This window comes from Pleurodeles waltl, chromosome 5 (assembly GCF_031143425.1).
Source record: "Pleurodeles waltl isolate 20211129_DDA chromosome 5, aPleWal1.hap1.20221129, whole genome shotgun sequence".
Classification (NCBI taxonomy): domain Eukaryota; kingdom Metazoa; phylum Chordata; class Amphibia; order Caudata; family Salamandridae; genus Pleurodeles; species Pleurodeles waltl.
Window position 1 is genome coordinate 1301974717 of NC_090444.1, and position 72089 is coordinate 1302046805.

The window sequence follows — 72089 nt, forward strand, 5'->3', positions numbered from 1 at the left end:
CCAGCAGAGCCTGTGTTGATGCTGGAAAAATTATGAGGTTGCACAACGCCAATGTGACCGTGATGGTCCAACCACCACATCTCAGAAGGCAGAAACATACAGTATAAAGGGATAATGGGATACACTCGCCTGCAGCAGTCTCACACATCCAATACCACCATAGAACCCATCACGCACATCCTGCCACTGTTGTTGATCATCGAAGGAGCACAAAATCAACACCACCGTGAGCGCAACTGACCGTAAGTACACACATCTACCTGCATCATTGAACAACAGATCGTATTGCTGTCATCCACATCATATGGGGGTTACGCTACGGGCACCAAGTACAAATCTCATTGTGTACACATTCCAAATCATACATAAAGACGGACACATTCACAGTCACAATACACCCCTTTTGGGCAGCTCACTCACATTGCACAGCAAAACTACACAAAGACACACATCCACACATCTCAGGCACAGGGATAGTGAAGGCTACACAACATTGTCTCACAAATCACCAACAACACACAAACATCACATCTACAAATACAACGCACACACACATTCCTCGCAAGCCAGGGACAGTTGTCACATACTCCACACATGCGTATTGATGTGGCATGGAGCACAAACAGCACTCCCAGTAAACAGCCCAGCAATGGACACACACATCACACACATCACAGCATAATGGAACAACAACAGTATACACAATAGACAAAGAGGCAAATAGATAAAGAGCACTATGCTAACAATACCTGCACAATAGGGATGGGGCATCAAGAGCATTCAGGGAAGGAGGCTGTAGTGGGACAAATATCAGTTTGCACACACCCCTAAAACAAAATGCGCACAGGAAATTACCCTTCTTGTGTATCAGGGACAAACAGTGCTAGACCCAAATGTCATGCCCATCTGAACAATGTAAAAGTGCTAGTCAACAAAGCACACACAACTGCAACTACATGGGACATACTTTCACAGGAAGTAGCTGCAAGGTACACACAGATAAATGGACACCGTGCACCGTGCACAGTCAAATGCAAACAAAGCTAGCACAACTGAACACACTCCATGTCCACACAAACAAAACTCAAGCTGACACACATCAGAGGAAGATAAAAGCCATATCAGGGGACAAGTCTTACAGTATACATGCTCACGTTGGACAACACAAGATGAAATACTTACCATAACAAACAGTTCACAATGTTATGACACCACCATTGCATTTACACCCTCATGTCCATACACTCAACATATACCCTTCTCTTGGGGGAGACCAGCACTGTCCACAAAGTCAGATACTGTAAACAACAGCAAATGAAGCAGCAAGCAGGTTCAAACACACACAACTGTAGCCACACAACACAAGTTTCTCAGGAACACCATGAAGGCAGAAAAGGAATTGCAGGACAAATGTGCACTAAAAAAAATTGTTTAATAAACAGAAATATTATTTGAAGTCCAAAGGCCATTGACCAGTCCAAAAGCAGTTTAATAATAGCACTGTGATGTGCCTAACCTTGACTCCCAACTGCCATGGAACTTTCTTAGGAAGAGACATCAAGGCGTCAGGCAGGCACCTCAGGGACTATCCTAGGGGTTAGATCTGGGGGTGGGGTTGGGTTCGGGATAGTTGGTCTTCATTTTGGAAGGGGTGGACTTCCTCTTGGGGGGGAGAGGTATGGGTGCTTCCGGGGGGGGCAGGAGAGACCTAGGAGGTGGAAGGGAGGGGCTGGGAGCTAGGTGGGGACCTCTTAGGTTTGGGACATAGGGTGGAGGGAACAGGGGAAAGGTCCAGGTCAAAAACAACAAAAAACTTTATTGAGGACATGGGGAAAGTCATCAGAAATGTGTCAGGATTTGGAGGTTGAGGCAGTGGTTATATGGTGTGTTGGTGTGGATGTTGTGGGTGTGTGCTTCTGGGAGGTATGCTTATGTGTGGTATATGTCTGTTGGGTGGGTGAGTGAGTGAGTGTTTGTGTGTTTTGGGGGACTGGGAGGTATAGGTGCTGGGAAATGGAGTGGTGGATGTGTCTGTGGCTGTTGAGGTCTTCACTGTGGGTTGGGTGGATGTGGTGGATGTCTGTGTGGCTGTAGATGTAGTGTCTGCAGGTGTGGTTCCTGTGGTGAATGTCTTGGGGTCTGCTGGAGTGGTGTCTCCATGTATGATGATGTGGTGGGTATGTCAGTGACTGTTGGTGTTGTGCCTGTGGGTATGCTTGATGTTGTGTGTGTGATGCTACGGGCAGTGGGGGGTGTAAGGAAGCTTTGACTGTTGTTGTGCCTGTGGGAGGATGTTGTTTGCTTGTGTGCCAGTGTGTTTTATGGTGCTTGTGTTTGTGTGTGCTCCTCTTGTGTGTTGATGTGGATTCATGCAGATCTGTTTGTGTGCTTTGGGTAGGTAGGGGAAGGGCAGATTTGGATTGGGAAGAGGGAAGTGGAGGGGGGACGGAAGGTGTAGGGTGACTGGCTGTTGTGCGATGTGGAGGCCAGATCCTGAAAAGATCTGTAGGCCAATCATTGCACCATGAATGCCTTCCAGGAATGTGTTTGTTTGTTGCTGTTGGGTGGCCAATCTCTGGATGGTATTCACAATGGCTGACTGACCCACAGAGATCATGCTCAGGAGGTCAATAGCCTCCTCACTGAGGGCAACAGGGGTAACAGAGGATGTGGCAGAGGTGCTTGTGGCGAACGAGACACCCACCCTCTTGGGTGAGCAGGCACCAATAACTTGGTGGGGAGCAATTCGGAGGGTGGTGATAGAGTGGGGGGTGGGGGACAAGGATGGTTCTGGGGATGCCCTGTTGGGTCCTCCACCACTATGGAGTGTCCGCTGGAGGAGGAGGAACCCGATGATGATGAGAATAATTTGGCATTCTTCCCTGTGGCACTCTCATCGTCCTCAGGGCCACTGGGTCCCTCTGTGTCTGTGGTGTCTTGACCTGAGGTCCCGTGGCCAGATGCTTCCCCACTCTGCTCTGCCCCATCTCCTTCACATGTCCAGTGCTGATACTGCAACTACAAAGAGAAATAGGGTCATCACATGTCCATGATCACACTTGAACAACATCTCTGATTAGTTAACATTACCATGATGTCAAGTTGGCCCTAGCAACAGACTCCACCTACGTGGCCCATACATGTGCCATACCATATGCATGCATGCTTTCTGAACTGTCTAAAGGTAATTCACAAACAACCCAACTGTCATTCTGACCCAGACGTGGATTCCACAGGCAGGCAAAGGCAGACAAAGGCACAGAATGGTTAAGCAAGAAAATGCCCACTTTCTAAAAGTAGCAGTTTCAAACAGACAATCTAGAAACCAGCTCTACCAAAAGATATTTAGAGGCAGTCACCATGTTAGCTTATGGGAGAGATAGGCCTTGCAATAGTGAAAAACTAATTTTCCAGTACTTCACTATCAGGACATGTAAAACACACCAGTACATGTTCTACCTTTTATATACACTGCACCCTGACTATATGGCTACCTTGGGGGTGTCTTACATGTAAACAAGGAAAGGTTTGGGCCTGGCAAGTGGGTACCATTGCCAGGTAGAATCGGCAGTTTACAACTGCACACACAGATACTGCAGTGGCATGTCTGAGACATGGTTACAGGGCTACTCGTGGGTGGCATAACCAGTGATGCAGGTCCACTAGATGCATTTGATTTACAGGCCTTGGGCACCCATATTGCCCTATACTAGGGACTTATCAGTAAATCAAATATGCCAATCATGGTAAACCAATCACCAATGCAATTTACACAAGAAGCACTTTCACCTTAGCACTGAGCAACAGTGGTAAAGTGTGCAGAGACAATAAAGCAGCAAAAACAGAGTCCAGCATATCATAAACACAGGAGGACAGAAGGTAAAAAGACAGGGGAAACCCACCAAAAAAATACCATGTCTAACACATGCTCTCTCCAGGTGAGAGTAGGGAGAACTACCCAACCCCTTGGGAGTTCTCCTGACTAAGGCGGAAGAACCTGGACAGACCATCAGCATTGGTGTGTTCTGTGCCAGGATGGTGTTCCACCATAAAGTCCATCCCCTATGGGGAAATAGTCAAACTCCTCAGTTTTGGGTTCTCCACCCTCTTCTGCATTAACCATCTGAGGGGCCTGTGGTCGGTCTGAACCCGGAAGTGAGAGCTAAACAAATAGGATCTTAGCTTCTTCAGTTCCCTGGGGAGTAGCCTCATGCTAAGGAAGGCTACAGGCTGGTCTATGCCCACTTTATTCAACTGTGAAAGTACCACTCCCACACCATGCTCTAAAGCATCTGTCTGTACCACAAACTCCTTGGAGAATTCAGGGCCCAGCAGCAGGGGCGCTGTGCACATGGCCTCCTTCATGGTGTCAAACGCAGTTTGGCATGCCACAGTCCAGATCACCTGTCTAGGCTGCTTCTTGGAAGTCAGATTTGTCAAGGGGGCAGCAATGGTGCCATACCCCTTGACAAATCTCCTGTAGAACCCAATGCACCCTAAGAAGGCTCTCACCTCTGTCTGGGTCTTATGGGGTGCCCAAGCCTCAATGACATCAATCTTGGGTTTTAGAGGCGCCACCTTGCCGCTTCCTACCTGGTGTCCCAAGTACACCACTGACCCCTGCCTTTCTGGCACTTACTGGCCTTGATAGTGAGGCCTGCGGCTTGCAGTGCCTTATACACTTCCCAGAGGTGGTTCAAGGGTTCCTCCCAGCTTGAGCTGAAAACAGCAATGTCATCAAGGTAGGTGACACTGACATTCTCAAGCCCAGCCAGGACCGGATTGACCAACCTCTGGAAGGTGGCAGGGGCATTTTTAAATTTAAAAGGCATGAGCTTGAACTGGAAGTGCCCCTCTGAAGTTGAAAATGCTGACCTCTCCTTGGCCCCATCAACTAAGGCAATCTGCCAGTACCCAGATTTTAAATCAAAGGCGATGAGGAAATTTGCAGTCCCCAATTGATCAATGAGCTCATCAGCTCTGGGGATAGGGTAGTCATCAGTGTTGGTGACTGCATTGAGCCCACGGTAGTCCACACAGAACCGAAGTTCTGGTGTGGACCAGGTGCAGCAGCTTTAGGTACCAAAACCACTGGGCTAGACCAAGGGTTGCTGGAGCGCTCAATCACCTCTAAAGTCAACATCTTGGATACCTCATCCTTGATGCTGGCCTTCACTCTGTCAGCTGACCTGCAAACTTTACATTTGACAGGCACGCTGTCCCCATTGTTCAATTCATGCATGCATGGATGAGTGACTCCTGGGGTGACTGAGAACAGAGTTGAAAATTGTCCCAGTAACTGGCAACAGTCACTCTGCTACTCTAGATTCAGAAAAGGGGAGAGGACCACACCTTCTACTGACCCATGTTGCTCCCCTGTAGACAGGAGGTCAGGGAGAAGTTCACTCTCTTCTTCCAACCCATCACGTGTAGCCAGAAGCATGGCTAACTCAGACCTCTCAAAGTGGGGTTTGAGGTAGTTCACATGTAGGACCCTGAAAGGGTTTCTTTGAGTCTGGAAGTCCACCAAGTAGGTGACATCACTCTTACACTCCTTTGCCTCAAATGGCCCTTTCCACTTGTCCTGTAGAGCACAAGGCTCTACTGGGGCCATGACCCACACTTTCTGGCCAGGCTGAAACTCAACCAGAGTGTTATTCTGGTCGTACCAGCATTTCATGTCCTCCTGGTTTGCCTCTAGGTTCTCTTGAGCGAGGTTTCTGAAGCGGAGAGTTTGGTTTCTCAAAGCAAGCATGTAACTAAGTATATCCTGGGGTAACTTCCTAGAAGCTTGATCTCAGCCCTCTTTCACCAGACTTAGAGGTCCTCTGACCGGGTGCCCATACAACAGTTCAAAGGGGCTAAAGCCAATCCCCTTCTGTGGTACTTCCAGATAGGCAAAGAGAAGACATGGCAAGAGGACGTCCCACTTACGCAAAATGGAGTCCTACAGACCCCCAATCATGCCTTCAGTTGAATCTCTCAATCAACCCTTTACTTTGGGGTGGTAAGGAGTGGTGAACTTGTAGTTGACGCCAAACTCCGTATTACTTATGTACGTGGACATAAAATCGGTACCCCGGTCGGACACCACCTTCTTGGAGAAACCCACTCAATTAAATATCCCCATCAGTGCCCAGGACACAACGGGCATCGTCACTGACCTCAGGGGGATAGTGTTGGGTACCGAGTGGCATGGTCCACTAAGACCAGGATGAACCTGTTGCCCAGGGCTGTCTAGAGGTCCAGAGTTCCTACCATGTCAATGCACACCCGCTCAAAAGAGGTACTCATGACAGGAAAGGGTTTGAGGGGAGCTTTACATTTCTCTCCACTTTGCCACTCACTTGGCAAGTTTGGCAGGTCTTATAGAAAACATCTATATTTTTTCTCATTTGGGGTCAGTAGAAGTGGGTGACAAGTCTGTCAAAGGTATTGCCCTGCCCCAAATGTCCTGCCAAAGGCACATCATGAGCTACATCCAGTCGGAAGGCTCTAAAGCACTGGTTTATCACCAGCACAGGGTCTGCCCCTGGCACAGCAGCCTTAGGCTCACTATACAGGACACCATTCTCCAAATAGATCCAGGTGATTCTTAGGCTCAGCACCATCTGCCTGGTCCTCGGCCTGCTGCCTAAGACCCACAAAAGTAGGGCACACCTTCTGCTCTGCACAGAAATCCTTCCTGGCGGGACCCTCTTCTTGCTGCCAATGAGTCAGCTCAGGTAGGTCTCTCAGTTCGACCACTTGTTTCCGTGTAGGTGCCAGGGCATCCCACTCGAGTTCAGTCTCCTCCCGGACCATGCAAACTTCTGGGTTAATTTTCCCACACCCCTTGCACTTTCTCTTGGCAGGCACCTTTTCAAGCTCCAGGTCCTTCTGACCACCCTGACTGGGTGCCATGGACCAAGTGTTCACACACACCCACTCTGGCAAACCCAATATCTCCAAGAGTGTCCTGAGCTCCAACTCTGTCCAGGCAGAAGTCTCCAGGTCTTTACACAACAGACAGTCAACAGGCATGGTGGGACTCACAGCTACCCTTAAGGAACCTGAGACACCCTAATCAAGGGGAACCTGTGCCACCTTACATTAGTGCTCTGAGTTTTCCACTGCAACTACTTGGTGGAATACAACAGGGACTATCTGCTCTTCAGACACCAGGTAACACCGGACTGCAATCACACCAGCTTCAGTATCTCTGCGAACCTCTACCCTCTGTCCATTGATGGTCACCCACTGCCTGTACGTTTTAGTGTTATCAGGCATTAATTTTCTCTGAACCATTGTAGGAAGCTGGCCCTCTATGTAGTCTGAAAAACTAGGCACACTATGCAGGGGGTCCCGGCAACCACACATTGGTTTCCAGAGGTACAAATTAGACCACTTAATGTTCCAATTTTTAAGGTAGCTGGTCGAGCAGTTAGGCTAATCCTGGAGATGTGCTAAGTATTTGCTGTACTCACAAATCCAATCATACATCACACACACTCAATGAATAACTCGAGACCAGAAATTATAAAAGTACTTCAGACTGTTATATACATTTTAAGACCAAGATCTTTAAGATACGTTTAGTACTTTTTGAGGTATGACTTTTTAAAGTTTTAATAAAGTTAGTCTTTCTGTGGGTAATTATGCACCACATGAATCAATAGGCAGTCACTTTTGAAAATGCATTAAAAATTGTGCAGTTGGGTTACCAGTCTCTTCTTTTACAGGATGGTCGCACCAGTCAGTTGGCACCTTGTGCCAGTTGGAGAGCCTTGGTCGGCTCCCGGTTCCGGTGGGAGGAGTGTTGGAAAGACTTTTGGAACAGGCACAGGCACAGGACCACTTGGAAGGTCCACTTGGAAAAGTGGTGGTGCCTTGGAAGTCCACTTGGGCTGTTAAGGTCGCAAGGAGTTGGGGACCTGGGCCGCACAGCAGATCCCGCGATGCAAGGCTTAGGGCAGCCACGTCGTGTTGGAGGTCTTGGATACTTGTGCAAAGGAACCCTTTGGAGCTGGAGGTAAGTCTTCTTCTTGGGATCTTGCAGGAGGTAGAGGGTGCTCTGGTGAGAGGTCTAGGGTGTCACTGAAGTCCCTTGACTGGGGCTTCCTCGTGGTCCAGTTGCAGCTCTGGGGGAGCTGTTTTTGATGATATCTGACGTGCACTGGCCTGTACCTGGGATATTAGCACAACTCAGCCATGGGAGGGTGCTGTGCCACCAAACATAGCACACTTGCAGGTCTCCTCTGGGCTGCTGTTGGTGTGTTGTTGGGTCTGGCTGCAACTTCCAGTTCCAGAGATATGGTCCGGTCAGTGAGGTGTCCCTCACCGGTTTGCAGGCTCTTTGCAAGATCCTTTGGTTTCTTGAGTGGTGCCTCCACTCAGGAGGGAGATCTCAGGCAATTTGCAAAGTCTGGCAGTCCTTGGGGTCTTTTGAGGTTGGTCCAGTGGTCAGCTCCTCCGCAGCGGCAATTGTCGAGACTCTGGTGCAACAAGCAGCAGTCTTGGAGCCTCTTGTGGTGCAGCAGGTCCTCTGTTCTTGTCTTGGCAGTTTCTTTGGTGCTGTCTTCTTTTCTTCCAGATGAATCTAATCTCTTGGACTAGGCGAGCCAAATAAATACTGAATTCAGTCGGCATTTTAGGGGGAACCTGGCAGTGCCCAATGGGACACTTACCTTTGGGTGGCTACATCTACTACAGTGATCACTTCCTATGGGAAGGGTCACTCCCCTAACCCTCATTGGCTACTTTCCTGCTAAACAACACAGAGGAAAATGAAATGGAGGGTCCACTTTGCCTGCAAGCCCCAAGGGGTGGTGCATGCTCAGTGAGGCCACTTCTCCTACCCTTGTCTGGTTTCCCACCTTTGGTCCCATCAAAAGTTGGGGTTTACAAAGGGAGCAGACATCTACTGCTAGGAACAGGCCTGGAGGTTCGAGTTTCAGGGGCAGTAGCATATTGAAACTCACCGCCAGGGTGTTGCACATTCCTAAGGGAAGAGGTGTTTGCTCCTCCACCTAGGAAGGTCATTTTTTTACAAACCAGAGAGCCATGGCTCACCCCCAGGTTTGTATATTGGCTGTCTGGAAGTGGTAGGCTGGATGGACCCAGTCAGCAACTATGCCAGTTAGGTTAGCTTTTGCAGGGGGCACCTCTATGGTGACCTCTGGGTACATTTAGGGTTAAATCCAATACTGTTACCAGTTTGAATTTAATATTCTGAGTTGTTTGATATCAAACAACCCAAGGTACAGAGTGCCCATTATGTAACTGGGTAACTCATGTATGACGAGTGTCCAGTACATGTACTTAAAATGGCAGCTCTGTTCACTCACTATGTCCCAGGTTTGTCAAGGACACAGTGGGGGCATTTTGCTCATGCAATTATGCCTTCACATATAGTATGGTGCACCCTGCCTTAGGGCTGTAAGGCTTACCAGAGGGGTGACTTACCCATATCATATGTAGTATAGGGTGGACAGGGCACACAGGGAGTGTGCCATGTCTAGTTTACCCTTTTATGTTTGCCCCAGTACACTCAGCCAGCACTGGCAGTGCTAGGTGCATCTGGGTGCAGGGCCCTAGAGGGTGGCACAATCAGTGCTGCTGCCCTCAGGGGTCTACTCATACTATCCCATGCCTTGGGTACTGGAGTACCCATTTACTTGGGTCTCACAGTGATATGTAAGAGTGTATCCAATTGTGCCAAGTATCACAACAGATTTAGGGAAAGAGCTCTGGCCCGGGGAACCTGGTTAGCAGGGGCCCTGGGCACTACAACTTCTAGGTTAAATCAACATCAGGCAAAAAGTGGGGGCTAACCATGCAAAAATAGGCCTCCTTTCACAACCATCTCACTGTCCCCTAGTGAGACAAAGGTCATCTCAGTTGGCTCCCCACACCCACCTGGGACCAACTCCTCCCCAAGCACTACACTGGCCAACCCCTTGGTCTGCCCACTGGTGGGTGGCTGTGTCCACTTGGGACATTTGGTATCCCTCTTCATGTGACCCACCTGATCACAAGCAAAGCATTTACAGGGTCCCGCCTCTGCAGGATTTCCTGAAGAGGCCCATGGTTTCTTATCTCCTTTGTGGTGGGAATTTTTACCCTGGGTATTAGATTGCGGCCCTTTGGAGAATTCATTTTGTTTACCCTTGTTCCTCTAACTCTGTTGCTGGGGACCCTACCCACCTTTGGCTGAGTTTCCCCCTTACACCTTCTTGTGGACCCTGATACTCTTCCAGTGGTCTGCCTCCATAGCAAGCTTCTTGGGGTCAGTCAGCTTACTATCAGTCAAGTGATGGCTGACCCCAGACTAGACACAGACTAGACAAATGGTCCCATGTAGTTAAGTTGTACAGCCCCTTAAAATTTGTGACATTACATCCCTTCACCCAACCATCCACTGTCCTGCAAAAAGGAACCACACATTCTAACCAGGTCTGTGCATCAGTTTTTTTACTCTTTATAAACTGGCCCCTGTACTTGTCAGCAGTGGAACCATACCTTGTGAGAAGGGTCTCCTTCATGTCAAAATAGGTGAGGTTGCACCCCTTACTCAAAGCTAACTAAGTGTCCTTCCTCTCCTCTGTTAAGTGGTTCCAGGATCCTGCTCCCCAATCCTTCTCTGGGACCCCATACATGTGGATAGATGCTTCATATCCGTGAAACCACCTCTGCACATCATCTCTCTTCTAGTACTCCATTCCTACATTCTTGGAAATTTGTACTGTCCTATCTGAGTTCACTGAGGGATTGCTGCCACCATTGTTGCTGGATACACTCCTCTGATCCAGCTCCTTTATTCTGAGCTCATGGTCTAAGAGCATTTTCTTCTCCTCCATTTTTAGCCTTCCAACTCTATCTGATATCTTTGGGCTTCTCTCCCGTCTTCCAGCTCTTCTGGAGTCAGGCTCTTTGAGCCACCACTGCTGCCTGGCCCGGAGGGTACCTCCCCCCCCCAGTATCTCCTGCACCTCCAGCACATCTTCCCTTGGATTTGGCTCCACGGTCTATCCAGTTGGGTCCTCAGAATGCCCACTGGCATTTCTGGCTGCTACCCAGGACCTCAGCACCTTTTGTAGCTCCTTCTTCCTGGTGAGGCCTCTAACGTGGACTTTGAGGCTTTTACAAACTGACTTCAGTTTCTTCACAGTATAGGTTTTCAATCTATCCTACTCAAACACCAAATCCAGGGATGCAACTAATGATGCTCTTGACTGAGACATGATGTAGTAGGAAGGTCAACTTGAACTCAAGACCAAAAATAGATGAAAGGAAAAATCCCAAACCAAAAGAACTGTTTGTGGTATGTAGTGGTCTGTGATGTGGTAGTAGTATACACCAACCACTGTAGGTCAAGTGCAAATGCAAGTTCTATCCTCACTACTGACAACCAGTGTTAGAATTGAGGTCTCTAGTTGGCAGTCGGTTTCCATCCTGTCCAAGAAAAGAACCTCACTATAGTCAGGGTAAGGGAGATACTCAACTCATATAACCCCTCCTTACCTCTTTGATGGCTTGGCACAAGCAGTCAGACTTATCTCAGACAGAATGTGTAAAGCTTTTGCACATACCACACAGTAATACAGTGAAAACACTACAAAGGGACACCATACCAGTTTTAGAAAAATATCCAATATTTATCTGTATAAAACAAGACCAAGATGAGAAAAATCCAACATACTTCAATAAAGATATGAATTTTGCAAGAATTACTCAAAAATACTGTTCCTTGAAGTTGATAGCTCCGTCTGGGGCTAACATGGTGTCGTGAACAACAAATCCAATAGTTCAGACTGGCTGCGGTGTAGCAGGCCAGTTACGGTGTCAGGAAGACCCACAATAAGAACCTTGGAAATGTAGGGCGTTGTGATCCTCATGATGAGATCCGGAGTGTGGAGTCGCTGACATCGGTGGGCATCGGTTCTGGAGGTCGGTGCAGGGGTCGTCAGGCCCTTGAAGTCATATGCATTTGCAGATGAAACTACAGGCTGAGGACAAAGTCAGGAGTGCTGGTGTTGATGGTGTCAGGGCTGCGGTGCGAAGTGGGATTATGCGATGTGTGGTGCCTACAGGCCGGGGGGCAGGCAGCGGCTCGGTGACGGTCGTCCTGCGGCGTCAGTGAGACCAGGGCTGCGATGTGAAGCATGGTGGTGACACATCTCCAGATCGCTGTGCAAGCAGGGGTGGCCTCGTTGCTGGAGCTCTCTTGTCAGTAGGCCCAAGGCGGCGGTATGACACAGGCAGGTTCAGTGCGGTACCCATGGGTTGTGGTGCAGACTGGGGCATCATTGACGATGCTGGAGTCAATAATGCTGGTGTTGGTGGACTGGGGCTGGGGTGCGGGACAGGATGGTGCTTTGTGTACCTCACAAGCAGTGTCCTCAGGCCACGCTACAGGCAGCGGCATCAGTGTCAGCATGGAACGTCGTCTTCAAGGATGCCAAGGCTGCGGTGTGAGCAAGGCAATGCAGAGTGATGGGCCCACAGGTCACGGTCAAGCAGCAGCTCTATGATGTCGTCAGGTGGTGGTGTCGGTGAGACCAGGGTTGCAGTACAACGTGGGTCACGGCTTCATGTGGCGATGTCTGGTCACGTGCAGTCACCGGTGTTGTTGGATGCGTCACAGTGGTTTTTCTTCTGTTGCAGCACAAAACACATAGGCCATATTTGTACTTTTTTGTGTCGCATTTGCGTCAAAAAGTGACTCAAATGAGGCGCAAAAAAAGAATAAATATGGGCCATAGTTCCAGTGATGTAGCCAGATGAAGCTGGATTCTGCGATATCCCTGAGACTTCCAGCAGGAGCCAAGCTCTACTCCAAGCCATTGGAGAAACTTCACAAGCAGGATAGACCACAAGGTTCAGTCTTTTTCTTCATTAAGGAAGAAGCAGCAACTGCAGGCCAACCCATCAAAGTACACACAGCAAAGGGTCAGTATTCCTCCTCCACCTCTTCAGCTCTTCTCCTTGGCAGAGGTTCCTCTTGATCCAGAAGTGTTCTAAAAGTCTGGGGTTTTGGGGCGGCTACTTATATTCATTTCTGCCTTTGAAGTAGGCACATTTCAAAGGAAAGTCTCTGTTGTTCACAAGCCCCTGCCCTGCTGAGGCCTGGGTCCAGACACACTCCAGTGCATTGTGTGAGGACAGGCACAGCTCTTTCAAGTGAACGTGTCAACTCCTCCCTCCCCACTCTAGCCCAAGAAACTCATCAGGATAAGCAGGCTACACCCCAGCTCACTTACTAAAAGTAGCATTTTCAAACAGACAATCTAAAAATCAACTCTACCAAAAGATGTATTTTAAAAATGTGAGTTCAGAGATCCCAAACTCTATGGGCCAGATGTAGCAAGCATTTTGCATGGTGCAAAATGCGAAAATCGCAGTTTGCGCCATGCAAAATGCCCATCACGATGTACATTCACAATTTGCGAGTCGGTACCGACTCCCAAATTGTGAATGCGACTCGCAAATAGGAAGGGGTGTCCCCTTCCTATTTGCGACTCACATCGCTATGCTAAATTGCTTTGTGACCGCGAATGCGGTCGCAAAGCAATTCGCAGTTACCACCAGTGTCACACTGGTGGTAACCCATTCGCAAAGGGAAGGGGTCCCTATGGGACCCCTTCCCCTTTGTGAATGTTGCCCAAAATGTTTTTTCAGAGCAGGCAGTGGTCCAATGGACCACTGCCTACTCTGAAAAAACGAAACCAAATGGTTTCTGTATTTTTTTTTATTTTGCAACTCATTTTCCTTTAAGGAAAACGGGCTGCAAAATAAATTTAAAAAACTGCTTTATTTAAAAAGCAGTCACAGACATGGAGGTCTGCTGTCTTCAGCAGGCCACCATCCCTGTGAGTGCAGGGACTCACTTTGAGGTCGCAAAATGCGACCCACCTCATTAATATTAATGAGGTGGGTCTTTGCGACGCCATAGCAAATCGCTGATGGTGTCTGAGACACCGTTCTGCATCCGATTCGCAAAATCGGAACTTCCTACATCTGGCCCTTAATCTCTATTTTCTCCCAATGGGAAACTGTGCTTAAAAGATATTTAAAGGCAGTCCACATGTTAACCTATGGAAGAGATAGACCTTTAAATAGTGAAAACCGAATTTGTCAGTATTTCATTATCAGGACATGTAAAACACACCACTACATGTCCTACCTTTTAAATACAATGCACCCTGTCCATGGGACTACCTAGTGCCTACGTTAGGGATGCCTTACATGGACAAAAAGGCAAGGTTTGGGCTTGGCAAGTGGGTACACTTGCCAGGTCAAAAAGACAGTTTAAATCTACACACACTGAAGCTGTAGTGTCAGTTCTGAGACATGTTACATGGCTACTCATGTGGGTGGCACAATCATTAGTGCAGGCCCACTAGTAGTATTTTATTTACAGGCCCTGGGTACATATAGTGCACTTTACTAGGGACTTACTAATAAATCAAATATGCTAATCATGAATAAACCAAACACCAACACTATTTACATAGGGAGCAATTGCACTTTAGAACTGATCGTCAGTGGTAAAGTGCGCAGAGACAATAAACCAGCAAAAACAGAGGCCAGCATACCATAAAGACAGGAAGTCAGAAGGCAAAAAGACATGGAAAACATGCCAAAAGATGCCAAGTCTTACAGTAATAACCGCTAATATCTGCCACCCCATAAAGTGACATAATCAGAGTGCATCAGTAGAAGCCATTAGTCCTTTGCATGTTGGAGAGACACAGAAGTTTTCAAAGACTTGTAAAGGACCCTCAACATGTTGCCCAAAGGGAAGCTACATCACTGTCCCCATTTTGCTCATGCAAACCCGGTGTATGAACGCCTGAACCCAAACACCTGTGATGTAAACATAACTGCAAGTCACTCCATGATGCATTCCAGCATTCAGGTTACAAACTTTAACCATTACCCATGTGCAGTGCACTTTTCCACCTGATGCTTCATCAAGGGCGTATATATTTAACTTGTGGCTGTAAACTCCAGGCCTCCTGTCATGTCCCTCATTGCTACTGCAGTTGTAGATGTCAAATGATATGCTATGATGGGTGAGGGTATATGTCAGCCAATAAACAATGGTGACACAGTCCTGTCTGTTGTACAGCCTGAAATGTACCTCCATTGTAAATGCACTTTTCCAAACACAGTTTGCCATGTACATATATGAGAGGGAATAAAGACATCATCCCTTCAACATAGGTAGACCGTGCAGGAAAGTGCAGCTTAGAAATGTTTCCAAAGAGAAAGGGACGCATGCTGACATGAAGGCACAAGGAATGATGGCAACCTGTGATGGCCCATAAATCATGTCAATGGACATTACCCACTTAAGAAGGGAAAGTAGTGACCTATAAATGCATCCAAAAAAGAATTTAAGCCCTGACACATGTATGTTGGACTCCTTCACATTACAGACTGCAGTGAGACACCAGCACTTATCATACATTGAGGAAAACTAGCTTCTGGGTGGGAGATGCCAACAAACACATTTACCCAGACACATGGCAAAGAACAGTGATCCATCACCTACTTACCTCTTGCCTGGAACACTGAGAAGTAGTGGTCTGTTGCATGAACATTACACCCAGTACAACAGCAAACAGTGCATGATTGAATAATGCACACAGCCAAATGTGGTCCCTGCAGAGCAAGTGGTTTGTAGATTCCACCCAGTTGTGCCCTAGGTCCCTGGTCCAATAGGCAAGGCACATCACATGACATGTCAACACAAGCAGTCTCTCATCTACTGTGTGCTCATGGCTCATCTATAATTGTCAAGGGGAGCTGTCAGAACCTCACTGAATCACTTGGCAATGGGACAGGCAGTAATGCACACTGTACTCACTAATCAACTTCGGATAGGCCACCGCCAGTATGCAGGGCATTAGGGGGTCATGGTCCAACGGGCACCCGTTCACGGTGGGATGACAGCCCCAGCTGGGCCTCTGCGATCTTCTGGGACCAGCATCTCAGGTCCTCCCACATTTTTCTGCAATGGGTGCTCCACCAGCTGTGGACCGCTAGGGTCCACACCTTCTTGGTGATGGCTCTCCATATCCTCTACTTTTGATGGGCGTAGACCTGCATTGATGCAAAAGAAAAATCAAGAGATTTTGATCAAAAGTTTCATCACAAATAGTTGTGCCATGTACATGTCAGTAACATCAAGCTAGAACTTTCCTATTTGTCATTACTCCACAAGTGTGACACATACAAGCCAAGAAGTACAGGGCCATGACTACAGACATATTTTTCCCAATCTGCAGACCACCCTGCCTAGGCCCTACAATGGCTAAGCAGGTTTACTGGCATCATGTGGGACGTGCTCTAGAAACCTGGCTGAGATGTGAGCCACTATGAGGCATATCACACTTCTGTGGCTTTTGAAGGGTAAACTCCTTAGGCATAAATTGAACAACACATTTACCCTCTGTGAGGATGACTGTCTGCATACAGGTACTATAGGCTACTGCCAGAGTACAAGCTCAAACATCACATAAGGGTAACAATGAAGGGACTGACATGGTGGGTTTAGAAAATGTCTTCCCTGTCCATGTGTGGACATGTGGACTAACAAGTGCAGACTCATGCCACTTCAGGGGGTGGGATTCTGTGCTATGTACCTGTACCACAGAACACTCATTTGTACATGTGTCCATCCTACATAGATGACTTCCAACTAACTAAGGCATGCATTGTACAGTTTCTGCTATGTGACCAGACTACTGAGTCACATATCATGGCCTCCCGGCACAGTGCCACAGTTTTATAGCCACAGTGACTCCACCCCAATTTAGAGTAGGACCCATACTAGGAGCTACATTTTTCAGGCCCTTGTCTCTGCAGGCTGAGCAGATTGTACCTACATGGCACTCCATTCTCATTACTTCCATGCATGACAGTACATAGTGTAGTCAACAGCAAGTTGTCATGCGGTATGTGTGGCAATCTGAATGGCAGAGTGAGTCATGATATGCCTTCCAAACAACAGCTTAGCAAGGACAGGTGTGTTTAGAAATCTCTGTACCACCATACACATTGCTCACATTACTCTCCACTGATTCATACAACATGCATTCTCAGGCCATGCTGTCATGCACATGCATGATGTCTCACATGTACAACAGTCATGAGGAGAGAGATGTCAGTGGATGGCTGTAATGTTACTTCACCTATTTCTGTGTATCCAACTCAAGGTGAATCTAGGAACACAAAAAACACACACATCACAATGTGAATGAACTCAACATATGGCATTGGCCACCAATACCTGCACATTGTACATCCCATGATTGCCACACGGACTGCACTTACAGGCACATGGCTAGTCAATCTGGCACACATGAGCACAATCTAGCCTGTTTGGAGGGAAAGGATGGTGAAGTACAGCGAAAAATGTGTGCATTAGGCACTTACATACTCCTCTGGTGCACCATAGAGCTGTTCATACAGGGGTAGGACTTCAACACTAGCCAGAGAAGGCAGGGGCGCTATCACCTGCTGGACATGGCATGATTGCTCTCAGAGGCAATACACAGCAGCTCGGTAGTGGAGGTCCTGCTGGCAGCAGTGTCAGGAGTCAAGTGAGCGAATCTGCAGAACATGGCGGTCATGTCTGCCACGTACGCATTGTTACAGCCGGTGGACACAGCCATAAACCAGCGACCATCACTGGCAACAACGTTAGTCTAAGGCTGTGTCTGCTGCCGTTAAAACCACCTACTGGCATGAGAACTTCAGCCAGCATTCAGAGGTGGCTCCTAATGTCCAGTGAAGTAGGTCAAGCAGCTGCCATTTTAGATGCCTGAAATGAGGTATTGGGATTCACAAACTGCGTCATATTTCTGAAAATGTTGTTTTGACTTCGCAAACATGATATTCCTGTCTTGTCATGTAGGTACTACTACTCAAGCACCATTGTAGTATGTTGCAGGGCACAAATGGCATTTTACAGTGGGGCACAGTCTAACCTGGTCAAAGGTAATGTTTTCGGTTGGGATGTCCAGTCACATTTTGAGGGGTATTTGTGATGCTTATCTTTGAGTTAGGTCCATATACATGATGTGTACACATGTGTGCCTAAACATGTGAGCCTTGAGTGATTAGCAGCTGTGATATGTACTGTTCTACATGTCCATCCCTTCTAAAATAATCTGTCACATGTTATCATTGACATGCATTATGTGGATACAATGACTAATGTCAGAACTCATTTCTTGTCATATATAGGTACCCTGGGAGAGGGAGGAATCATCAACCACCTTTATACCATCCCCTGCCAGACCTAGAGACCATGGAAAAAGGCCACTTCATACTCCTATATCGTCTGAATCGGCAAACAATAGTGGACTTATGTTGTCAGATAAAGCCAGATCTGATGCCAGCTATTAGTTATCCAACCAGCAAACCATCCAGTGTACAATTCATGTCAGTATTGCACTTCCTAGCCACAGGGTCCTTGCAACATACAGTGTCCCTTTCTGCTGGTATGTCCCAACCTATGTTCAGTCTGGTTTTGAAGGATGTTCCCCCAGCAATGTTGAAACACATTGACAGCTTCATCCAGTTTCCCCGACGTGAGGAGTTAACCCATGTGAAGGCTGACGTTTATGGTTTTCCATGCCTCGTGGTGGGGGCTATTGATGCACACATGTTGGCTTGGTCCCAACGCATGAGAATGAGCAAGTACACTGCAACAGAAAGAACTTCCATTCCATCAATGTTCAAGTTGTATGTTTGGCGGGCTTATAAAATTCCCAGGTCTGTGCCTGTTATCTGGGTTCAGTGCATGATTCCTTCATAATGCACAGCAGCACTATCCCCCAGCTGAAGTCACAACTGTACCCATATAGGGCCTGGCTGGTTGGTAAGTCACATCTGTCCTGTTTGAGTGTTTGAAATATCTAATACCACAATTCTGATCAGAAGGACTCGTTGCACATATGTCCCATTCCTTAACAGGAGACTCTGCGTATCCAAACCATCCTTGACGCAACTAAGGGATCCAACTACGCCTGGGGAAGTCCGCTTCAATGAGGCTCATGGTAGAACAAGGCAAGTAGTGGAGCCGGCTCTTGAAGGCCATATTCAGGAGTCTGGACTGCACTGGTGGAGCCCTCCACTACTCACCTAGTAAAGTGTGTCAGATCAATGTGGCATGCTGCATGCTCTACAACATTGCCCTGCGGAGGAATATAAGCCAGCAGTGCCACCAGGTGAGCCTCCTGAAATGCCAAGTGAGGATGACAGTGGTGAAGAGGAAGGAGCTGACTTGCAGGAAGATCTCATCAATAGCTACTTTTCATGAGTGTAAGTATGTCATGTGACGTAATGACTGTGACTGTACGAAGAACTGTAGTTGTCAGAATGTGTTGGGTAGAGTGTTTTGGCAAAAACTGTGGAGCAAATGCTCTGCAATATTCAGCCAAAGGGTGCTTGAATGATTAGCCTTTGACATATCACCACCTTGAGGTAGCTACATTGTTCGTGTCAGTCTCATTGCAGTATAATTTATTTTCCATATGTTTGCCATGTGAATTGTGTAATAGGAATTTTTTAAAGCCTATACTCCTTCTTTTGTCTTTGTACAGGTACCTTCACAATGACATCCTCATGTGTGCATTTCAAAGTTATGACATTGGCAGGTATGTGATGCTATTCTGACATAGGAAGTGGACATGGACTTTTCCAGGTAATGTAGCTCATGGATTTTGGGTGCAAGAGACCTGTGCCAATGCAACTTGAACAGTGTTTGTGTGTACGGTCCGAACTGCACATTGTACTTGTTTATTGTGCTGTGTTGGGCCAATTGCATCATGTGTGTGATCATGTAGCCATGAAATATGTTGTCATCAAGTGCAAGCAAGGCATTCACCCTTCATATAGGCTAAACACTATTCTTGTATGACCTGTATGTAGCTGCAGATGTTTTTAATCATTGCAGGCCCCAGTGCCTGTGCCACAACACTGACACGGGTTTGTGTCATACCACCATATGCATGGTCATTGTCTTCTGATGGACCTGTGATCAGGGACTGTTGGACTGCCCTCTCACTGTATGTTGGGTTATGTGATGTTGGATTACTTTGGTTTGGTATGTGATAAGTGACAAGCTGGTGACACCATTTACTTTTCTGTTTGTCTATTCTACAGGACAAAGGCCCTTCCTTTTGTGGTCTGAGGGGGTTGTACCTTGGTATGTTTACCTTGACACCCTAGGAGTCAGCCATTCTTGGCTCAGAAAATCCAGACATATGGGCAGCCTATGTGCTGGACAGTGAAATGAAATGTTTGGTGTGACCGAACCCTTCTAGCAATGTGTTTGTGTGTTGGTAGTAATCCTTGGCAGGGTACTGTACATGTTACATATCCCTCCTTCCATTAGTATTTTGTATCTTCCTTATTTACTTCACATGGTCTTACATCTTTACATAGCAAAATGTGGAACACAAGTAAGCAATGACTTTGTGATAGGTGGATTTATTGAAAAATTGTGCTTTGTAACTGAATTGATGCATGGTTGAAAAGAACACTGGAGGGTTCGGTCATAGTGGATGGAATCATTGGAGTAGATGCCACATAACTGTCCGTCCAAAGTCCAATGTACGCTTCCCATTGGAATTGGAAGGTGGTTGAAGAAGAGTCAACAGAGTGAATATGTGGCACACAAAGGAATTCTTTTAGAAAGAGGTCCCATGCTGGCAGTGGTGGGTGTCTTGCCATACATATCTCCTGGAGTATTTGATGGACATCCCAGCTTGTATGGGGGATGATCTGCTGCTACAGAGGCAGGGGTATCTATGGTGGGTTCTTCCCCTGACAGGGCCTCCCTTCCAGTGGCTGGAACCAATGAAGGGACAAGTGTTGCTGCATCAAAGGAAGGGGTAGATTGTTGTTGACGATCCCTGATCAGGGTACTGCTAATGTCCCTCAACACCCCTGTTAGGGAGGCTATTTTGATATTGTGGGCCTCCCACTGTTGAAGCATATTCCTAGGAGGTCCCCCTGCAGCTGCTTGATCACCTCGAGTTCTGCAAGTACCAGGCCCGTCATGTCTTGGGTATCCTGGCTGATGGAGTCCTGACCAGGAGAATCCCCAATGGCCTCAACCCTGCTGGCCCACAACATCCCTCCCGTGCACCCTACCCCCACTGGCCTTTGCCCTTGCCACAGGGTGCCCCCTACCACTGGTTCCAGGACCATCATTGTTTCAGGTGTAGTGTTGTTACTCAGAATCCTGGACTAGGGGCACAAGATGGTTGCCACTGTCCTAGGGACACAGGTTAGGGGGTGAATGGCTGCCTGTGATGTTGAGGAAACCAGGTTGAGAGATGTTCATGTGGCCATAGTGAGAATCACCATTGGGGTCTGACCAGGTTGTCCAAATGCGACTGAACAGTCCTTCATGTACAGAGATCCAGGAGTGTCTTCTACACTGAGGGCTTCAGCCGTGGGAGTAGTGGCAGTCTCTTCTGTGGGCTCTGTGTGCCAAGTGGTGTCTCGGCCTGTTGATGTGAAAGTTACAGTGTTACTGGTTGTATTGTGACATCTACCTCCAAAAGTTTACAGTGACATTTTGCAAAGCCTGTGTACATAGTTGATTTGCAGGTTATTCTATTGTGACAGGTACCAATGCTATTGGTTGTATTGACCTGACATTTTTGAAGCATGCCAATTCCATTTAAGTCAAGCAGCTGCTATATTTTGTAGGTCATTAGCATTTGGGAGGAGGGGCAGAGATTTACATTTTGCCACCAGTGCAGACAAAACATTGGCTTGGCAGGATGTAGCTTTGATCATTTTGAGGCCTAGTTGACTGTTATGCAGGCATACACAGGACTTTGTTGCATATGCGATTGGGGTCATCATGTGGTCAGTGCAATGTGAATTTGTCTGCTGCCAATACCATTCTGGCGATGCATCTTAAGTCCTTTGGGATCATTTGTGTTGTACACTGGGCGAGCTGTCCTTCCTGTTCTCAATAGTTTTGTCTTTTCTTAGCTGTTCAAGAAGGAGCTAGGTGGCCAGATACATTTCAGAGTTGTGCATGATCTGTATCTTGGTCCCTTCCAGGTGAGTAAACTTCACATGAGTGTTAGCAGGCAAGTGACCACTGTTCTGCTATTTATAGTCATTTGAATAGGGCCTATTGTGTTTGCAGTCAGGTTACTACCTCTACTTCAAAAACACTTGACAATAGGTACCCTCCCAGGTAAGTAAACTTCATTTGAGGGTTCACTAACAGATGCATTGGGGTAAGGGGACACTAGACTGGGGATTGGAGTTAGCAATACAAGGCCTATTGGGCTCAGCAGTCATGTCACTCCTTCAACTTCACACCAGTTGACAAGTGGAATACTCCCAGGTGAGTAAACTTAATTTAAGAGTTCATTAACAGATACATTGGTGCAAATGGACACAGGGCTGGTGATTGGAGTTACAGTGACAGGCCCTCCTGGATGTTGCAGTCATGTTACTCCTTGTACTACACACAGTATACAAAAGTTGCCCTCCTGGATGAATACACTTCCATTGCAAGTTAACGAACAAGGGAATTTGGATAAGTGAACACTGGGCTTATGTTTGGAGTAATTTCACTCCGTCTAATTCACACACTTGATAAATTACATTTCCCTAGGTGAGTACACTTCATGTGTGAGTTACCAAATATGAGTCTTTGGAAAAGAGGACACTAGATTGGTGGTTGGAGTGGTAGTAAGTCCCTGTACTACACATACTATACCAAGTGTTTCCTCCAAGGTGAGTACACTTCAATTGAGAGTTAGGACACAGGGGTCTTTGGAGGAGAGAACACTGATCTGGTGTTTGGAGTTGCATTCCTGTTATTCGCACTACTCCCCAATACTTGACAAATGTTATCCCGCCAGGTGAGTAAACTTCATTTTGGAGTTAACAAACAGTGGTCTTTGGAGAAGAGAACACCATGCTGGTATTTGGAGTTACAGATGCATGGCCTGCTGTGGGTGCAGCCATGTCACTCACTCTAGTACACACACTTGACCATTGTTCTCCCCCTAGTGAGTACACATCAATTTAGAGTTCACTAACAGATGTTTTTGGGCACGTAAACCTTGTGCTGATATTGGAGTTACAAAAACGAGGTATGTTGGGAGTTCCAGTTATGCCACTCACTCTGGTACACACACTGTACAAATGGTATCCTCCCAGGTGAGTACACTACATGGGTATTTGGAGATGGAAACACTGTGCTGGTGGTTTGATTAACAGTAACAGTGCCTGCTGGGAGTTGCATTTATGTCAGTCCCTGTACTACACACACTATACAAATGGTATCCTCCCAGGTGGGTACACTTCAATTGAGAATTCACAAACATGCGTATTTGGAGAAGAGGGCACTGGGATGGTTGAGTGGAATAACAATAGCAGTGCCTTCTGGCCTTAGCAGTCATGCCATTCCCTGTACTATTCACACTTGACAAATGTTACCCTCCCAGGTGGGTATACTTCAATTGGGTGTTCACAAACAGGAGTATTTGGAGAAGAGGGCACTGGGCTGGCTTAGTGGAGTACAAGTAACAATGCCTCCTGGCCTTAGCAGTCATGTCAGTCCCTGTACTACACACACTATTCATATGTTATTCTCTTAGGTGAGTACACTACAACTGGGAGTTAATACAAGGGTATTTGGAGAAGGAAACACTGTGCTGGTGATTCGGTTAGCTGTAACAGTGTCTGCTGGGAGGTATAGTCATGGCAGTCCCTGCAGTATGCACGCTATACACAGATGTTGTTCCCCCAGATGAGTCTGCCTCAATTGTGACATGCCAGACTGGTGTCCTTGGACATGTGGACACTGGGCTGGTGAGTGAAGTGACAGTGATGGTGGCAAAAGGTGAGCAGTGAGCATGCATGATATGGCGTTTTTGGGACATATTTCTGTTTTGTGACTTACCAGACTCCACTCCCCCAGGTATTCCTGTCAAGCCCTCAGGTTGCAGGATGGGCAAGACAATCTCTTCCCAATGGTAGAGTTGAAGGGTTGGGTGGGAGTGCCACCGCCAGTCTTCTAGACCTGCAGTTGGTGCCTGGAGACCAGGGAATGGACATTCCCTTGAGATTGTTCCACCTCTTCTTAATGTCCCACTTTGTGTGGAGGGTGGTGCCTACAGCATTCACATTGTCGACTATCCTGTCCCACATTTCAATTTTCCTACTGAGAGGAGTGTGCTGGACTTATGTTCCTAACAATTGTGGCTCTACTCCCATGATTTCATGGCTCTAAACTCTTCATCTGTGAAACGTGAATTTTTTAAACATGCCATGGTGGAAATAAATTGGTGACAGTAACTTACTAAAGGGAGCTAGGGCAAAAGGGTGTGACTGGACAAAAGTGTGTGGTTGGTGTGAAAAGAAATGGTGAGAAGAAAGTGGAGCCTAATATCTGTGCTGTATGGTAAAGAATTCACTCTGGCTTCAGTGTTTGGCCTTGTAAATTCAGAGGACTATGATGTGTGAAGGGGTGTGTTTTATAATGTCCTTTACAGGTGTGTCCAGAGTGGCAGTGTGTTTCAGCTGTGTTTTCAAATCCATCCAATGTGCAGTTGTGTATTACTTTGGTGACCACGGACCGCCAGTGTTTAGACCACCACTGGTTGACCGTCATGGGGGCCCGCTACTGCGACTGTGCTTGTAATACGGTCAGTGGTTGGTAATTGAGCTGCTGGTGCTGGAGGTTAGATCACCTATTTCCAGGCCTCCACGCCGCTGCCGGTCTGCCTTTTGTGTTTGGCGGTCGGTGGTCCTGCCTGTATAACAACTAATACATGGAGGTCTTTTTGGGACTGCCAGCATAGTGGTCTGCCAGTCCGACAATCAAACTCATTATGAGGTCCTAAGTCCTATGCCCTAAATGTAAAAATAAATGATTTACAGGGGCAAAGTAGGGATAACTCTGCCCACCTAAGCTCTATAACTCCGGCCCCGCTATACACAGTTTTCAGATCAAGATTTTACTGCAAACATTCCAATGATACTATCAATGATGTCATAGAAGATGCAATTACTGATGTATTATTTGGGGTAATTTGCAGTGCATGAAAGGGTGTGAGTTATAGTTACTGTAGGGCACGAGTTACAGTTGCTTAAAATAACTAACTTTCACAGATGAATTTCTATGGTTTTGTGCATGTAAATTGTGATCATCACTATAATGTCCTTGTAACTTTTTTTTTTCTCAGTGATTTTCTAAGGGTTTTTACACGCTAATTCCTCACTATAACGTCCCTACAACCTTTGTTTTTTTCAGTGAATGTCTATGTTTTTTCAAGGCAGCAGTGGGTTGGCCCCTGCGTGCATCCTATCGCACACCACAAGGGAAGAGCAAGGAGAAGTCACTCAAGAAACGTGGGAAAAAGCAAGGAGAAAGCAGTGAGAACAAGGGAAAAGCATGGAAAATGCACACAAAAAATGTGATTTTGTGGCAAAAAGTTTAAAAAGAAACATTTTGACCCCTGGCAGGATTCCTGTGACACCCCACGACCAGGCCTAGAGGTAAGGGTAATCCAACCCTGCCCATTCTGTTTTATTTTTTCATTTTTCTGGGACTCGGCTGAGTCAGAGTACCAGGACAGATGCCAGCACTACTTGGTTGAAGTGCTGGCAGCCAATCAGATCTCAGCATGAGATCTGTCAGATCCACGGACGATTCGCGTCCCTAGATATACAAAGTTATTTGTCCTTTAATAACTCCAAAACTACAGAACAGATTTACACTAAACCACAAAACAGTCTCTTTCTGTACTATGAGCTAGCATTCTGCATAATTTGGTGTAATTCTGACTAGTGGTTTGGGCTGTAGTCGTGTTTTAAATACTTATTGTATTGTATTGTAATTGTATTTATATAGCGCTTTTTAACCCTGATGAGATATCAAAGCGCTTTTTGGCAAGTAGCATGCTACTCTGGAACCCAAGAGGAATTAGTAGTAGATTAGTATAGGGAAATATATGTACAGTATTAGTGTTAGTATGAGTTAATTAGAGCAGAGGATATGTGAGTTTGTTAGTTGGATTGACTAGAGGAATGGAGGGGTAGATGAGGGAAGAATCCAGAAGTGTTAATTGGAAGCTTATAGTAATAGGATTAGGCTTGGGATGAGTAAAGGAAAGATGGAGGAGGGAAGAGTCTGTGGAAAGGGGTTAGGCAGATCATAGTAGCAGGAGCTGGTTAGGATGAGTCAAAGGTGAGATAAATAAGGAAGAATTTAGTAGTATTGTTTGGAAGATCATAGTAGTAATTGAGGTTTGGGGTGAGTGTGATACCGTAGAGGAAGGAAGAGCTTAGGCAGGGTTATTTTGGAGATGAAAGAAGTAGAATGAGTTTGGGATGAGTCAGAGTGAGGATTGAGGATAGATTAATAGAGACATAGGGTGACGGGGAGACAGAGTAAAGATTACGAGAGACTACAATTTATATTTTGTTTTATTAATTGCTTATTTTATTTTTTATTATTTTAATTTAATTTAATTTAATTATATATATTTTGAATTTTATGTATAGATTTATTTTTATTTATTTTTCTCTATTACAGTAACACTAGACTAATAAATAAATAGATATTTAAATACATAGTAAGGGAATATAAGTGCAAGGAATATAATAATGGGTATAATAATATGAGAAGTAAAGTAGTATTGAATAAACACAGACTTTCAAGACTTGTAATATGAGATTTTAATGAATAAGTGCACTTTTTCAACGTTCATGTATCTTTCCTCAATTTTTCAACAGTGAAATGCTTGCTGATAAATAGTTGAGATAACATTTGCATATTGTGATATAAAAAAGACAAGCAGGTATTCAATAGTATCTAATATACAACAACTTATCTAGAGGACGTAATTTTCCTGATATTTTAAGATCTAATGTTGTCACTTCAGTTTCCCACATAAAAGCAAATAATTTGCAGGGATTTTTTCCATGTGGACATTGTAAAGCCTGTCGTAATAGTGAGATACGAAAAGAGTACCCTACGAGTAAACCGGGGGAGATGAGACAGATCAAACAATTTTTGACTTGTAGTACTCCATTCACTATTTACATCTTGGAATGTCCCTGTCATCGATAGTATATTGGCAGTACGAAGCATGTTGTTAAGAAGCGTATTCTTGAACATATGCGTGCAATAACACTGAGGGATCCTCATTATCCTGTAGCTAGACACTTTCAGGACAAACACAACTCTGACAACTCTCTATTGACCTATTTTGGTATTGAACATGTGTCACCACATCACAGGGGTGGCAATAGAGAATTGACTTTATGTAAGAAGGAATCCAGATATATTTTGGATCTGGAAACTAAAATACCGAAGGGTTTGAATACTGGAGAGGAACTTAATACGCATTTATTTGAAAATTAAATCTTGAGATAGAATAGGATTCTGTACTGACTAGAGAGTGTGTATAATCATTTGTATTTGAGAAATGAAATTTAGTGTCTGTAGCTTGTAAATAATAATAATAATTTTTATAATATATTTGATCATATTTTCACAGAGGAAATGTGGCTGGATGGATTATAATTGGACTTCTAATAACCTGTCTATCTTTCCTCACACGTGATTTACTGGGTGGTGGATATTGAGATAAGAATTTTTTGTGTATATTAAATTGTGTTTTCATATAGTATGTATATAGAAAAGTGATATATTTAAAAAAAAAAAACAATTTAAAAAAATCTATTTAAAAAAAATCTATTTTAAAAAATCTATTTAAAAAAATCTATTAACAAATTTATTCAAAAAAATCCATGTAAAAAATCTTTTTTGAAAAAATTATTTTGTTAATTTTGAATGAACCTGTGATTGAATTGTATATTTATATTTATATTTATAATTCCTGCACTAACTCATAATTTATATTTAATAATGAGGAGAAGGAGGAGAGGATTAGAGAAGTTTGATAAATACAGGTATTGGTTTTGAAAAGAAGGTAAAAATGAATTATAGTATTATATTATTTCATTCATCACTTATACAAGCCATTTTTTCATTTTTTCATTTTTTCATTTTAGTCCTATCTCTATTTCTATGCCTATGCCTATCTCTATTTCTATTGTGTTATTTCTGTTCCTTTCCTCGAACTATATTATTTTATATAGAGGGATAAATTGACGCATTGCATTAGTATTAAGTTAGGTATGGTGTAGGAATAAGAATATGGATTATGAAAGTATGCTGTTTAGATTCAGTTCATTCGATTTGTAGATTTGATTTGTTACAGCAGTCCTATTTTTATGTTTTTTGTTGTAATATTATTTAAACAATGTGGATTGGATGCACTTTGCACGTGACCAAGGCTGCTAGGCAGCCGAAACGCGTTGTGTGTTTAATAAATATCGATGTTTACTTGGATTCCTGAGAGCGCGTCACTTACTGACTTTTGATGGATTTGGAATTTTGCTTAACCGGCTTGCTCTGCCGGTATTGCGCGCCACCCCTCGCGGGCCGCTCGGAGCCTGTGCTTTGAGCATTTGCTGTTGTGGATATATATATATATATATATATATATATATATATATATATATATATATATATATATATATATATATGTTCAAACAAACAATTGTAAACACTTGTAGATACGTTGCACTCCAGGAGAGTATTCCATTTTATTTCAAGCTGTGAGCAAGGCCTGTAGATTGAAACGCTTTGGTGGTGGTTTAGGTGCTGTACATATTTGAAATAAAACGGAATACTCTCCTGGAGTGCAACGTATCTACAATTGTTTACAATTGTTTGTTTGAACATTGAAGAAGGGAAGGTCTGTCCCTAACGTGTGCACCAGCCTGTGAAAGCGCGCCACAATTAGGACTGCTGTGTTTTATGCTATATATATATATCATTACAAGACTCAAGGACTTGGTGCATATCTTGAAAATTAATTTAAAAAATATGTAAGTATGGGAAGGGTATATTTGGGGGTCCCAAATCGACTCTCCCTTTATTGTATGCCACACCATGGACAACATGCTGTGGCAGTACTTACAGGACTCTGAGGCATGGTCACCCATTGAAATGCATTGTAGAAAATGGCAGGTTTTGAGGATTTTACTTACAATATAAATCATTGATGTACCATAAAGAATTGTGGTGTGTTCTATGGTGATTTTAACCTGTGAGAAGGAGTTATGTTGGGATTTCATGACCCATGTTTGAGAGAAAACTGTTTTTTTATGATTTTCCCATAGAGGCTATGAAGGTGCTTCAGAAGCTAAAATGAGTGAATATTTTCTGTAAATCTTTCACAGCCATATAAGAATGAATACTGACATTCTCAGTAAACATTTTTACTTCCAACAGATGCAGTCTGTCAGTTGATTCCCTTGTGTTCTACTGTAGCCTCCCAGAGTGTTTTAGAGAACAACTAAAGCGCTGATAGTCTTAATGAGGAAGAAAGTGTGCCACACCTGAAGCCATCTTGATTAAACCAAACTGGTAAAGCTTAAAACATTTAATTTAGATAGAAACAAAATGAGGGGGTTTATCCTGTCAAATAAATGATGGTTAGTGCAAAAGAAATAAAAAGTAGGACATGTTTCAAGTGAGTTCTCTACTATCTTCCTCTTATATTTCATTAAAACATTCTGACATGCAGACTAAAACATGCACTTTCAGCAACAGCAGCAGACTGCAAGTGAACTCCCTGTTGACCTGCTGCATTACTACAGTGTTTTAATGAGAAACTAGAGTGCTAACATTCAGAATTTGTGCCACAATTGTGGCATAACTGAACGCCATATTGATGGAATCAAAGTTGGCAACTGAAAGCATTTTCTACTGAGGATACTGTAGTATATGAGATTAGGGAGCTTCATAACAAATAAGCCTCCCAAGATGGCCACCAGAGAAAATAATGCCAAAATATAGCCCAAATATCACCCTAATGTAGCTTAAGTGTAGCTCAATTACAGAAGTGCGCAAAACACTTAATTGTTTTTGTTTTCTGCAGTTTTATATAGCACAGGGACTTGAACCAAAGGTATTGGGGTGCTTTACTTGAGTGGTTTTTATGCATTGGGGGATCAAGCGTTTTGCACAGTATTACAGGATGTCGAGCTGATGCCGAAACTTAAACCTGGTTCACCAGTTGCAAAGCCTGCAGCTCTGGCCGTAACACCACATTCTCTCCCTTAAAGTGCAACATATAATCAAGAGATCAATTCCATAAAAAATATCAAGATAGCAAATACTTTAAAAGTGCATTGTCGCTATTTGAGAACTCAGAAAATATATCCTCATTTTAGTTTTTTAGAGCACTAACCATCATTTCTATGGGAATAATGCCCTCACATTTACATGATTTCAAAAGGCAATGCTTTAGGTATTACAGTTTTGATCATCTCAAGATGATGTCAGGCGTGCCACCTTTGTAATAAATATAAAGGGCACTTAAGAGTCACATAGTCATATGCACAAGAAAAGGTGACATAGCTTTTTATTTACTTCTTATGAGAATTGTATAAGACAATAAAATAGCTCCTTTTGTGTGATACCTATTTTTCCAAAACGCAACTGCATCACAGTTAATACTACATGATCCCGTAACTTGTACACTGTTTACTGATCAAGGAGGAGAGATAATCCTACAAACACAGGTGAAATACATTGTAACTAATGACAAATTCCTTCTCAAAGCAAAATGAGACAGATATCGGAAATCACTTTCATCATTGTATATTGGAATTAAAATGGAGCATAGAGGAACATGAAAGAAAAGAAAATCAAAAGCCAGAACACGAGGAGAGGGCTCTTATTTGTGTTAAGGGGATGTTTTCCTGCCCTGCTCGGATTTCTACTGCCTTTTCGACTCAAAGCCTCCTTTTCATGGTCACTCACCCAAATTACACTTGCAAGAATCAGCATGAGTCTTACAGAAATGGGGCAATTATGACTTTAGAGCTGATTAACCATTATAAAAAAGTGACAGTAAATCACATATTGCTGTGTGTTAATCATGCATCGTTTGTGGTTTTCAAGTGTGTGAGCACACCTCTGCAGATGTGTCTTGATTATCCGTAAGCCAATCAAATGGTCACAGATGTTAAGCAATCACCTTTCCTCACACTTGACTTACCCCAATCTCCAGGGCTAAAGATCCTTAAGCACAGGTTGGTCCTTTGTAGAAGGCTCGCGTGCCTGTTTTTGACGCGTGGGACTATTTTAACAGGTTAATCAGTGCCTCCACAACAGATCACTAAAATTGCACTTCACAGGACAGGCAATCATCATTACAGTCCTCTAAAACAGAGATTACATCGTTACAATAAAAACAATGACACAACCGTTTTGCTTTAATGGCTCAACAGTATTCATTGTTAATCCTGGTTAAGGTCCAATGATTACAAATCAGGACAGATTCACAATTATGGCCCGGCAGCTGGCGTTCTAATTGCTCACTTAGTTCCATGTTCTTCGTTTTAAATGATCAACACAATATTTATTATATATAATATTTGCCTTTCCCATAAAGCTCTTAGTTTTATTTTATTTTTAAATAAAAGGATATTTCCTGATTGACTGGGTGATGTTTTGTGTGAAAAATATAACCTCGCTTTGTACTTTTACGAATAATCATTTCTTTCACAAAATAAATAAATATGTTGACCGATTTTCAGTGGCAGAATAATTTTACATTTAACTCGGCCTAAACAAATATACGGAATCTTCCATATGACTACATGCACCTGGACATACTCTTTGCACTTTGCAGAGACTGATACAGCCATATTGCTTTTTAGACAGTGTTTGTGTTTTTACATTGATGAGGGCCTAGCAAATTCCTCAGCTGTAACGTTTTACAAAAACTAACAAGCTTTGACAAATAAATACTTGGCAGCCAACGTCTATTCTCTTTAACAATGCTTGATTTTCTGATGATGTTGAGTTTCAGTGGTCAAGTTTACTGCTATCAGACTGTTCCACCGCTATGATGCTGCCAGTCTCAGTCTCACACAAACACATTGTGCACAAATAAGTATCAACACAATTATGACCTGGTTTAGAGTTTGGTGGAGGGAGTTACTCTGTCACAAACATGTCGATAATCCAGTCTGCCATATTACAATTTCATAATAGCCTATCCTACTTGTAATACGGCAGGTGGGATGTCCGTCATGTTTGTGACAGAGTAATCCTTCAACCAAACTCTAAATCAGACTCTTAGGGTCTCATTAGGAGTTTGACAGTCCCACCACAGGACTGCCAAACTCGTGGGGAGGACGCCACCATCATGGTGGTGCGTCCCACCGACCTATGAAAAGGTTTCTGCTGGTCTGACCGGGAAACCTTGAAATAGAGTGTTTTCGCCAGTCAGAACACTGGGAACAGTACTACGAGACAGCACTAAGCTCCCTCAAAGGAACCGAGTGGTATCTCGTAGCACAGAGGGGGCCGACCAGCACCATCGGAATGTGCACTGCCTGCTTTGCAGACAGTGCGCATTCTGATGGTGCTAGGCAGGGGGACCTCTGAACTGTCCATACCATGCCATGGGCATGGGCAGTGCAGGGGCCTCCCTGTGTCCCCCCGCACTTACTCTCTGCCAGCCTTTTCATGGCGGGGTCCCCGGCATGAAAGGCTGGTGGAGAAAAAGGTTGTAAACTGCCAGGTAGCACTGAGCCATAAGACTAATCCAGCAGGTACAACAGTAAGTCAGCCATTAAATAAGTGTGTCTTTCCCTCCTCTGGGGGAACTGAGATATGTCAGAGTACCAAGGAGTTGCTACAGGATGGCATGGAGAAATAGTTAAGTAAACATCCTGATGACATGAAGACCTCATCTATCTTCCCAAAATAAACCACTGATACCTGATATACAGAAAAGCTGCCAGGAAAGCCTAACTGCAGCAAAGGTCCTTCAGGTCTAGTAATTCAGGATACAGCACAAAGGTAACCCAAAGGCAGGCTAAGCTGAACACATTACTGCTTGCAAAGATGCTGTTCATCTCCATATTTTCTCTTTTAGTCCTCATAATAATAATCACTCTGGCAGGGATATGTACTTAAGACCCCTTAATATCAACAGGTCACCACCTTTTGACACACGCCGCCCACCTCTCTCCACACTAAACCACTGACAAATTGTTAAATTCCAGATGAATCCACACACCCTTGCCAAATAGTCTTGTGCCTCGGACACAACCTGGTGAATAAAGGGGAGCTTAATGATCAGACTATTTCAGCAAGACCCATTTGCCCCAGAAAGGTTAATTACTTGACAACCATCATCCCAAATAGAACAGAATTCATCTCTTTAGCTCGGAAGACCAATGCGTTCCAACCTGCACATACGATTGATCGACGCCACCCACTCTTGAACTATAGGAGGTGATGACAGGACCCATTTAAAAAAGATTTTGCGCCTAGCCAAAAGCATCAATACAAACTGCAGATTTTCATGTTGCGTGGTGAGCTTCCTGCCCTGAGTCACTTCATTAATTACCCCGAAGATTATCATCGAAAGACTTATCTCCACTTCTGAGCTAATCATTTCCTTGAGCACTTTTTCAAGATCTTCCCAAAATTTCCCAAGCTTGTCAATTTCACCAGGGACTAATACACTCTATGCAGTGTAAACAAATGGTTTTTTCTTCATAGAAGCAGATTTAATAGTGAACCAAAGTCTAGACCATGATGTTTCCCAAAGACTGACAATAGCTAAAGCTGGAAAGTCCTTTCCCCCACTTCATCACTAGGAGAGACAAGCCTTCTTCTACTGCTTCCAACAACGCCTTATACCATAAAACAACCTCTTTGTAAACAGATTTCTGTAATACTTTCTCTTCCCAAATACACTTCCCAGTTCCTTCTTTCTGAAGATTATTAAACCAACTTGCCAGCTGATAACATTTGAACTTAGAAATTGTATTTCCTGCTTGCTCCGTAAATGTGGACCAAGGTACCAGCTTAAAATCTCTATAATTTCTCCCCATTTTGTCACCCCATTGGCCTTCAACGGGAATGATAGCTTATCTAAAATACATTCAGGAGTGCCCTGGTGAGTCCCAAATGGGTGCAAAACAGCTAAAGTAAGCTATCCCTAGGGCGCCACGGATCTGTGACCAAATTCTACATGCATCTTTGAGGATCTTCAGGGGAACCTTCTTAAAATATTTTGGGTGGCCAAATTTATATTGAAGTTATCACCTGCCTTCACAAATGTTGAGTCACAGCTTTCTAAAGAGGTGTATACTCTGATCTATTGCTTAAAAGGATTCTCACATTCTTTAGCTGAAAGGCAAGATAATTTTTGTAGCAGTCTGGTGCTGCGATCCCTCCATGTTCTTTCTTTCTTCATAACATTTCCCATGCTATTCGTACTCCCTTAGATGCCCATACAAACACAGACAGATCCCCCTGTAGTTTTTTAAACCAACATGCTTTAAACTCCAATGGGATTGCATTAAAAAAAGGTACATTTTGGGACAATAATCATCTTTAAAATATTATCCCTCCTAATTAAAGACAAGGGAAGACCGGCCCACGTCTTAAGAAGTGTTTTGGTATCTGCCCAATATCTATCAAAATTAGCCTTAGCCACTTCCTCCAAATTAGCCGTAACCTGAATCACCAGGTATCTTATCTCTTGCTTAACCAACAGGTTATGATATGCCATGATCCAACATATAATTTCTGTTTTCTCCGGATTCACTAAATAGCCTGACATCCTACCAAAGTCCTCTATTAAAGAAGTAATACTAGGAAGAGAGCCGGCCACGTCTCTAGTGTAAATCATAAGATCACCTGCATACAATGAAACCTCCTTTTCCCTGCCATTGCTTCGAAAAGGAATAATATTACTATTCGCTCTAAGTAGTGATGCCAGAGGCTCAATATACAAATAAAAAGAAGAGGGGATGATGGGCAACCCTTACGGGTACCTCGTCCGATCCTAAACTTTTGTGACAACTTATCATTAATCAATATTTTAGATGTTGGACACCTACACAGGGCCTTGACTGCCCTGATAAAAATGTCCCCAAACGTATGGAATTCCACAGTAATATGCAAAACTGACCAATTGACCCGGTCAAAAGCTTTAGCTGCGTCAAAAATAAGGACCGCCAATGGAGCCCTCTCCTGAAGTGCCAAATCCACAGCACCAAATGAGTGAGTTCATAAAGTTGCCTTCCTTTGATGAAGCCCTTCTGGTCCACATGCACCAGACTACCGGCCACTCTCTAAAGTCTTCTAGAGAAAATACAAGTATAAAGTTTATAGTGAGAGTTTAATAATGAAATAGGTCGATACGACATACACTGGGTCGGATCTTTCCTAGGTTTTAAAATCAGGCTGATTGTGGCTTCATCCCATGATTTTGGCGCTTCCATACTTTCGAAGAAGACATAATTAAACAACTCCAGCAAGACTGGAACTAGCTCTTCCCTAAGTAGGCTACATGATTCATTTGGAAGATTATCCTGAACAGGAGCTTTTCCTTTCTTCAAATTCTTAATTGCTTCATACACCTCACTTTCCTCTATCTTACTCCCCAGCTGCTGCTGTGCCAACTCATCCAAGCCAGGAAGATGAATTTCCTTCAAAAACCCTCTGACCTGCTCTTCTGAAACCGCTAAATCGTCTGTGTAAAGTGATTGAAAAAAGGAGGTGAAGGCCTCTTCTATCTCTGATTCATCTGTGCAAAAACGACCTGTGAACCCAAACCTAATTGATGTGATTTAGTTCCTCGTATGATCTATCTTAGTTTTCAAAGCTAAAAGCTTACTGCAGCCTTCCGCAAATTCATATTGCACATAACGACTACTGTGCCATCTTCTCCTATTTTTCTTTTCTAAAAACAATCCCAGATCTAAATTAGACTTCTTAAGTTGAGCATCCAAACAACCCAACTGATGTTTAGTCATCAACTGATGAGTAGTATGCATTGATTCCTGCAAAGTGTCTATAACAGATTCTAAACTGTCCAACTGCCCCCTCTCTTCCCTATGCCTATAAACAGCCAAATAAATAAGTCTGCCCCTAATATAAGCCTTGTATGTATCCCACACAAACTGTAAGGTAGCAGATCCATAGTTCGTGGCAAGAAATTCTTTGGTGTCACACTTTAAACCTTTAACAACCAACTCATCCAGGAATAAAGCCAGATTTACAGTCCACCTAAAATTAGAAGGCTGTATTTTAAAACCAAGCTGTAACTTTACTGCTGAGTGATCCGAAAGATGGGTGGTAGCAAGACCCACATAATTAACCTTTCTGCATAGGCTACTGTGTACTAAGAAAAAGTGTATCCTAGATCGATGGCCGTAATTCTTATAATTAAATGTAAATCTGGAGCCTTCTCCCCCCTTCCATCTCAAAATATCAAGAAGGCCAAGATCTAGCATAGCCTGCTTCACCCAAAATTATGTTTTGAGTTAATTAGTCATTCCTTGGGGGGTGAATTTATCCAAAACAGGATCTAACAATACATTAAAATCTCCTCCCAGTAGAACTGGATACTTAGCTGTCAGTAGATGATTATATAAACCCTAAAAGGGTACTGGGTCATCTGTATAAGGACCATAATATCCATCTACTGTAAACCATAACCCATAAAAACCCACTTCAACAATCAACCATCTACCTTTCAAATCCGTTATAACATTGCCCACTTTTATCCTTGTGGATTTGTTAAAGAGGATTGCCACACCTTTGACCACACAAGATTAATTAGTGCTTGCACTATAACCTACCCAATTTATTTGCTTAAGAAAGTCTTCCCACTCCTCCCATAGTAGATGAGTCGCCTGAAGAATAACCACCTCTTCTTCGGCCATTTTCAAAAATTCAAAGATCTTCTTCCTTGTCCCCTTAACCAAAGGCAGTTAACATTCCAAAAGAGGATCTTCATTTGGGTAAACTTGTATCTTCTCATTACCCATAAAAAGGAAACCCCAAGAGCCCATGCCAAACCTGAATGTAAAATATCTGAGGACAATTATCTAAAATGTTTTCTTTTTTTATCCTGCATCCTCCCACACCTAGTGCAAAAACAAAACCCAAGGGCCTATAGAAACCTGCAACCCACACACCTCCCTGGGGAACCCTCCCAGCCTTCTTTGGGAGAAATATAACGTTACCCCATTTGAGCTCTCCTCTTGTCTGGACAGCGCAAAACATAGTCTAACGCGATGCTTTAATCTTTTCTACAAACGCACGGACTTCATTAGGATCCCTAATGTTATTTATTTTATTGTTCCACATAATCTTCAGTGCAGCCAGGAACCTCATCTGGACTGTAGAACCTAAGGACCTGAGTTCCTTCATGTAGTTCCCCAATTCCCAGTGTCTATCCAGTGTTGCCTTCGACATGTCCGATAGTACACAAAAAGAGCAGTCCCCCTTTGAGAAATTGCCCACTTTAAGGACTTCAAAAATATTTTTTTCTTTGAAAGAGTATGTGCTGAAGTTTATTAGTATTTTCCTAGGGACTTTCCTTCCAACATTTCTCTTAAACGGGTCTTGATGAATTCTTTGAATGTCTTCTTCCAGGTTTAAATGAGCCAATTTCGGAATAGCATCTCTAATCAGAGAAATTACATAGCCCTTACTATTTTCCCCTTCTTCTCCCTCGGGGACATTTATCAGTCTAATATTATTTCTCCTCACATTGTTTTCCAAACTTTCTAACTTATCTTGAAGTACTTTTTCTCCATTTTTCAACTGAGAAATATCTTGACTATTTGCGAGCAACCTTCTGTCCTGTTCTTCCACTGCCACTTCCAGTCTGCTCATCCTTTCCGTTAGCAGGTTGATCTTGCTCTCCAAAGACTCACATACTTCTCTCATTTTCCCTTGATTACGCTTGGATACCTAAAATTTCTCTCTAAGCTCCTTCGTTAAGGAGATTAAGAGGTCCTGCACTGCCAGGCTGTGAGGCTGCATGGGATCTACCGGAAAGTCAGGTTAAGGGGATCCTGAGGGAGATGGAAGTGTAGCCTCCATTTGCCCACTAAAAAGCACTTGAACCGAGTCCTTATTACTGTTTCCCAACTCTTGCTTCTCCAATCCAGATCTCCCCGAAACAGAGGGGGCAGCAATTACTTCTTGCAAGGCCTGCCCACCTTTCATTCCTTTAGGAAGAGACTTGAAAAAAGACAAAAGCAGTGTAGCCCCCCTAGAGCCCTCCAGTGAATATTTTGAGGAAAAGGCTCCCTTTTTATGCATCCAGATAAGCACAGCTTTACTGGACAATTTCTTTAAATTTACATTATGCTGCTGCTGGCTCTCTGGGCAATTGATAGACTTCGAGGCAGAATTAGTCAGCCATTCATCTCTCTCTATCCCCTTCTTGACACTTTTAGGGCAGCTCCCCTCCCCTGCTTTCTTGATGGGGATAGCCATAAGTGTGGCACCAGAATCGACCTCTAGAGAACCCAACTTACCTTTATGTGGGTCTGTAAATTTGAGTCTGCCAGGAAGCCTATGGGTCCTGCGCAGGGATGACATCTTACCGGCGTCATACACAATGAATCTTCCAAGCTCTTGATGCGCCCTGGCCCCCGGATTCCAAAAATCTTTCCTTTCAGAGGAAGAACGAACGTCTCTCATGCCGGACGCCCCACGGAGGCTGCAATGAAACGAGCAGCATCTCACGTGACGCACGCTCCAAGCAGCCTCCGCCCACATGCTGGCTCCCAAAGCGTACCTTTCCCGCTGGCTTCCCTCCGCTTCATCACTGAGTCTGAAACCAGCTCCACTCTCGGGCTTCGGATACATATGTTGCAGGTAGGGATCCACGTTACTGTCAACGTTAGTGCTTATTCATCGAAGAAATGTATTTAAATAAAAGACAGAAATTTCTTAGTAACCAGCATCCACTGTCCAGAGACCAAGAAAGCTCCTGAGCATGCTCCTCAGCTGGCCACCATGTTCCCCCTCCAAAAAAAATGACTATCTCAGCTGTTCCTCTCCTATGGTAGTACTTTCAATGAAGTCATGCTGTAACACTGTGCACCAAAACATGCTATGTGAGATGCTTCCAATGAGAGTGGCTATCACAGAATGAAAGGCTGAATACACTCAGCAGGGGATGTCAACCATGATGATTTGGAATTGTCCGGAATGTGTAGTGTAGATTTATGAAAAATAACCCCAACTCTTTGAAATTGCAATTTGTGACATCTCAGTGAAAAAAGATAATTCAAAGATGGCAGTGTATAGAGTCCAGATATAAGCAGATCAGTTGCAAATTAACGTAAACACTTTGAGGAAAACCCAGAGGTGAAGTAAAGAAAAGTGAGCCAATCCAGAGCTAACCTTTTGGACAACATTTGCATGATGATAGTTGCGGCCACTGTTTCCAGAAGCTCAAAGTAAAAACTCTGTTCAATACATTCAGCAATTTCAATGTGAAAACCATTCATGCCAGAGTCACGTGCCCCACCTCAGAGATTATTCTAAAGGAAAAATGTAAGCACACAAGGGTGATCTGATTGGCTCCATGATACTGGAATTGGCAACTAACCCAGGTGCAGGCTTAGCACTTCAAAGTATTTATCACTACCATTAGCCAGGGCACAGACTAAGGGATTTCCAGGGGCATCCTCACTAGGACCTGGTCATGGAGACCATCCCTAGGTTTTGAGGTGCCAATCTGCAATTTGCTGAGCTTCTAGAGATAATGGTGCTGCCAAACTTCTGCTAATAAATAATAAATAAAGTGCACTTCAAGAGACTAATCAATGGGGGGACATAAACTAAACATGTCATTAGGGACTTTCATCCTCTCAGCTTCTGCCTACCAGATTAGATTGACATGGGAATATTCACCATCAGCAGAGTCTCACATTTGTCTATTAGGTTGAACGTCCTTGAAGGTCTATTTGCATTATAATGTACAATGATAATGCTGCTTTTGACAGTATAGTCTCTGAATGGAGGAGAGAGTCAGAATTTGGGATTATCCTCTGTTAGGCCCTCATCTATAGGAGGTGTTTGGTATCCATCTGGAAAAACAAGCAAGGGTGGAACCATATGAATTCTCATATGATTACTAACTAGTCCTTTTCAATGACAACCCATTTCTGCTCCTTGAGCAACAATTGCATGCTAGTAAAAGTCATTGACTGCTCTCAACTTTTCTTATTCACTGTGATAGAAGTGGGCTGATTTAATTATCTGAGATGTCATTGTCTGCGATGAACAGCTGTCAGTGGTGCTAAAATGAAATCAAAGGTCTTAGAAAAAACACAGTACTTCATCTGGTAATGCTCAAGATTGTCAACACATTGATCTGGGGGGATGGGGGTCTTACAAGATTACCTATATTTGGCCTTGAGACCTTCCATCTTTCTTCCACAAACCATGCACTACCTAATCTGCTACTTGCATTGTTTCACAGTGAGTTTTACTCTTTGCAGCGCCATCAACTTCTTCTCCAAAACCCAAGTGATCCACCAACGTGCAACTATTACTTTGGTATGCCATAGGTGACACAGAAGGCATATATGTCACATAGGACACAGTTTGCCAACTTTGAAAAGTGCCCAGCTCATTCTTCAACCCCAAAAATCATGACTGGAGAGAGAATGCATGTCACTTTAGTGATCACATCTAGGCCACTATAAACTAGACCAGGAAAAGTGTATCAACCCATGCTTTGACATACGTACTACTGGGTTAGCCCAGTAGCTCTGTGAAAGTTCAATGAACACCAGATCCAACATCTTAATAACCTTCATGTTGATGTGGTCTTGGACCTTCTCTTACATCCTGTCAGTCCTTGACTTCCCATCTATACTGTCTTCTGTGGCAATACTGTGCCTGACCATTGTGTTAGCCCAGTGTAAAATTGAATAGCTCTGAGAAGTTTTAGACACAAATAACTGAGAGAAAGTTATAGGTGCAACAGTGAAAATTAGTTGCTGTTTACATATGTGATGGTATGCAACAAAATAATGTTTGTGGAAGGCCATACATGTGAGATGTGGGTATGAGTAGGATTAGTTGTCAGAAAATATATGCTAACAGCACCGTCACAAGTACCTACCAGTCATTTGCTGCAGTTTTCTGAGTCCCTCTATGCCCATACTGATTAGCCAAACTGTGACATAGTGTGATTCAATTGTGTAAGCTGACCTGTTCAAGATGCTTCAGCCTCCAGTGTGCAGCCCCTATTTACTTTAGGCACCACCCAAGTCCCCAGTGATTTAGTGATGTATGTGCTCCCTTAAGTTTAATAGTTTGTGCAGTCTATTGGTGAGTGAACTTGTACATGCTTCTTGCAATTACTACACAGCCTGCAGTTGGGTTGGGGGTAGCTAAGTGAGGTAGCTGTGGATCCCTGTCTCTGTAGAAAGAAGCACAACCTTGAACAAACATATTTTGACAGTAGCCAAAATTCTATTGAATTCATACAGTACCATGCACTTCTGTAAAAACTCTCTGGTGCCTTTGTAATCCTTGTGTTAGGGCGTGTTGGTGTCTGCATGTGTGTATGTGTGTCACCTACACATCTCTGAGGCGAGTGTTACCATCCTGTGCTCTTAAGATGTTTCAGAGAATTGTTTTTGCATCACTGCTCCATTGTGTTAGTCCTGCCAGAAACTGACAATAGTCACCCTGGATAGGAAATCATCTGCTGAAGAAAATGTTGCAGTTCATGGAGTACACCTGTATTAGGAGTCTTTCAGTACGTGGACATGTCGGTTACATATGCTGTACTACTGGAGAATGTATTAATGTTTGACTACAACAAAGAACTGCTCAGTAGTGCATTGTGTCCTGACGTATGTAATCTTAGATCTTCTCTGTTTCATTTTTCCCAGGTCATGGCAGATAATGTTATCTATATTTAGATCTGGAGAGGACCATGAGTAATCCTATTATGGTGCAGGGGCATGGTTTAGAGTTTGGGTGTGTTGATTATTGATAGAAGATTACAGTCTTGGTTTCATGGTCTCCAAATGCACGATTGTCAGTAACCAGGTGTATCTCCATCATGCCATTAATTTAGGACATCTTTGGCATATGAGGTGTGACTTAGGTTAGCATGACATGCCAAATGTATGCTGGATCTGTTTTCTTTTGCAGCTAAAGTAGACAAAGAGACATCAATGTAGCACTTCACAGTTTATATGTGTGAAATCGATGGCTCTTATGACAAGGGTAAAGAAAATAATGCCATAGCTATCTGTCTATGCTAATCAATTCTGCTGGGAATTGAGTGTCATGGTGAGTTGGCATGCTACATGAGATTTGAGTGTACCAGTGATTTAACATACAGGCTTGCAGATAGATTGTGTGACATGTGTATTGTGAATCTTGTGACATTTTCTAGGGACCTAGTAGCATAATATCTTAGTGCACACATCATCTTGATGTCATATATCATGGCATAAGGCATGCTTTTGGAGGGTGCCATGCTAATTAGTAGGGTTTGAGTGATAGTGTCCTTGTGTAGTAAGAATTCTGTAAACATTTCCAGCAGGCAAAAGCCATTCTTGGCCTTAACTGTATTTCCAGTGTGTTTTGGAAAAGAAGGTTGTTTGTCTTGATGGTAGCACCTCAATTTGTATGGTGTTGCAAGAGTGTGATGTGGGGTGCACACCATGCAGTGCATTGTTAGTCGTGCCACAAATGTCTGTTTTTAGAGAGTGTGTGCCCCTTTGATTGGAATACTTATTTTGTTTCATAATTCATTTGTTCTATGCTGGTGAAAAACTACATTTTGAGCCATGTTTTTATGTGTGTAATTGACAGTCCAATTGATGTGAATAGAAAGATGACATATAATTTTACAAAGGTTTTGAATACATCTGTAACTTATCATACAGCCTTTCAGATGTCTGTGCGATGTCAAATAGTGCAATACTGCTATAGTGCACACAGGAACGTTATTTCACATGTCAATATGTAACACATGTTCTTCATAGGTGTGGCACGATCACTGGCAAGAGCCAATGATCATCTCTCTATTAATTTAGAATGTCTGTATGCATGCACATTTACTATAGTTCTGGGTCCATATCAAAAATATTACCAACTGTCCATGTTTGTGCTGCAATGCACCTTCAATTCGGTGTGGTGGATGCTAACAGGGACACGGATGCTTATGAATGATAATGCACTGTCCCCCAGGGTAGGCACACAATTTAGCTGCTCTGGGGGCTGTGCATTAGTAAAATGCAAAGTTACTGATTAAAGCAGCTGCTCCATCTTTCACTGTAAAGGCGGCAATAATTTTTTGAGCCTGCAAGACTGCAGGAGCACGTCTTGGTGGGTCCATCAAATCCCAATCAAAACTCCCTTTTTCCCCTCCTGAGGGCAGCTTTCAGGGTGTGCACTGACTGTGCCCTACATTTTTCTGGAGCACAGTCTAGTATGCCTAATGACAGCCTATTTGACTCTGCATCCACAGCCATAATACAGTGCAGGTGCATAGCCAAAATGTTTTTCTCATTTGCATGAGGTTCCACCTGTAGTGTAAATGAAGGCATGTCCTCTTAAAATAACATAGGCCTTCTACGTGCACCAGAGCTGTGTTACAGAAGGGGTTGCACCAGCATCTGTGTCCCCTACTATATCAGTATAGTGCCCTGGGGGGAGGGTTAATAACTGAAAATAACGCAAAGTTAACTTTAGATCTGCATATTACGGTAACCAAAAATGATCAACATCAGCGAACACCTGCCTACACCACTCAAAGAAGCAACAGTTCAATGAGTTCCATTTAACTGAAGCTCTCCAGGTCCAAACCCAGCTGCACTATTTGCTATACTACACAAAATAAATCAAGACCTTCTTGCTCTTAACAAGTTCAGGTCCATGCCCCATCTCATAACTACTGCTTTACCACCAATTTCATACCGTTTTTGATATCCAATGACAAATTAAGTCAGGAACGAAAATTGGACTTATGCACTATAGAGATGACCTCAACTGCACTTTCATTAAAACTCAATTGTTCTCTTTACAATAAGCACCCTTGAAAATTCACAACATGGATAAACATGATAAAAGTTATCTACCACAGTACTGGAAAATGCAGTACCTTCATAGATGATCTTCTTGAATTAATTGCTGTAACAAATTGGGTTGTTGGTTGACTGTGTTGTGAGCCCTGGTCAAGCAGCAATCACATTCCTCGTCAGGGTGAGGCACAAGCCAAACCTAAAATACCCTGTGCTCATCCATCTGGTAACTTGGCACAGAGCAGGCAAGCTTACCTTTGAAGCAATTTGTAAAGTAGTTGTGAAACACTTTAAACAGTAAGAAATTGAGTAACGCCACACAAAGATTCCACACCAAGTACACAAATAGAGTTAATTTTAATAAATAAAATAAGGCCGAAATGACAAAAAGTCCAATCAGTAGAACCAGAGATGAGCAATTTTAAAAATGTCAGTGAAAATAGTGCCAAAAAGCACCAACTACAGCTATGAAGCAAGGGCCATCTACAGGGACCCAGTTAGGTCCACTGAACAAAGTACCTTAAATCCTGCTTTGTGGAGCTTTGCAGGGATCCATGTTGAAAATGTGTTGCATAGCCAAAGCGATGCATCGGTTGTGAGATGAGGCAAGTCGATGCATGGGCCTAAATCATCATCGAGGATCCAGTCAACAGGGAATGTGATGCGAAGTCTGGCATTGAGAATGAGTTGTGCAGCCAGGGCTATGCGTCGGTATTATGGAGATGCAAATCTTCCATGCGGAATCCGGTGTCATCGTTGAGGCTGTGGTCAATGAGGGATGCAAGGGTGTCATGCAGTGGCAGTTCTGATGAGGTGGCGCGCTGTGATGCAAGTCTATGCAGCAAAGGAGACCCATGCAGTGGTAGCAATATGTTGGTTCTGCTCGGGGTTGCGCCACACAGCAGGGGTGATGCGTCAGTTCTGTTCGATCCACCGAGTCTTGCAGAGCACCTTAGGCACACTTCCAAGGGACCAAGTCTGGGGTGGTACCACTTGGCAGGGTAGACTCACAGATGGCAGAGTTGAGGTGTTGGGCCGAGGTTGTTTGGGTCTTCTGTCCCTCAGACTCAGCAGGCCATCCAACTATCCCTTGGAGTCACTCTGGAGCCCTGGGTTCAAGAGATTCAGGTCCAGTCCTTCTCACCAAGGCAAATTGGCATAAGTCCTTCTTCCTGGCAGAGTATCCACAGTTCCAAAAGTGTACTGAAGAGTTGGTGTCTTAGATCCAGTATTTATACAAAGTTTGGCCCTTGAAGTGGGAGAATCTTCTGGAAGTGCACAGATGCCCTGCTTTCCTTCCTTTAATTTACAGTCAAAAATGTTACATGTAGTACCACTGTACTAGGGACTTACAAATAAATTAAGTATGTCAATTAGAGTCCTAAAAGCCAACAAAAACAGTTTCAGAAAAAAGGAGGGTGAATTAAAAAAGTCTGGGGATGACCCTGCACAGAGGGCCTAGTCCAACAACGGCCACAACACCCTCCACTCCATTCATTAGAAACTCAGCCAGTGACTCCGGGTACTAACGTTAGAGCCAAGAGTAACCACGCCATACCCTCACTGTGTTGCCACAGCCCTAACAGAATTCGTGTTTCAAACTCACTCAAAGTGTGGAATAGGAACTTTAGGAAGGTAACAGCTATGATTCTGTTAGAAGGTAGGGCCACTATTAATACCAATTGTCACACCAGCATGCTCCTGCTGCGTCATTATGCCAACAATATCTTCCTGCAAAAATATTTAATTAAATTCTCAATGTCCACTTTAACATCCCTGGTTTTCTTAAAATAAATTAACTTGTTTACTTCGCTTCAATATTTGAGACAACTTCTTTTCATTCCATCTGTCACCATAAAATAATTCACGTGAGCTAAAGATGCTGCTTCTTCTAGAAACACTCAACAACTAATGATGAGTGCTGGGTGTGGCTTTCACTTATAGACTTGCTCTGCCCAGCCTAACCCTGATCTTGTGCCTGGTCTAGGACAAGATTTCACCAGGACTTTTCTAAAATGACCATCATGCTTAAAGCCCCATCTCTCCCTAAAGGACAATCTCTACCGGGAGATTCTCTCACTGAAGCTCCTGGCCACACTATACGGCAACCAGGAGGAAGCACAGTGAGGAGATTCTGCACCTTTCAGTGCGGCAAGAGACATGTACCCATAGTTTCAGTAAAGCCTGAGCAGGTAAAAGTGCCAGGGCACCTGCAGGCAGAAGTGCCAAGGCCATGTCCCCAAATAAATATATACTGGAACAATGACAAACACACATACAAACAGAAGTCTTTTCTGGTAAATAGCAACCTCATCTAGCATTCTGAACACCACACTCTTAAGGACTCCTAGGACTACTTGTCAATGAATACTGTGGGTGTGTCCAGCATTATATTTCTTTTGCTAATTTACTTAAAAAGTGACACGTATAGAGTAGCCATCAATTACCCATAGAAGTCGACACAAGTCTTTGAACTCAGATAGGAATGAGATACTATTTTAACAGTCAACATAAATAAGATCAAATCAATAAACATCACTTTCAATGTTGGAGTCAGTAATTTATGCACATCATGACCTATGTAGCCATGAATCACCACTCCAGTTTAATAAAGTTCAAACATTTATTGCCCTTTAGATTAACAATGCTAAGATCACGTAAATCAAATGCAAGACCAAATGATAAAAGTACAAAAACAATACAGGCTGACCAAATCTTCAAAAGAATATTACTCTAGACAGAATATTTATCATTAAGTATTCAAAAACCACCATGCAGAATAACAACAATAACAGATGAATGATAGACACAGAATACATTTAGTTATCGCAGATGAATTGTTAACACTCAATTATATGAAACAGTCTAATTTAAAATTTGGCATCCTTAACTATTACTCCAATACAATAAGCATGTATGGGCTTCATACAAAAAGAAAGGGAGACAACATTGAATTTGGAAAACATTTGAATATGGCACTAACCAAATATAGAGGTTGGGTTTTCTGAAAGAAAAAACATAAAAATCTGCAAGAAAGGCAAATGCACACTTGATTATTCCTCTCCTAAATGGATCAGCTACCAGCGATGTCTTCATTAGTGGAGCATCTTCTGGTCTTCTTCATTGGGCAATGGCACAGTAGGGAACAGTTCAGTAAAGTTTGGCCTTAATTCATCTGAACTGACAGAATCATCGGCAAAGAGCTAAGGAAACAGGAACACATCATTTCACTAGCTGAGAAAAGGAAAATCTGCATTTGCATCTCTTCAGTTTTGCTATATTAAATCCCTAGAAAGCAACTAACTAAGCTTCTATTGGTCAGACTATGGGGTGGTTTAGGTCAGAACCAATTAAAACTATTCCATGTTTCAGAAGTATCTTTTCTTTTTGTATTCACGATTGGCTCATCATCTCCAACTGCAGGCACTAGTTTCCACAGTAGAATACAATTGTTGCAGATTTTTAATGAGCACTGAAAACTACTGTTCCTGTGTACATATTATCTCATCCCTGGAAGACAAAAAAAAGTTACAACATAAGAACATAACTTTTCCACAGTGAGCAAGTTACACAGGATGCTTAGAGAAACATTATTTGCAGAATTAACACTTTAAAATATTGCCTGTGGAAAATTACTTAAAACGTGAGGCCTTATTTAAAACTAATGCTCAAACGCAAAGAATAAAACATTTTATGACTTTTAAATTATTAATCCTTTTAGTACATATTAATATTCAGTTTTCAGTGCATTTAATTATAAATAAACAAAATACATTTTCATTAGACATTTATTTTTCATATTTATACCCATTGTTTATGGTGTCCACCATATCACCTACATGCTTTTTATTTATTAATACAGCTTTTTAATACGTTATTTCAAAATGTTTAAGTGACATAATTTTTATTAATAATATTTGCACTCCAACAATACCTATTCCAGTATCAGGCAAACCAGTGCCCTTTCTCATATCAAACTGAAAAGAGAAAGTTCCATGTTCCATTGGTACTGTTATTAAATGAACAAACACAAGCAATCGCTAAGAACGGCTGAAACACGATAGAGGTAAAAACCCGTTCAATGACACACTTGCAGAAGTCCACTCCTTTAGGAGCACGTGCAAAAGACTGCTGTGTAAAGTCAAACATGTGTTTTTAAAACACACTACAAGGAACAACAAACCACTCCCAAGAGCTCTTTAACATTCTTAAACTACAGCCCTCTCTCACTCTTACCAGCAATAAGAATCGAGATGTGACAAGTTTTGTTCTTTAACACATCACTATGCTTAGGCTGCAGCTCATGAAGGAGAATGAAACTCCCTGTACTGTTATTGATGAAACATTAACACCAATTATCAGCCCATCCAAATCATGCTCCTTTCCACAGGTCTCCCATCAAAACACTGAAAAAGCCACTACATTGTTCCAGTGAGCCCCAACTGCCCATGCACAGCCAAAGGACACATACATAACCTCAGACCTTCATGACTGAACTGCAGCAATGCTTCTGTTAAGTATGACATAGTCTCTGCTGTACCAGAAACTGGTCATGTGCCCTTACCCACACAAGCTGGCACAGAACCAAAATTCACAACTCATTACTAGTTTAATCTACCTGACAAAGATACTTAAGAAATACCCTGCCATTTAACTTAATGAACACATAAATAAAAAACAACTGCTTTGACCCCTTTAATCAGAGCCAGGATGCAAGCAAGACTTTGAAACTGTAGATGACACACTTCCTATCATCATTGACAAATTGAACACCTGTCCTCTAATATTACATCAGCATTTTACACTATCATCCATGACATCTTCATCAGTCTTCTGATTCAGCGCATGAACTTTGAAAACAATGTTCTTAATTAGTTGCTGTCCTACCTCTACAACCAATTTAATCTAGGGAAAAAGAAACTCATCATCTCAACTCTCCTGTACATCATTCCCTGTGCCACTCGGCTCTATCTAGGCACAGATCTTCTCATTTACCCATCAGGCAAACTCTCTTCAAAGCACAATCAACACCCAGTTCTACCTAAAAGTGGAATATCCAAATCACCTCCAGATAATAATCACTTGCATAACAAAAATCCTGGATGAAACCATAAAGTTCAAGTTAACCTCCAAAAATTGAGCTCCACCTTATGTCACTTAAACATAATTATTATTTCAAAGGTGAATGGGACAAACACCTGATCAGGATTGTTATCATACACAAAATAAATCTTTGGTAAAATCCAAGGGTGTCATCTTTACTTCAAATCTCAACCTTAACTAGGAACCGAAGCCTACAGCTAAGACTGATAACTTCCACCTAGAAATCCTATTCAGAATCAGGCACTTGCTCATGAAGGAGATCCTAAGAATCTCATGCACGCAATGGTATATCAAGAAAAGTCTATGCAAACACTCTATTCACTGGCCTCTCAAAGGCCCAACTTGCATCTAGAAAAAGGAATTATCATTCAGCTGGCCCAGTCATAACTGAACAAGAAAAATTGGCAGCATCCAGCCTGTCCTAAAAACTCTAAATTGTAGGACTACAGAGGCAGGTAGGATTTTGAAGAACACATGTATCATTTGCAAGGCACTTAGTATGGCTATTCCCAAATATCTGAGAAATAAACCTACTGCGTCTGGAGGAAGCAAAACCCTAAGCAGGAAGGTGTTTCACTTTGCCACAACTTACTTTGCTACAACCTTCCAAAGTTCAAGCACAAGTTCCACCATGAAAAGTATGTTCTCAGATTATGTCCAAAAAAGTGGAACTCCTGATGCACTATGATTCAATGATACCCTCTGTGTAATATGTTCAAGACTAAACTGCCATAGCACCTAGACGCTACCTGCTGCTTATAAACCTCTTTATTCTCATCAGGCATGTAAGTCTCAAGTCAGAGTAACATGAATCAAGATGCAGCTTACTTTGTTTTCTGGAGGCCATCAGAACACCTTGATCTTGCTCTCTGTAATAATGCCTGTCCTTCTATATTGCTACATCACCATGCTTACAATACCACTAATAGTGTTAACCTTGTTCTTTCCTCCCCCATAGTGCAAATGTTGTAACACCAGGGGTGGTTCCTCCATATGGGCGGAGGAGCCTAACCCCCCCCCCCCCACCGGCAACAGCAGAAGCTGCAAACCTTTCACCAAGAAGAGATAATAAACTCTGTTGCCCCACGCCTTTGTGGTGGAAGGGGTGAGGCCACAGGGTGACCACCACAGAGGGGAGTGCACTGTACACTGCCCAGGGGGCGCATGTGTGTTTGGCTGGCCGTCTCGGACGTGCTAAACACACATGCACTGTAGGCTCTCTCCTGCCCAGCAACACAGTTGCTGGGCTGGAGAGAGCCTGCACAGGCTTCCAGACTGCCTGGGAGTGCCCAGCCAGGGTGCTCACAGCCAATCAGATTGGCGCAGGGCAGGCTGGGAGCCTGTGCCTGAGGGAGAAGACGGAGGGGAGGAGCGGCACGTGAGGAGCAGGTAAGTTTTTATTTTATTATTTTTTAAATTAATTTTAAGACCCGCTCCGGCACGCCACTCCCCCCCACGCCGTTCCCACCCCCTCCTTATTAGGGAAGCAAGCCACGACTGTGTATCACTAGCTTTTGCCCCTGTATTTAAATCACTCTGTCAATGTGGATGATGCCATAAAAACTACATGAGCAAAAAAGTAATGTAGTTAATTTTCACTCCACCAGCAACAAAATTGAAGCGTTTGCTTTCCAAACTTGTACTGTAAGAGACCCATAGACTGCACTTTCTCCCTCCTGTCATATTACCCATTTCAGCGATGAAGACAGTTCATAAAAAAAGGGCACTGGTAGCAGAAAAAAATTGCATACAAAAAAATTCAAATAAAAATGAATCAAATTAATCAGAAGTTAATCCAGTTAAGATTGCTGAGGGGCTCCTGGGTGGATTTAGAAGCCTAAATCACAATCTTTTTTATATTTTAAAAACATGGTTACAATCACTGTACCATAAATGTTCACCAGTTATTATTTAATAGAAATGCAATATCAAATTTAACAAATCCAAGACTCATCTTTAACATATTATTCAGGAAAATGTTATGCAAGAATATGATTGTGTGCAGGTCAATTTTATTATGTGTCCTTGAACATGGCATGACATTATGGTAGAAAACTCCACACTTAGCACTAGGTCTATATAAGTAATGCCACTGCCAAAATATGCATTCGCAAGGATAGATACACATAGACACACAGACACACACACACATTCTATTCACTGCAAGGTTTGAATTGCCCAGTCATTAAAAGCAATGCCGTAAAGTAGATGAACACCAAAGGAATATATTATTGCATGTAGAATTGTACATGAGTTTTAGGGTCGGACTGGGACAAAAAATGGACCCGGACACCAAACTGAAAGTGCCCACCATTAGCTAACCAGATAGCTGAAAAAGTGGTCCACATTTACAAATCAGACCAGTTTTGAACTTGTAAAGGCATGCTGTGTCGCTATTTTGCAAGTTATGGGAAACTGCATGTATTTTTGTTTGTGCAGGCAATTATTACTGTAGTATCAGTGAAATCAACAGTAAAAACACACCCACCAGGCGATAAAACAAGTCCTGGACCTGCTAAAAAAGCATCCCACACACTAGTCTGCCAGACCAGTCCACCAGGCACTGCCTGTTTGCAATGATGAAGGCCTGCTGTTCCTCAAAGGTTTCCATCACATGGTTTGCAGGAATTTGTTGAGGATCATAAATAAAATATGTTCTGCCTTATTACTATCAACAATGGAGCAGTGTGGTGACCCTCTACAAATATACATTTTGTGATGTCACAATATACAACTTGAGGGTACACACCAGTATATAGCATCTGCCCACTCATCTCACAGGAGGAATGCTGCCTCCCCTGCCAAGATGCTGAGCCCCACAGAAATATACTGAACTGGTCCAGTTGTAATTTTCAGACACTGGGACACATTTAGCAATGCCTGCACGTTGTCTGCTTTCACTCCGAGCAACATGCAGGCGAGGTGTATTTGTTATTTTAAATTCTAGCTGAACCCAAATAGGCTGAAGTTAAGGGGCCATCAGGCCTCCTTTTTATTGAGGGTCCTGGCTGGGACAGATCTGGAACCTCATGCCTAGCTGTAAATGCCATGGAGAAGAATCAAAGGGTCAAGGGCCCCGATTCAAGAAGGCTTACTGCCATTCTAACAACACATTAGAGTATTTTTTTAAAGTTAATGTGGCGTTAGATGGGCAAAAACCCCGTGCTATATTTACAAAGTGGTGCAATGCATGCATTGTGCCACTTTGTAACCCTTTGCCCTACATTAGGCCTGCGCCAGGCATATTGTATGCAAAGGGGACGTTCCCCCATTAGCGGAGCCAAACAAATAGAGCAAAGAAATCTAGGAGATTTCTTTGCATCATTTTTTTCTGCACTTTTAACGCCTGCTCTGAGCCGGCATTAACAGGAGGCTACCATTGATTACAATGGGCCTCTGGATGCTTTGCAGGATTAGCGTCAAAATATTTGAAGCTTATCCTGCAAAGCGCCGAACTAGTGTCAAAACTTCTGATGCTAGTTCCCTAATTACAGCCATAGTGTGCTGAATGTTAAATAAGGCGCACACATGGTGGTGTTAGGGGGCGCTAAAGGGGCGCAGGATTGGTGGTGCTACACTAGGTACGGTGCCACTTTTCATAAATATGCCCAAAGCTCGTAATTACTTCACATATACTTAAGAGGTGCATGCTCTTGACATTGTTCAGTCCCTATATATAAGAGAAGACATATGCATGCATTCTAAGAATGTTGGTCTGTTCTAGTATTTACACAAATAACCATTTTAAAAACATTATTTCATTTTATTTATTTTACAGCGCTACTCATCCCAATGAAGGGTGTTGGAGCACTTTAAATCACATGTACACATTACACAGTGACATTAAACATATGTGTTAAATCAATGTACAGGATGTGTTAAATGAGGCATTAAGAGTTAGAAGGCATATAGGTCACATATCATCCATAGCTCACTGTGCTATATTAAAAGGAATACAATTTATGAACTGCATGTAACAGAAGGAACTTTGTGTGAAAAGCAGTAGCCCATTTGCATAAAAGAAACATCTGCCATCTCTGTGTTACATATTAACCCTCTATGGTACTTTGATTCAAAACTGGGACTAGAAAACACAGATCTTTCCACCAAGTGCATTAACCTCGAGAGTTATCTCACTATCATTATTATTCATTGCGATTTACTGGGCATACAAAGATCTATGCATCAGGTGCCTTAACCTCGTATGATATTTTAAAATGCAGACTTTGCAACCAATTAAGCAGTCCAGGTTTACTGCCACATTCCTCCTTGTTGTCAATTTGTTTGTGGCAGAGTTTAAAAAACATAAACATAAATTGAGGCCCAGAATTGCGTCAGGGTTGGTTCACTTTTTTGGCACAACTCTGACTCGTGCCTACTGTCTTGGTTAGTCTCCCCACTTCTTTCTTGGGACTTGTGCCCTGCATGTCACTGATAGATCAGCATCATCACAACATTCAGGACAGTTTTTAAACCAACAGATGTGAAATTTGGCTTTAGCAAAACAGGTCTGAGAAATAGTGTAGTAGAGCAGCCATGAAACCTATTTTATGCATGCAAACAAAACAGCATCGCAAATAGTACATGCTTCACACCTATCCGTGACCCATTTAACATTAGTATGTTCTCTATTTCAGAGCCGGGAAAACTCACCTAAGTTTAGTGATTTAATGCAACATGTCACCGGAAACTCTCTTGCCTGAAAAGATAACTACACAAGTCCATACAAGATTATGTTTTTAATACTTTTCATAAAGACTGTTAGGTTGAGTGTAATTGCTAATACACTAATTCTCAAAATCCACTCAAATGTCACTTCTGATCAGCGCTCAGTACCGTGGTGAAGCCCTTGGGAACCCTTTGAAGTTGTGAATATTGAAGCCAAAGACAAGGATAAACATCATTTTGCAGAAAGGTAGCGGAAAGCAATAGCTGTTTAGCTTAGATGTTTGCGATGATCGTATTTGCATAATTGCAGGAGTGCTCGCAGGCAGCCCGAGGAAAAGAAAATCACTGTGGGGGCAGGGGACAAGAGCGAGAGCCACCTCCTTCAATCACTGAGCACAGTACGAGGGAAATGAGGTGTTTCTTGGTCTGTAAAAGAGGCATCCTGCCCAGACAACTAGAAGATAAAAACATTTTGTGCGGAAATTACACCCATGCCATGAAGCTACTCACAGCAATTAACTCCTCAAAAGCCTAATTTTTCAATTAGAAATATGCATGCATTTTTAAGGGAGAAAGAGATATGCAAAAGGGATACTGCCGTTGTGAGCCCGTTTTAAGCAAAATAAATGTAACAAAACATCCACACTTGATATTTGATAGAAAGTGCGGAATATTAAGTCGTTGATTATATTTTAATTAGGGCTTAGCTTTGTATCCGAGGACATTCATTATCACGGACTTATTGTATTTATGATTTTAATATTCATTGCCTTCCATTTTTGAGTACGGTATAGGTTAAAGACACTGCTTGTTCGGCCTTCTTCTTCATTAGTACTTCGGAAATGTGAAAGGAATAAATATTACTCAATCAGGGTCCATGGGAGGGTGGCTGATGAGTCACAGCTTCAAATTTGCTGTACAGGAAGTTTTGTTTGAGAGACTAAACCGTGCCAGGCTGGGCAACTCTAGCTCGAGAGAAGTGTAGTAAGAAGCTCTTTTTGAAGCATATGTGAAGAAGACTCAGCTTATACACTATATTAGGCCCTCGCTGATTTTGTGTGGCACCTTTAATTAGGTCTAGCATTTCATACAGAGGTGGTGGGAGGTATTAGAGCACCTCCAGATCACCTTGAAGGAATTAATTTTGAAAAGTAACAACAATGAGAGATTTGTATGTTTGACTTGCAACATGTAATGATGTTTCAGAGTCTACCTGTCAACAATCAGATGGTTTCATATGACCACCTGTTTCTTTTAACACAAAATTTGCTTTTCTTACCTCAGACTGAAAAGTGAGGGTGTTTTGAAACTTAATCCTAGTGACATTCTTGCTGGGGTGAAAGAGGACGGCTGCAGTACATCTGTATTTACAGAACACGTCAATAATACAAAAAGCTGCTATGTTTCCAAACAAAACTTGGCAAGTATTTACATTAAAAATCATCAACACTGAAACACAACAAAGCTCAAAATAAGATCCTCGAAACGTAAGGAGGTAATACTGCATCCAGTCAACAGAGCTCTGCTATAGTATTTACCATGCGTGGTTATATCTACCCATTACAATTTCTAAACCTCAGAATAAGGGATGCCAATGTAATATGACAAGATTTGTCCTGTTCTGCGCCACAAAACACCAAATATTGCAATATTTCCCCTTACAAATTCTGCCAGATTTTATCTGACAAAATGTCTACAGGGAACATGTGAAATATTTTTGCACAGGACTCTATGCTGCGGTTGGCACTTTCTGCTTTTTAGCACTGTTTTTAATTCAGACTAAAAATTCACATCTACAGCTCTACTTATTGTATTTTTGTTTATCTGGTGTCTTTTAATTTTTTGAAATATAATCTATTTTTCTAAATTCCTTATGCTCGACTTTGGGCAACCTGATCAGTTTGATTTCTTTCCAGGCCGTTCGATAGCTCACAATTTATGTACTATCTTTGTTTTCCTACAAGACTTGATTCCAGACCTAGATGCTGTACCTGTTTTTTCTGATACCTCCAAAGCATCTGACTCTCTGGATTGGGAGTACCTCTTTACCATACTACACACAATGGGCTGACCACAGTGATTTACCGATAGGATTATATTACTTTACTCCTTCCAGTGACTTGAGTACTGATTATGGTGTTTCCTCACCACCAATTGTCATCTTGCGAGGAACACAGGTCAACTGCTCCCGCTCGTCCATACTTCATGCATTAGAGCATCTAGCTACAAAGCTCTGTCAGCATTACTCAGACTACACATTAAGATACACTAGTCGTCTTATCCTAATATCTCTGTATGCTGGTGATATGACTCTGTACATTGGAAACCCCAGCAAATGCCTTAGTATGATCACGAGGAAGTATATAAAATTCGGAGCTCTTTCTGGCATCGCTGTTAATTGGAGCAAACCTCAAATATTTTATCTCACTTACAGCAGAGTAAAATTTACACCGGACTTCCCCCTGGAGTGGTGTGATGGGTCCCTCAAATATCTCGGCATATGGGTTAGTCAGGGTATGGCCACAGTTATGTAGAAAAGTTATGGTGTTGTGTCGGTGGACAATATTACTGACCAAGTCACATGCTGACTGTCTCTCCCGTTCTCACTAGCCAGCCAGATAGAACTCCTGAAGTTGGGAATCCTTCGGAAACTATGATTTTTGTTTGTGAACATACCCCTACCTACCACTTACCAAACCCTGTAATCGAAAACCCTGGATTCAATTAATATACTGCCTGTCCCTTCAGGCCCACTTCAATCACTACTGACATCAATCATCTCCCTACATGCCACACCTCACAGTTGAAAAAGATGGTGCAGTCTCTGTTCCACTCCAATCTGTGATTGATTTACCAGCCACTCACCATACAAGGTCTATCACCAACACCACATGCACATCTAGAGTTTGAGACAAACTGAGTGGAAAGGTGGGTTTTATATAATAATTTCTCCCTGACTGTCTAAATCCTATCACCCGTTATTACTTGTAATGCCTGAGGCAACCTCCCAATCACCTCCCATGGCCTACTACTCTGAGGAGATCTATGTGAAAATAGTTCCTTCATTAAGCTCACAGACTTTAAGGGAGACCTTATACGTCTCTGTATATATTTTTATATTACTGACTGCGGGGCTCATATGAGACAACTACTCCTGTCTTTTCCATTGAGGCCAGCCCTATACAAATATTAGAAAAATATTAAATTGCTACAGCTACCAAATACCTAGGGCCCGATCACAAGTTTGCAGGTCGGACCACCAGACCACCGACCGCCATGCTGGCGGTTTTTCAGAAGGCCCTATTATGAGTTACACAGGCAGGACTGCCGATTTCCAAGCAAAAAAGCAGACCGCCAGCGATGCAGTGGTCTGGAATTAGGTGGTCCGACCTCTAGTGCTGTCAGCACCACGACCAACCATGAAGCATATTACAAACACATAGTCGCCGTAGTGGACCTTCATGGTGGTCTGAACCATGGCGGTTCACAGTCAGCAAAGTAATCGCTAACTGCACATTGGATGAATTTGAAAACAACACAGTTGATACATATTGCCACAGTGCACACACTTGCAAAGGACAATATAAAAGACATCCCTTCACAGACCACAATACTTTTCAATACCAACCATTCATGGTTCAGGCACCCCTTTTTTCACCATTCCATAGAACACACTGCACATTTTTTTGTCCATTCACAACCTTTTGCACTTCCCCTGTTGAGTAAGTCCCTGACACCCATATTTTACCCACCATGTCACAGTTGAAACATCCACATGTTTCAGAAGATAAGTTAAGAGTCATGATGGATGAAGTCATAAGCGTAGAGGCAGAAATTGTTTGGAGCACAAGTCCAGCCCACTCCTCTCAGTAGGAAGATAGAAATGTGGGACAGGATAGTCAAATGAGTAAATGCTGTAGGCACCAACCTGCGCACAAAGGAGTACATCAGCAAGAGGCAGAATGAACTCAGGGGCAAGGTCTGGTCCCTGGTCTCCAGGCACCATATGTAGGCAAGAAGACTGGCGGTGGCCCACCCAGTGCCCTACTGTACATCTCTTTCCCTGGGAGGAAAAGGTCTTGCTCATCCTGCATCCTGAGGGCTTAAAAGGAATACCTGGGGGACTGGAGTCAAGTAAATCACAACACAAAAAATGTCACCAAATGCAATTTCATGCATGCTCACAGCTCGTCTTTACTCACTGTCTTGTTCATGTACCCCACCAACATTCAATACCCAGTGAATCTGAGTGTAAACACTTGTCAGTCTGTATTGTTGGACCCAACATCACAGGTACTAAGGTCCATCACATGCCACTGGCTAAATGGGTCCCGTAAGTCTTTCAATATACAAAAACAATCCCAGGACTCATGGTATGTGGTGGAAATGGCCCTTTTTGCAGGGTTATTCCCAAACTTTTTGCTTTCTTCCTCCTATTTTTTTCAGATCTGTTTTTGCTGGTTTATTGTCTCTGCGCACTTTACCACTGCGGATCAATGCGAAAGTGGAAGTACTCCCTATGTAAATTGTACTGGTGATTGGTTTATCCATGATTGGCATATTTGATTTACTGGTAAGTCCCTAGTAAAGTGCACTATGTGTGCCCAGGGCCTGTAAATCCAATCCTACTAGTGAACCTGCAGCATTGATTATGCCACCCACATGAGTAGCCCTGTAACATGTCTCAGACCAGCCACTGCAGTGTCTGTGTGTGCAGTCTGGCACTGCTTATTCGCCCTGGCATGTGTACACACTTGCTAGGCCCAAACCTTCCCTTTTACTACATGTAAGGCACACCTAAGGTAGGCCCTCGGTAGTCCCATGGGCAGGGTGCAGTGTATTTAAGAGGGAGGACATGTACTGGTGTATTGTACATGTACTGATAGTGAAATACTGCCAATTAGGTTTTCACTATTGCGAGGCATATCTCTGCCTTAGGTTAACATGGGGACTGCCTTTAAATATCTTTTAAATGCAGTTTCTCATTGTGAGCAGATAGGGATCTGGAGTTTGGGGTCTCTGAACTCACAATTTAAAAATGCATCTTTTGGTAGAGTTGATTTTGAAATTGTCTGGTTGAAAGTGCTGCTTTTAGAAAGTGGTCATTTTCTGGCTTAAACCATTCTATACCTCTGCCTGCTGGTGTATTCCACATCAGACTGACAGTTGGGCTGTTATTATTTCCTTCTAGACAGTGACTTAAAGGAAGCTGGGGTGTAGACTACATATCCTGATGAGTCTCCTGGGCTAGAGTGTGGAGGGAGTAGCTGAGACTTACACCTGAAAGGGCAGTGCCTGTCCACACACAATGCAGTCTCCGATGCCCTGGAGTGTGTCTGGAGCCAGGCCAGTGCAAGGCAGGATCTTGTGAACAACAGAGACTTTCCTTTGAAGTTTGCCTACTTCAAATGCAGAAATGGGAACAAGTAGTGGATCCAAAACCCTAGACTTTTAGAACACTTCTGGATCAAGAGGAACCTCTGTCAAGGAGAAGAGCTGAAAAGCTGGAGGAGGAGTACTGCCCCTTTGCTGCGTTTGCTTTGCTGGGTTGGCCTGCAGTTGCTGCTTCTGCCTTAAAGAGGACAAAGACTGAACCTTGCTGTGTAACCTGCTTGTGACGTTTCTGCAAGGGATTGAAGTAGAGCTTTCCTCCTGTTGGAAGTCTCAGGGAAATGAAAGACTTCAGCTTCATCTACCTACAGCACTGGGAACTGTTTGTTTTGTGCTGCAACAGAGGAAAAAGCACTGCAATGCTGTCAATGACGCAGCTGCCTGCACTGTGACCGGATGACACCACACGAAGCCGTACCCCAAGTCGCACAGCAACCCATGTCTCACCACTACCGCCATCTGATGCCGTCACTGAGACGCTGCTTGCAAAGTGACCTGTGGGCCCTGCACTCCTCATTGCCTTGCTCCCACTGCAGCCTTGGCATCCCGGACGCCGCTGCTCCACGCTGACAACAACGCTGCTGCCTGCACCATGGCCTGAGGACACCACTCATGAGGTACACAAAGCACCATCCCACACCGCAACCCTGGTTCACTGATGCCAGCGCCATCGACTCCAGCATCCTCAACAGACACCCCTGTCTGCACCTCGACCTATGGGTGCTGCACAGAGCCCACACTGCACTGCATCACCGCCTTGGGTCTATGGAGGACAGCGCTTCAGCAACGATGACCCTGCTGCCTGCACATGACCTGGAGACACCGCATGTCTCACCGCCCGCTTCACACCACAGCCCAGACGCCATCCAAGCCAGCACTCCTGACTTCGTCATCAACCCGGAGTTCGATCTGCAATCCATGTGACTTCAAGGGCCCGACGACTCCCGCACTGACCTCCAGAACCAACTCCTGCAATGCCAGCGATGCCAGCGACGCCGCACTCCAGATCTCAATGCGAGGATCACAACCCCCTACGTTTCTAAGGTACTGTTGGCGGGTCTTCCCAGTACCATAGTTGGCCTGCGATGCCGAAGCCAGCCTGAACGGTTGAATTTGTTGTTCACGAGTCCTTGAGAGCCCCAGACGGAGCTATCGACTTCAAGGAACTGTAATTAATTCTTGCAAAATTCATATATTGATTATGATATGTTGGATTTTTCTAGTTTTGGTCTTGTTTTACACAGATAAATATTGGCTATTTTTCTGAAACTGGTGTGGTGTCCCTTGGAGTGTTTCATTGTATTATTAGTGTGTTTTGTGCAAATGCTTTACACATTGCTTCTGAGATAAGGCTGACTGCTCGTGCCAAGCTACCAAGGGGGTGAGTAGAGGTTATCTGAGCTGGGTATCTCCCTTATCCTGACTACAGTGAGGGTCCCTACTTGGACAGGGTGCAAGCACACTGCCAACTAGAGACCCCCACTTCTAACAGTATGTCTCAACAGGTAAATCTATGCCCAAACTTAAATACAATTTGCATGGAGTAATGTAATGCCCAACATTTGTATAGTGTGTAGTATAGAGAGTTACCTGCCTGCAATACCCAGGAAACACTATTTCTATTACTCCAAACACCGGACCAGTGTTCATTTGAACACACACTCCTCTTTTGTAACTCTCAAATGAAGTTTACTCACCTGGGGGAGAACGTTTGTTAAGTGTGTGTAGTAGAGCGACAGCAACTTGCAGGAGGCACTGTTCCACTAACTAAGTGTGCACTTGCCCAAATACCCCTGTTTGGTAGTTCTCAATTGAAGTGTACTGACCTGGGAAGATAATATTTGAATGGTGTGTACTAGAGAGAGTGACCAGACTTCAGCTCCCAGGAAGCACTGTTCCACTAACTCCAAACACCAGCCCAGTGGTCACCTGCCCCAGTTCATCTATTAGTGAACCCTCAAATGACATTTGCTCACCTGGGGGCAGAACATATGTCAAGGGTTGTAGTAGAGAGAGTGACCTAACTGCAACTCCCAGGAGGCACTATTTCAGCAAATCCGAACACCAGACAAGTGTGCACTTGCCAAAATACCCCTGCTTAGGAACTCTCAATTGAAGTGTACTCATCTGGGAGGATAACATTTGTATAGTGTGTGTACTAAAGAGAGTTACCTGACTGGAACTCCCAGAAGGCACTGTTTCCCTAACTCCAAACACCAGCCCAGTAGTCACTTGTTCAAATACCCCTGTTTAGCAATTCACAAATTAACTTCACTCACTTGGGAGGATACAATTTGTCAAGTGTAGGAAGTAGAGGGAGTGACCTGACTGCTAAGGCCAGGAAGGCCATGTGTCTGCAAATCCACTCACCAGCCCAGTGTTCTCTTGTCCAAATAGAATTGTTTGGTACATCACAAATGAAGTGTACTCACCTGGGGAGATCACATTTGTATAGTGTGTGTAGTACAGGCGGTGACATGACTGTTGAGGTCAGGAGGCTCTTTTACTGTTACCCCACTCACCAGCCCAGTGTTCTTTTGTACAAATACCATTGTTTGGTAAACCACAAATGAAGTGTACTCACCTGAGAGGATACTATTTGTCAAGTATGTGAAGTAAAGGGAAAAAAAATTCTGCAACTCCCAGGAGGCACGGTTTCTCTCCAAACACCAGACCAGTGTTCACTTGTCCACATACCCCTGTTTGGCAAGTCTCAATTGAAGTGTACTCACCTGGAAAGGTACCATTTGTGAAGTTTTGGGAAATAGAGGGAGGGACATGACTGCAAAGGCCAATAGGCCCTGTAGCTCTAACTCCAAATAAAAGCACAGTGGCCACTTGCCCAAAATACTCTTGTTTGTCAACTCTCAAATGAAGTATACACAACTGGAACTGATCAAGCACAGATCATGTTCAAATCACAGACGTCAACATAGCTTCATCGTGATTTGCCAACCCAAGATGAAATTTTGGAGGACAGGAATGACACGCTAAACACTGTGTATAACGAGTATTCATAAGGCCTCAACATGCATCACCAGATTGGTATTGGCAGCAGACACATTCACACTGCACTGTGCACATGATAACTCCAGTCACATATACAACAAAGTCCTGGGTCTGCCTGCATCCCACTCAACTAGGCCTCCTAATGGGCAAGGTCATATCTTGCCTAGCCACTGTTTTGCCTGCATTGGTGGCAAGATGGCATTTTCAGGCCACCCCCCAATGCTAACGATCTGCACATTTCAGCGCCAGCTTGAGTCGAATGAGTTGGCATGTTTCACACATGGCACATCAATACACACAATACAATGGTTACTTGCCACAACAGGATTAACTGCAACTTAACTTTGTACAAGGTCTATGCTTACTGTAACACTAAACTGTTGGAGGTAGATGTCACAGTACAACCAGTAACATTGTAAATTTTACATCAACAGGTGGAGCTGACGCTGGGCACACATAGGCCACAGAACAGACTGCCACTCCCCCCCTGGATGAAGCCCTCAGTGACGACAGCACTCCTGGAATTCTGGATGTGGAGGCCAGTTCTGGCCCATCTGGGAAACCTGGTCAGATGGCAACAGTGAGTCTCACTGTGGCTACTACATCACCTCCCAGACCGGTTGCCTCAACATCAAGGCAGCCATTCGGCCCCCAACCTCTGTCCCAAGGACAGGGTCTACCACATTGTGACCCGAGTCCTAGATCCTGAGTTGCAGAGCAACACTTCCCACAATAAGGGTTGAGGAACAGGTCGGAGAAGGCATCCTGTGGCAAGGGCACAGGCCTGTGGGGGTAGGGTGCATGAGAGGGATGCTGTGGGCCAGCAGGGTGGAGCCGTTGGGGCTGATCTGATTTTGGCCAGAACTCCATTAGCCACCTCTTGAGGGTCTATCAGGAGTCCCATGATGGGGCACGTCTTAACTGAACTCCAGGAAATCAAGCAGCTACAGAGATATATGCAGAGAGACATTCGGAAACAGGTGGAGTCCCACAAGACCGACATGGCCTCCCTAACAGGGGTACTGAGGGACATTCACACCACCCTGAGCAGGGATTTTCATCAACACTCTAGCCTTTTGGCTCATCAACACCAGGCACATCAACATCGGAGCCAAACACTGGAAGGGAGGCCCTGCCAGAGGAAGAAAGAGCCCCAGACACCCCTGCCTCTGTAGCAGCAGATGCCACCCCATGCAAGCGGGAATGCCCAGCAAAGAATCCAAGAGGTGCGGATGGCAAGACACCCAACACTGCCAGCAAGTGACCTCTCCCTAAAGGACCTGCTTTGTGTGCCACACATTCACTCTGTTGATTGATCCTCAACCACCTACCAGTTCCAATGGAAGGAGTACTCTGGACTTTGGGCTCCCAATGGTGTGGCATCCACACCAATGATTTCATTCACCATGACTGACCCCTTCACTTTATATCTTTTGTTTCTTTCTGTCCAAATTGTCTTTTCAGAATTCGCTTTGTAATAAATTCACCCATCACAAACTCATTGTCAGCTTGCTTAATTTTCACGTTTCGTTGTGTAGAGATGTAAGACCCTGTGAACCATATGATGAAAAAACAAGTTACTTGTGCACGCCGGGACATGTTACAGGTACACATTGTCCAGCTCAAGATTACATAAATTACACATCAACACAAAAAGTACAAGTGTCTGCTCAAACCAAAAATGTTATTTCAGTATACAGCACATAGGTTGTCAATATGTCTGGACTCTTAGGAACAGGAATGTGTGATTCACACTGAATCAAAGTACATATTTCAAGGGAGAGACCCTCAGACCACTGTAGGAAGGGCTTTGTCAGACATTGTCCTGCAGAATAGGCAAACATTAGAGTGGTTGATGTCAGCAGCTTAAGCATTATTACATACCACACCAAAGTAATCCAACATCACATAATTCAAGATACAGACAGATGGCAGTACAACAGTCCCTGATATTAGGTCTATCATAATCCAATTTCTATGCATCTGGTGGTATGACACAAACATATGTCAATGTTGTGACACAGGTACTGAGGCCTGCAATGATGAATCATCTACAGCTAGATATAGGTTATACAAAAAAGTGCTTAGCCAATGTGAAGGATAAAGGACATGATCAAAAGCTAGGACTACATATTTTCAGACTACATGATGACACAAATGATGCATCAGACCCACCACATGACACAAAACAAGTGCAATGTGCACTTCTGTACCTCCATCCAAACACTGTGCCAACTGTCTTGGTACGGGTCTCATACATCCAAACTCTACAACCTACATTACCTCGAACAATCCATGTCCACTTTGTATGTCAGAACAGGATCAAATACCTGCCAATGCCACAACTCTGAAATGCCCATATGAAGATGCCATGGCAGAGTCTCCTGTCAAGGAATGGGACATTAGTGCAACAATGAGTCCCTCACTTCATGATTGTAGCACCTGAGATTACACATGCAATCAGAACTGATGTGACTCACCAACCAGCCATGGCTCTCTGGGTGCAGTTGTGACATTAGATGGGGTATGGTGCTGTTCCTCATTATAAAGGAATTATGAGCTGAACCTGGATAAATGGAACAGACATGTGAGCTGTAGAGATCCGCCAACGAACAATTTGCACGTTTGATGGAATGGAAGTTGTTTCTGATGCAATAGACTTGTTCAGTGGCCTGCGGTGGCACCAAGTCAACATGACCATGACAAACCGTAAAAGTCAGCCTTCATATTGGCTAAATCATCACATTGGGGAACCTGATATAGCTGTCAATGTGTTTCACCATTGCTGAGAGGAAATCCTTCAACACTAGACTGAATGTAGGTTGGGACATACCAGCAGATAGGGCCACTGTATGTTGGAAGGACCTTGTGGCCAGAAAGTGCAATACTGACATGACTTGTAAAGTAGGTGGTATGCCAGTTGAATAACTATTACCCAGCTTCAGATCTGGCTCCAACTGACGGCATAAGTCCACTATTGTTTGCCTATTGAGATCGTAGAGCTGTATGATATGGTGTTTTTCCATGGTTTGAAAGTCTGGCAGAGGATGGTAGACAGGAGGTTGTTCCATCCTCCCTCTCCCAAGGTACCTAGTGTGAGAAGACATCTTTTGTAACATTAGTCAGCGTGTCCCCAACAACATACATGATGCATGCCAACAATATCATGTGACAAAGCATTTCTGACTGGATAGGCATGACACCCAGTACACACCCAGCTGGCAACTACACAAGGGTCACAAGTGACCCCCATTGTTTTTATAACATGTGTCCACAACATGGATGTGGATGAAAATCCAAGATGTGCTACACAATTGCCCCTCTAAATGTGACTGTATATTCCAATCGACAAAAAGACCGTCAACAATGGTGGCCCGTGCACCACTGTTAAATGCCATCTGTTCCCTGCAACAAACTACAATGGTTGTTGAGTGGAAGGACCTACATGACAAGACAGAATAAGGATGTTTGTGATGAAACTACACATATATTGTAGCAGTGATGCAGTTTATGCAGCCAAATACAGCATTTCAACCCACCAAAATGGCGGATGCCTGACCTACTCCACTGGACATCAAGTACTGCCCGCGACCGTTGGCGGAAGTCGTCAGAGCAGTCTGTAGTTGCTACCATAGCTGGCACAGCCATAGGCTAATGTTGTTGCCTGTGGTGGTCACAGGCCAATGACTGTGGCTGGTGGTGGTGACAAGCGCAAATGTGGCGGACGTGTCCGCCATGTTGGCAAGATTCACTCACTTGACTCCTGACATTGCTGCCTGCCACATCTCCCCAACCTGAGCTCCTGTGATCCGTCTCTGGGAGCATTCCATGTCCAGCAGGTGATAGGGCCCCTGCCTTATCTCCTGAGGAGATGAAGAGGCTTGTCAATGAGGTCCTACCCCTGTATGAACAGTTCAATAGCTCACAAGAGAAGCAGGTAAGAATCTCAGAGGCACAATTGATACTGTTCAGTACCATCCTTCCCCTCCTCACAGGCTACAATGTGTCCCTGTGTGCCAGTTAGACTTCTTGTGTGCCTGTTGTTGCAGTCTGTGAGACATAAATGGGATGTTCATGGTGCAGGTATTGGTGGCCAGTAACATATGTTAAGTTCAGTCACAACGTTCTGGGGTCATAGATCCTCCTTGTGTTGGATGTGCATCAACAGGTAAGGAGACTTTACTGTCATCCACTAACATCTTTTTCTTTACGAAGTTTGTAAATGTTAGACAACATGTATATGCTTGACAGCATGAGCTGTGTATGTATTTTTGTACGAGTCAGTTGAAGGCATATCCTGACTCACTCTGCCCTTTAGGTTGCCACACACACCACATGCCAAATTGGTGATGCCCACATGATGTACTGTCATGCATTAAAGTGATGGACATGGAGTGACGAGTGGGTTCTGTATCGTCAGCCTACAGAGACCAGGACCTGTCAAATGTATTTCCCAGAATGGGACTAAGTCCAGTCTACGATAGAGTCAATGTTGCTATGCAACTGTGGCACTGTGACCACTCCCTGTACACCAGTAGATCCTGTCATGTGGCCAATATGATGTTCTAGTGGCAACACTTGCCGTGAATACCGCAGTCCATTGACTAGATTAGGAAGGGTACTGAGGTTAATCCATGAATTAGTCCATATGTGCATTTTGCATTATAGTCAATGTATGTGTTTGACTCATGACAGGTCCCTTACTCTCACAGATCTTTTGTCACTTTCACAGAAGTCATATTTGTCCTGTATAGACTTAGTGCACTGATGACAGTCCCACAGTGCAGACAGCGTCGTGATTCCTTTGGAGGCTATGAAAAGTGATTTAGTAGCTTGGTCACGTAGCAGAAATTGTACAATGCATACCTTTGTATGTTCAATGCCAGACACATATATCCAAAAGAGTATTCTGTGGTACAGGTGCATAACACAGAACCCACCCAAAGAACCCACCCCCTGAAGTGGCATGAGTCTGCATGTGGTAGGCCACATGTCCAAAGATGCACAAGGAAGACATTTTCTGTTCCCACCATGCCAGCCCCTTCATTATCAATCAAGTATGTGGGTGAAGTTTATACTAAGGCAGTTGCCTATTGGGTCTGTATGCAGTGAGTCAATCTCACAGAGTGCAAATGTGTTGGTCCAGTCAGGCCTCAGGAGTTTACCCTTCAGAAGCCACATATGTGTGTAGTGTTTCATTGTGGCTCACATCACAGTACATGTTGCTGGAACATGGGATATCTGATGTCAGTAGGCTTGCTTATTCATCATAGGCCATGCGCAGGGTAGTGGGTTAATATGCAGATGGACACAAAAGTGTATAGTCATGTTCCTGTACTTATTGGCTTGTGTGCTTTACACTTGTGGTGTGTTAACAAATTGAAAATTTCAAGCTTGGGGAAATGTGTGTGACTCAACCATTTGTGTGAAAATGTGTGATTGTAATCTCTTGATTTGTCTCTTGCATCGATGCAGGTCAACACCCATCAGAAGAAGGGGGTATGGAAACCCATCGCCCAGAAGTTACAGGCCCTGGGGGTCTACAGCCAGCAGAGCACCTACTGTCACAAGAGGTGGGAGGACCTGAGACACTGGGCCTGGAGGATCGTGGAGGTCCCGCTTGGGCTGTCCTCTCAACGTGAGTGTGGCACTTGGCAAACCATGACCCCGCTAATGTCACACATCCTGGCAGTGGTGCTCCCCGACCTTGATGGGTGTTTAAGGGGAGCACAGAAGCTATAAGGAGGTGAGTACAGGGCATAATCCTGCCTGTCACATTGCCATGTTAATGTGTTAGGTTCTGACATCTCCCCCTGACGATTAGGGATGTGCCATGTGTGAAACAGTAGATGAGTGACTGTTTGTTTAGATATGTAATGTGGTTCACACTGATGTGCCTTGCCTATTGGCCCAGAGATCTAGGACACAACTGTGTATAATCCACAAACAATTTGCTCTCCAGGGACAACATATGGCTATGTACATTGATCAATCAAGTACTGTTTATTGTTGTATTGGTCTACAATTCTATGCAACAGACCACTACTCCTCAGTGTTACATGCCAAAGTAAAGGAAGTGATGGATCACTGTCCTCAGCCCTGTGTCTGGTTAAATGAGTTTTTTGGCATCTGCCACCCAAAGGCTACTTGTCTTCAGCAACTGACGGGTGCTGGTGCCTCACTACTGTCTGTAATGTGAAGATGGCCATTATACATGTGGCAGAGCATACATTTATCTTTGGGTGCAGCTACAGATTAATACTTTCCCCTGATAAGTGGGAAATGTCCATGGACATGATTTGTATGCCATCACTGTTGCCAGCATCCCTTGTGCCTACATGTTATTTTGTGTGTCTTTCTCTTTTGACAAAATGTGTACGCTTCTGTTTCATGCATGGTCTACCTGTGTCATGGGATGATTCATGTATTCCCTCAAATATATCTGCATGCCAACCTGTGTTTGGAATAGGGCATTTGCAATGGGAGCACATTTCACATGGTGCCACAGACAGGAGTGTGTCACCATTGATTGTTGGCTCACACATATCCCCGGACATCATTGTATGTCATTTGGCATGTGCAACTACAGTAGCAGTGAGGGACAAGAATGTATAACTAGATGTTTTAGCGGTACTGTGCACTTCCAGGCCATTGATGTTGCATCATGTAGCAAAGTGTACTGCACATGTGTAACGGGCAAGGTTTTTTTACCTGACTGTTGGCATGCATGATGGAATGTCTTGCAGTTCTGTTGAACTCACATGTGTTTGGGTACAACCGTTCATCCACAGACATGTGGGTTTGTAGGACCAAAATAGAGAATGTGATGTAGCTTCCCATCGGGCAACATGTTGAGGGCCTTCTACAGGTACTTGCAAATGTTTAAGTCTCTCCAACATACAATAGATTAATGGCTTCTACTGATGCAATCAGAGTATATGATTGTAACGGGTGCTAGACATTAGTGGTGATTTCCATAGGGCTTGCTGATTCATTGTGTTGTGGTTTTTAGGGACATATCTTCCAGGCAATTTACACATGATGTCTACAGTGTACATTTCCATGCCAAATATGTGGCCTATTAGAGCAACATTGGCACTACCACCATGACTCCATTGGGACAAATTTCAATTGATAAAGTGTGCATTGTGGATATGTTTACAGTGTGACATGAGTAATTCCATATCACCTTCTCCAGGCTGCTGTACTTCTGTCAGCAACATGACATGTTCTGGGAGCATCATTTCTTATTGTTGTGCTATTGTGTATATGACAAATAAATGTCTGCCTGACCTTGTGTGGGATCTGTGGGAATGGAGTTGGCATTGGTCTAGCATTTAAGGTGATGTGGTCTCCTACGTTTCCAATGGTTACTGTGATTGCACAAATTCAGCCATGCAATTGTAGTTGTCTGAGATCCTGACTTTTCTTTTGGGCAACTGTTAACCGTTAAGACTGCATGCATGCATATGGTATTGTTGCGTAGGCTCTCATTATTCTAATGAGACTACTGGGTTTCAAGCTGCAGAAATGCTCGTGGTGTGGGAGACTGAGTCAGACCCACTGCAGGTGACACCTGTCGCTCCAATCTGGGTTTTGCTCCGGCTAACTAGCAGTTCCTCATCTCTACCAAATGGCAGGGATGATTGGGCAGCCGAGTGCATGACATATATGGTTTCTCAAGGAAGCCATGGTCACTCAGGTCACACCCGTTTCTCTCGGTTAGATTAGTCTCATGTACATAATGACAAACAGAGGCAGTGTATGTTTCAATAAGATTTTAATGAAGCGACTGCATCTTGTTTAGCAAAGCGTGAGCTGCAATAACCAGGATGATACAACATAACAAGATTAGAATTGTGACAAAGAGAGTAAAGCATAAAAATAATGCCACCATATTGTCAGTAGAGTCAATAGGTTAATTCCTACCTAGGCTATAGCAGAGCAGAGTGGGTTAAGCTCTAAATCTGCTCTTCAGGTTCCCCTGGGAAGACATCATCCCCCATACCTCAGCAAAGGCCTGAATTCTGCATTAGCGTCTGTAGTGAAGCATTCAGCAATCAGCGTACAATCGTGTTTTCCTGGCTGGAATCTCCCTCTAACTTGTAAGGGACAGGGAAGTGTTTGTATAATAAAACAGCTGATATTCTGAGAAAATGTCCCTACGTAAGGATTTGTGTTTTCAATGAATGTCAGAGACTAAACGTATACCACGTTCATCAGCAGCCTATCTTTCTACAGCCTTGGAAGAAGCACAGAATGAAAAAGAATGTCTTGTTTGAGAACAGAGTGCTGGCCTAGGCAAAAACAGTCAGATAGAAGAAAATAAACCAAGACCATGAAAGTGACTACAGTAAAAATTATAAAGCAGATTTGAATAATACATATCTAGGTGAAAGTGCACAGCAATAGGATAGTATGCTAAATAACGTGCATGTAGCTTACAGCTAAAGTGGCTACACAACAGTATGTTACATGTAGGAGCCACTTAGGTGGAGTTTGTTCCTGGGGTCTACTTGACATTATGGTAAGGTTTGCTAATCACAGCTGTTGTTCAAGTGTGATCAGGGACATGTGTTGACCCTATTTCTCTTTATATTTACAGCATCAGCCCAGGCAAGTGAATGAGACAGGACACAGCCAGGTGGGGAAGCATCTGGCCATGGGACCTCGGTCTAAAACACCACCAACACAGAGGGACCCAGTGGCCTGGAGGGTGAGGAGAGTGCCACTACGGAGACCGGATCTACATCCTCATCATCAATTCTTCCTCCTATGGCCACGCCCTAGTGGTGGCGGACCCATCAGGACATACTACAGTACCATCTTTGTCTGCCACCATGAGTTCTATCACCACCCTCCCTGTTGCTCCCCACCCAATTGGCTGTGCCCACCGAAGAGGGTGGGCGTCGCCTTTGTTGCAGGCACCTCCGTTTCAGCCCCTGTTCTCCCTGCTGCCCTGAATGAAGAGGCTATTGACCACCTGAAAAGTATCTCTGTAGGTCAGACTGCCGTTGTGAATGCCATCCAGGATTGGCCTGCCAACCTCAGCAGACCAATGCTTTCCTGGGAGGCATTCATAGTGCCAAGTTTGGCCTACAGAGATCTTTTCAGGCTCTGGCCTCCTCATTGCCAGCAGCCAGTCACACCCCACATTCCTTTCCCCCTTCACCTCTCTCTTCCCAATCCAAGTCCCCCAATCCCCTACCGATCCCAAGCACACAGATAGATCTGCAAGCAACCACCTCAATACACATAAGCAGCTGACAAAAACACAAACACCACAAAACACCACAAAGCACACCAGCACACAAGCACTTAACATACACCCACCCACACATCAGCCACTGCTTCCCCAGATACCCCCAACACCCCCACTGGCCCACACACCACATCAAACTTACTGACAGGCAACACCACAACAGTCAGTGACACACTCACCACACCCACCATACCTACGGACACACAAATATCCAGCACTACCAGCGTACCTGCAGACATCACTCCAACAGACACACACACATCCACCACTCCCACATCACCCAGCACCTTCACCTCCCAGCCCCCCAAGATATGCAAAAGTCCACACTCTCATATGCAACAGACACCACCCAAATATGAGCATACCTCACACACGCACACAGCCAAGACATCAACACCGACGCACAGGACAACCACTCTCTCATCCTCCAAATCCAGAACCCCTTCTAATGACTTTCACCGTGTTCCTAAGGAAAGTTTTTTTTTTTAACTTGCCCTTCCCCTGTTCCCTCCACCCCATCTCAAACCCAAGAGGCCCGACCCACTTCCTAATGCATCCCTTCTACCTCCAAGCACTCCCAGGTCACCTGCCCCCTTGCAAGCACCCGTACCCCTCACCCAAAGAAGCCCACCCCTCCTAAGAAAGAGTCCACCACTCCCAAACTCAAACCCACCCATCCTAAATCTGACCCACT